The 70,695-nt window shown below is 41.2% G+C and overlaps 5 protein-coding genes across 7 annotated transcripts in view; 3 read left to right on the forward strand and 2 right to left on the reverse strand.

Moving 5' to 3' along the window:
- The window catches only part of LOC133983141 (DENN domain-containing protein 4B-like), a gene marked incomplete at its 5' end in the record, with an annotated part of 9,959 nt that extends 4,917 nt beyond the window's left edge, over positions 1–5,042 (forward strand). The window contains 8 exon segments of the mRNA XM_062422100.1: positions 1–105; positions 217–373; positions 468–707; positions 1,045–1,141; positions 1,779–1,944; positions 3,638–3,696; positions 4,356–4,381; positions 4,384–5,042. The exon segment at positions 1–105 is cut by the window's left edge and continues 71 nt beyond it. Coding sequence (XP_062278084.1) covers positions 1–105; positions 217–373; positions 468–707; positions 1,045–1,141; positions 1,779–1,944; positions 3,638–3,696; positions 4,356–4,381; positions 4,384–4,503 — 970 coding nt within the window.
- A 7,271-nt stretch (positions 5,043–12,313) lies between these two features.
- Positions 12,314–26,790, forward strand: LOC133983989 (dyslexia-associated protein KIAA0319 homolog). Its single transcript, XM_062423205.1, is given in 16 exon segments — positions 12,314–12,376; positions 14,147–14,826; positions 16,296–16,455; positions 17,404–17,496; positions 18,941–19,117; positions 19,151–19,206; positions 19,208–19,356; positions 20,287–20,435; positions 20,521–20,672; positions 21,283–21,421; positions 22,916–23,075; positions 23,674–23,810; positions 24,546–24,668; positions 25,671–25,761; positions 25,853–25,944; positions 26,633–26,790. Coding segments are annotated over 16 exon segments (2,559 nt in total). The 5' UTR covers positions 12,314–12,333.
- A 5,023-nt stretch (positions 26,791–31,813) lies between these two features.
- On the reverse strand, positions 31,814–40,437 carry aldh5a1 (aldehyde dehydrogenase 5 family, member A1 (succinate-semialdehyde dehydrogenase)). 3 transcript variants are annotated; one of them, XM_062422041.1, is made up of 12 exons: positions 40,402–40,437; positions 40,083–40,194; positions 39,745–39,987; positions 37,438–37,521; positions 36,905–37,075; positions 36,067–36,183; positions 35,832–35,975; positions 35,556–35,699; positions 35,182–35,340; positions 34,370–34,533; positions 33,421–33,479; positions 31,816–32,782 (listed from the first exon to the last, which is right to left on the reverse strand). In XM_062422041.1, the coding sequence occupies exons 3-12, from the start codon at positions 39,961–39,963 to the stop codon at positions 32,571–32,573; spliced, it is 1,473 nt and encodes a 490-aa protein (XP_062278025.1). In that variant the 5' UTR covers positions 39,964–39,987; positions 40,083–40,194; positions 40,402–40,437; the 3' UTR covers positions 31,816–32,570. The 3 variants fall into 3 exon arrangements, with proteins under 3 accessions (XP_062278023.1, XP_062278025.1, XP_062278024.1); XM_062422040.1 differs by lacking the exon at positions 40,402–40,437 and having other exon boundaries at positions 40,083–40,242; XM_062422039.1 differs by lacking the exons at positions 40,083–40,194; positions 40,402–40,437 and having other exon boundaries at positions 31,814–32,782; positions 39,745–40,067.
- A 5,435-nt stretch (positions 40,438–45,872) lies between these two features.
- LOC133983990 (zinc finger protein OZF-like) lies at positions 45,873–49,276 on the forward strand. Its single transcript, XM_062423206.1, has 2 exons — positions 45,873–46,044; positions 47,886–49,276. The coding sequence occupies exons 1-2, from the start codon at positions 45,873–45,875 to the stop codon at positions 49,274–49,276; spliced, it is 1,563 nt and encodes a 520-aa protein (XP_062279190.1).
- A 7,558-nt stretch (positions 49,277–56,834) lies between these two features.
- Positions 56,835–67,928, reverse strand: LOC133983991 (zinc finger protein ZFP2-like). The gene is made up of 3 exons (XM_062423207.1): positions 67,716–67,928; positions 64,233–65,265; positions 56,835–57,372 (listed from the first exon to the last, which is right to left on the reverse strand). The coding sequence occupies exons 1-3, from the start codon at positions 67,885–67,887 to the stop codon at positions 56,835–56,837; spliced, it is 1,743 nt and encodes a 580-aa protein (XP_062279191.1). The 5' UTR covers positions 67,888–67,928.
- Positions 67,929–70,695: the final 2,767 nt, after the last annotated feature.

Here is a 70,695-nt window from a genome sequence, read left to right on the forward strand (position 1 = left end):
CTGGACATCGGACGACTCCAACCTGAACTCGTCGTGTCCGTACTGCTCCGCCTCCTTCGTCCCGTTCCTCAACGCTGAGATCTGTGACCTCGGACCCGTCAGCAGGTAGAGAGCAGTTTATTAAACCTTCACACACAGATCTTATTAAATCAGGCCCAAAGTATTCAGTGGAATAAGCTCCAGGTCTGATACGTCTTCTCTTCTTGTGCTTCTCAGTGTAGAACGCAGCAACTGGAACCTAGAGGACGAGGTGGAGAGCGCGGTGAGGCCCCCTAGTGGCCACGAGGCGTCGCTGCGACACCAGTGTAACGGCCTGAGTGAGGACTCCAGCTCTGAGACCAGCAGCTACTCAGAGAACAGCAGAACCACCACGGTACCCAAGCAGCTCTTTCTGTGTCTCTTTTCAGTCAAGTGGTTCTGGTTTCGTGTCTCACTGACGGTTTTCCCTCCTCGTCGCGTCCCCTCAGGGCTCGTCGGCGGGCGGCGCTCCACAGGTGGCGGTGGCCTACCTGAGCCCTCTGGTTCTGAGGAAGGAGCTGGAGAGTCTGCTGGAGAACGAGGGCGACGCGGTGCTGGCTCAGCCTCAGTTCTTGGACAGTCACTCCATCATCTTCTGGAACCTGGTCTGGTACTTCCAGCGCCTCGGCCTGCCCAGCAACCTGCTGCAGCTGGTCCGGGCCTCGCCGCTCTTCAGCCAGCTGACACAGGTAACGACGAGGAAGGATGAATACGACTATTATGTCTGATCTTTGACGTGAAGACAAACCAAATACATGTTCATTAAGAATCAATGTTTTAGACACTTTTCAGCAACACCTGTTTTTTCCGTCGTATGCAGGAGGAACTGAAAAGTCTGCACACTTACTGTATATTGTGTTTTCTGACATGATTTTGCAAAGATTCACAAGAACTTTGTTTATTTATTATAATAATAAACTTTCTTTGTAGAGGCACTTTTGAAAATCCAAGTTACAGAGCTCTTTACGAGGCAGCAAAATGTATAAAATCAAGTTTCATTGTGTTGAAACACTGTTTGTCTCCCAGTCAGAGAACTCTGCAGTGAGAGTGAGACTCCTCTGGGACACGCTGACCCCAGACACAGACCAGTGGCCCCCCCTCTACATCCTCTGGAGGATCCACAGTAAGACACACACACATACACACACATATACACATACACACACATATACACATACACACACATACACACATACACACACATATACACACACACACATATACACACATACACATATACACACACATACATATACACACATATACACACACATATATACATATACATATATACACACACACACATATACACACATACATACACACACGCACACACATATACACATATACACACACATACAAATCAATACACACACAATGTACAAATCAACACATACACACACACATACATACACATATACACACATACATACACATATAAATACATACATACACACACACACACACATATACACACACATACAAATCAATACACACACATACAAATCAATACACACACACAGAGCCTTCTTACCTTCCTCTATTATCTACATCAGTCACTATAAACGCTGCTCCTCCCTCCTCCGTCCACCAGGTGGCGTCCCGACACATACACACATACATACACACTCTCACACACACACACAAACACACACACACAGAGCCTCCTTACCTTCCTCTCCTATCAGTAACAGTCAGTATAAACCTCTTATATACAGTCTATGGTATAAACGCTGCTCACTTCCTCCTCCGTCCACCAGGTGGCGTCCCGATGAGGAACCACAGCTGGCGGAGACACAACCACCCGTTCACGCTGGCCTTCCTGGAGGAAGTGCTGCGGTGGGTCGGCATGAACGAGGTGCACAAAGCCGTCACACTCTTCATCGACACGCTGGCCAAACAGCGGGAATCACCTAGGATACAGAGGTGAGGAAGAGGAGGAGGAGGAAGAGGAAGAGACATTAAAGTGATTTGAATGTGAAACACAGACTTTAAATTTGGACTGAAGTCTCGTGTTTATAGACCCCTTCACAGAATGTAAACAGTGTGACATATTTTTGGGGGCGGGGCTTAGCTGGAGGCAAAACATCTCAAAAGGTATAGCTTGTAAACACCGGTTAGCGTGTTTTAACGGACGCCAGTTAGCGTCAAGGAAAAATCGAATTTTATTAAATATGTAAATACACTAACTCTCCCAGACGGGACGACATTCACTGACAGGACTGCCCCCCCCCCCTCACAATTGCCAGACATTTACACCTACCTAATTGACAAACCGAGCATCTACACAAAAGAAAAAATGAAGGCATTCAAATCATTACACGCTTATAACTATGTCGTGAACGGACATGTTCAAGTACAAGAGTTAAGTTACTCTCGCTAACGTTACCATGACTACTACTAACTTACTGCTGCCTGCCACTACTCACGTTACTGCTACTAACTCCATACTACTTCTTCTACAGTGACTTTTACTTTTACTACTAATACTGACTTTCTGCTATTGTTATTACACCTGACTGCTGCTGCTGCTACTTCTACTACGACTACTAACTTACTGCTACTCAAGTTATACAAGTTGGTACTCCTTGACATATTATCACTGTCACCACAACTACTGCAGCCCCAAATAATGATTAACTTAACATAATTTCAGTCACAATTTAGTCTAACCCATAACGTTATCCAGGCTGAAACTGATGATGCATTACATATTAATCTTACCTGATATGAAGTGTGCGCTGCAAACACGAGTGTTGTTGATTATATTTTCGATTCTACTTATATGGGCATCAGGAGGAGCATGAGGCGCCCTCCTGAACCTGTGAACCAATCAACCTGTCAATCACGACGTAGCCACGACCTAATGCATACCCTGCTTTATCGTCACATATAAAATCAGGGAGGCCAAAATGTCCCAAATGAACATCATACTGCATTGAAGAAGGCTTTAAACTAGCGATTGAGACCATAAACACATTTTGAAAACGTTTACTGAGGTTAGAAATCAAGTGAGAAGTTGGTGTATTCTCCATTGACTTGTATAGAGACGGAAGTCCTTTTGACACCGAAACGGTCGCCCCCTGGTGGCCTTTTGATAGAATGCAGTTTTAAGTTACTTCCGCGTTGGCCTCATTTCAGAGGACCGGAGCTCCCCGCCTGATGAAGACAGTGTTTTGGAGACTCTGAAGTGAAAGCACGTATTGCTCTGCAGTTACTGTCCTCAACGAGCTGCGGGTGCTGCCGTGAGCCCCTCCCCCGTCCCAAAGATCTCACAGGCGGTCAGGTTCACAGTAGCCTCACGCAGCAGTCCCAGCTGCAGTCAGAGCAGAGAGGAGACCCACACCCCGCGTCCAGACTGCAAATGAATAGCGCAATTCCACCTCGCATTAACAGTCTTTTGATTAAATTTGGCTCTTCTGAGATTTAAAAAAATAAATGGTAAAAGTGGCTCTCCAGGAAAAAAAGGTTCCCGACCCCTGGTCTACAGACATAAATGAGAAAGTTATGTTACTTTAAATAGAACAGTGTTATTCATGGATAGATGAATTAATGAGTGAATGAATATATGATCAGACAGAATATAGTTAAATGAATCTTTGTGTGTTTCCTTCAACAGGAGTTTATACAGAGAGTTCCTCTTCCTCACTCTGGCAGCTATGGGAAAAGATCACGTTGGTAAGACTCCACTCACTCTGACCGTAAAACACATTTATTATATTTTAAGATTCTCTACATCAGGAGGTTCAAACTCTTCTTCATTCAAGGAAGAAAGAAAGGACAGATGGAAGGAAGAAAGGGTGGATGGAAAGATGGAAGGAAAGTGGGCCGGATTGGACTCCTCGGCGGGCCTCATGTTTCCTTCCTTCCTCCCTTTATTCCTTCCTTCCTTCCTTCCTCCCCCCCTTCCTTCAGTCTGTCCTTCCCTCTTTCCTTCCTTCCTTCTGTTCTTCCTTCCTTCCTTCCTTCTGTTCTTCCTCCCTTCCTTCCTTCCATCTGTCCTTCTTTCCTTCCTTCCTTCCTTCTGTCTGTCCTTGTGTGGGCCGGATTGGACTCCTCTGCCTCATGTTTCCTTCCTCCCTTCCTTCTGTCTGTCCTTCCTTCTTTCTGTCCTTCCTTCCTTCTCCCTTGCTTCTGTCTGTCCTTCCTTCTTTCCTCCCTTCCTTCCTTCCTTCCTTCCTTCCCTCCATCTTTTCAATGATCCGGCCCTCGAATGAAGATGAGTTTGACTCCTCTGGTTTATATAATCAGGTAGTTTATGAGTCAGGCTTCAGTGCGGAGATAAATATATGTTTTTTATATTAATCTTTCTGTTTCCTGTCTCTTCTTCCTGTCAGCTGCGTTCGATAAGAAGTACAAAGGCGGGCGTACTCTCGGCTCAGCGGTACGATGGGTCGCGAGGAGCTGCGTAAGAAGCGAGCTCAGCCTCCGAACCCCAAAGCCATCGACTGCAGACGCAGCTTCCACCCGCCGCTCGAGTGCTGATCCGCCCAGGAAACGAAGAAACTCCACATCCTGATGATCCCAGCCTTCAGGAGGAGGAGGAAGGAGGAGAAAAAAGAACAAAAAAAAAAGAGGAAAACGGCAAAAACCCCCCTGCTGCCTTCACCTGCTTTGTCTTCTTCACCTCTCTGCTGCCTCCTGGTGGTCATTCCTGTACCTGCGTTTGCCTCGTCGGTGTGAATCCAGCAGCTCTTTGTCTCCATTCAAGATCCTGCAAAAAAAAAAAAAATTGGGCAAAGGAGCAACCGAAAGCGAGAGCTGTGATGAGGAAGAGGAGGAGGAAGAGGAGGAGTGGAGGGGAAACGGGTTCGTGCATGTTGCAGAAGGGGATCAGCTGTGGTCGTGAACTTTTTTTTGTTTTTCTTTCTTTTGTTTTTTCTTCTTTTAAATACACAACCAGACGATTGATGAAAAGTTAAGTCACTGCAGGAGCTCGTCATCACCGCTGGCTGAGACGCAGGTTTCCCCTCGAGGAGAACGTTGAAAAAACACCATAACCGACGTCCATTAACCTTCGTTTCGTCCTCGGTCTTGACTGTCTGTCTTGACTTCCTTCCTTCCTTCTGTTTTTTCTCCTCCCTCCTTCTTTCCTTCCTTCTCTTTTCCCTCCCTCCTTCTTTCTTTCCTTCTTCTCTCTTCCTCCCTTCCTTCTTTCCTTCCTCCATCCACCTTCTCCCTTCTTCTTCCTTCCTTCCTTCCTCCTCCTCTCCTTGACTCGAGGACAACAGGAAGGTTAAACACAACACAAAGAGAAGAAGAACAAGAAGAAGAACAGAAACTTCAGATCTTAGGCATTGAGGGGTTTTTTTTTAAAAAGGGAATGATTGTTAAATGTTGTGGGACATCTTCTGGAAAGTTGTTAAATATGAAGCTGTTTAGTGTTTAATCGTCTCTCAGCCGACATGATCGAGGTTAGACGAGGTTTAGGTTCAAGAAACTCAGACTTTCACTTTCACACTCCTTTTTTTTTTGCTTCTTTGTTTCACTCTTTGAGAATTTTACCTTCTTCTTTAACACCTGAAACCTCTCCGATCATCATCTCCTGCTGATGTGTTGAGAAGTCACCATGACAACCAAACACTCACTCACCAACCTGGAGCTTCAACCACGTCTGTTTGTTGGGTTTTTTATCGTACGCGTCCGACGCTGCTCCCCGTTTGTTAAATGTGAAAGTTGTAAAACGTTCTTCCAAAGCGGCGTTTTTTTGTTTTGTTTTTTTTTTTTGTTTTTTTTTAAAGCGATTAAATGAGAATTCATCCGTATCCAAACACCAAAAGACTCACAGAAAACAACCAACAACTCCCTGAAACGTCTCGCTGTCGGATAACGATGTCAGATAGTTTTAACTCTTTTAACTCTCTACTAAAGTTTTGGACATTGAAGCGTTACGTAAAACGATGGTTTCTCATAATTATGAAAAAAAACCAAACTCACAGTTACGATAAAAGTTTTTCATAATTATGAAGAAAGTAAACAACAAATTAATAACAGTATGAGGAAGTATATGATGTCACAGTTATGAGATGAGGTTTCTTTTCATTGGTGAATCTGTTGCGTTTCAGATATTAAGAACGTCTGATGATTTATTATTATTTCATTAGATTTACTAAAACTAATCTTAAACTTCAGATTCTGCATAGTTTAATATTACGTGAGACGATTCCTCTCTAAAAATAACCTTTAATCATTATATCACAACTTAGACTTTACATTAATATCTGCCAAAATTTGCTGAATGATGACTTTTCTGATGAAGCAGAGCAGGGTTAGGGAGCGAGCTCAGAGTTAGGGAGCGAGCTCATGGCTAGGGAGCGAGCTCAGAGTTAGGGAGCGAGCTCAGAGTTAGGGAATGAGCTCAGAGTTACGGAGCGACCTCAGAGTTAGGGAGCGAGCTCAGAGTTAGGGAATGAGCTCAGAGTTAGGGAGCCACCTCAGAGTTAGGGAGCGAGCTCATGGCTAGGGAGCGAGCTCAGAGTTAGGTAGCGAGCTCAGAGTTAGGGAGCAAGCTCAAGGTTAGGGAGCGAGCTCAGAGTTAGGGAGCGAGCTCAGGGTTAAGGGAGAGAGCTCAGGGTTAGGGAGCGAGCTCAGAGTTAGGGAGCGAGCTCAGAGTTAGGGAGCGAGCTCAGAGTTAGGGAGCGAGCTCAGAGTAAGGGAGCGAGCTCAGGGTTAGGGAGCGAGCTCGGAGTTAGGGAGCGAGCTCGGGGTTAGGGAGCGAGCTCGGGGTTAGGGAGCGAGCTCAGTTTGAGTCAGCTGACCTGTGTGCAGATAATGACGCAGCAGCTCTACTAACCATCTTGCTCCAGGTCATTTCTGCAGGGATTTAAACCTGCAACCCTCCGGTGGAGCTCAGCCTCACTTAGACACGTGACAGTTTCTATTCCTGTGATTATCGGCCTTTCAGCGCAGCTCATCATTAGTTCGATTTAATTTAGACACAAAGAAGAAGCTCGTAGCCGTCAAACAGCAGAAGTCAGTCGGTCCAATAAGACCTGAAACACACAGCGACTGTTGTTCAGAGGCGATCATGCTGTGAAGACATTAATATAAAAGCTCTAAAGGGATTTCAGGAATAAATAAAAAAAGGTTTTATCGTGATTTTTACCCACGATAATCGCATCATGAAAATATGATGCTGACTTCTCACCACAAAATGTAAAAGCTTGTGATCCAGCAGACGGTGTAACTTCTAATTCATCTCATCAATAAGCTTCATGCGAGGAAGAAGAAGTGTTTTATTTAGTTTCCATTTTAGAGATTTAAACCCAACCAGCAATAAAAAGCTGCATGGTTCATTTTAAGAGGTTTGCAGGTTTAATCCTCCGCTGCTGCTGCTGCAAATAAATACATACATGCATCAGCACACACTCGTTTCACATTTAATCGATTTAAACTTTAAAAAAAACTTTAAAAAACGTCGGAGAAGAAGAAAGTTTTATTTCACGTACGACTGTTAAAGTTTTTGTCTCGTTTTTTGCTGAGTCGTGAAGAATCTGTGAGTGAAGGAAGTGAAGATGAAACTGTCTGATGATGTGTTTTCACCCCTGAGTGTCTCACACACACACACATACACACACACACACACACACACACACACACACACACACACACTGTATATTTGAATGCACCGGACTGCAGTTAATAATTGAGAGAGTTTAAACATTTAAGGGAATCTGACTTTGTGTTGCAGGTTGTTTTATTGGTTGAATGATGACAGTCAGCACAGAGGAGACGAGTGTATTTAAAATAGATTATTATTGTGTTTGCTGTTGTAATTTATATATGGCTGTGATTTCAGTTGTACATGTTTGTTTTTTTAAGAAAAACACAGAAATAAAAAGACAGGGATTCAACCTGAATGTTTGAATTTCGTGCTGGTTATTTATTTTATATAAAGGTCAGTAACTAATAAGTGTTGGTAAGAGGATCAATTCATTAATATGTTAAAACTAGATTTAAAAGCAGCATCAGGTTTGTTAAAATGTACATTTAGTATTTTTGTTGGTTTTATATAATTTGAAATGACATTTGCACCATTTTTTATCAAAAGTAAGACTGAATGCTCCTGAAAATGTCAAATGGTGTAACCACACACGTTATCTGTTGAATAAAAACCAGGCGGGGAGTTCCGGTCCTCTGAAATGATGCCAACTTAAAACTGCATTCTATCAAAAGGCCACCAGGGGGCGACCGTTTTGGTGTCAAAAGGACTTCCGTCTCTATACAAGTCAATGGAGAATTCACCAACTTCTCACTTGATTTCTAACCTCAGTAAACATTTTCAAAATGTGTTTATGGTCTCAATCGCTAGTTTAAAGCCTTCTTCAATGCAGTATGATGTTCATTTGGGACATTTTGGCCTCCCTGATTTTATATGTGACGATAAAGCAGGGTATGCATTAGGGCGTGGCTACGTCGTGATTGACAGGTTGATTGGTTCACAGGTTCAGGAGGGCGCCTCATGCTCCTCCTGATGCCCATATAAGTAGAATCCCTGTTTTTATTTTTCCCAGCATGCACCTGAAATGTTCAAGATGGCGCTGCTCAGATCCGATACTATTGGCCTCCGAGCAGCAGTCCACAAACCAATGGGTGACGTCACAGATGTTACGTCCATTTCTTATATACAGTCTATAATAAAAACACATCAACTAAGGGACTCGGTATATTTACCACCACTGGCCACAGGATGGCGCTCAATCACTACAAATAAATGAGAGAATAATGAGAATAGAAAACAACAAAATACCTTTGCTTGCAAAATAAAATAAATATTTAAGGAACATAAAAAATACATTTTGACGAACTTCATTAACCTTTGTTATTGACCCCGTCTGTTTTGACTGTTCCTTCTTTCCTCCCTTCCTTCCTTTCCTTCCTCCCTTCCTCCTTCCTTCTCACTTTCTTTCCTCCCCCCTACCTTCCTTCCTTCCTACTTTCCTCTGTCCTTCTTTCCTCCCTTTCTTCCTTTCCTTCCTCCCTCCTTCTCTCTTTCTTTCCTCCCCCCTACCTTCCTCCCTTCCTTCTTTCCTTTCTTCCTCATACCTTCCTTCCTTCCTACTTTCCTTTCTTCCTCCTACCTTCCTCCCATCCTTCTTTCCTCTGTCCTTATTTCCTTTCTTCCTCCTACCTTCCTTCCTTCCTACTTTCCTCTGTCCTTCTTTCCTTCCTCTCTTCCTTCTTTCCTTTCCTCCCTTTCTTCCTCCCTCCTTTCCTTCCTTCGTTCCCTCCTTCCTTCCTCCCTCCTTTCATTCCTTCTTCCTCCTTTCCTCCCTCCTTTCCTTCCTTCTTCCTCTTTTCCTTCTTTCATTTCCTCCCTTCCTTCCTCCCTCCTTTCCTTCCTTCATTCCCTCTTTCCTTCCTCCCTCCTTTCATTGCTTCTTCCTCCCTTCCTTCCTCCTTTCCTTCCTTCTTCCTCCCTTCCTTCTTTCCTTTCCTCCCTTCCTTCCTCCCTCCTTCATTCCTCCCTCCCTTCCTTCTTCCCTCCCTTCCTTCCTTCCTTCCTTGACTCGAGGACAACAGGAGGGTTAAACAAACCTGTTACAGCTTCTGTAACTACGTCTTCATCTTCCTCAAATGGAAATAATAATAAATACACAGTATACACAGATATACCCTCGCCCTCTTTGACGGCCCCCAGCAGATAATAAGATAATATTGCACAAGCATGTTGATAGATGTGTTATTGATTATAGTGTGTGTGATTTCAGAGCAATAGATTAACACTAAATGAACCGTAGTGTGCAAAAGTAAACTGAATGAAAGATGATTTATAGTCATTTATATATAATTTAGCAGTAGATAGTACCAGTCTACTGTACTGGACATGGTCTTTATTATATATATATATATATATATATATATATATATATATATATATATATATATATATATATAGGAGGGAAGGAAGAAGGAAGGAAAGGAGGGAGGGAGGGAGGGAGGAAGGAAGGAAGGAAGGGAGGGAGAGAGGAAGAAGGAAGGAAAGGAGGGAGGGAGGAGGGAAGGAAGAAGGAAGGGAGGGAGGTAGGGAGGGAGGGAGGAAGGAAGGGAGGGAGGAAGGAAGGAGGGAGGGAGAAAGGAAAAGAGGAAGGAAGGAAAGAAGGACAGAGGAAAGAAAGAGAGAAGGAGGGAAGGAAGGAAAGAAGGACAGAGGAAAGAAAGAGAGAAGGAAGGAAGGAAAGAAGGACAGAGGAAAGAAGAGAGAAGGAGGAAGGACAGATGGAAGGAAGGAAGGAAGGTAGGAAAGAAGGAACAGTCAAAACAGACGGGGTCAATTTGACCCGGGAGAACGACACAAAGGATAAATTAGTATTCTTGTTTTATAATTAGTCAAATGTTCAGAATAAACATAAAACAACATTTTGACCCCTGATCTCCATGTACAGTCATTTAACCCTCCAAAATAAAAGCTTCTTTGTGTGTCTTATTCTGAAAATTATAACAGGATATAGCTTCTTCCAGATTCGCTGACTTTACAGCTGATCGTGTGTGTGTGTTTTTTTGGTCCAGCAGCAGCGTGTAACCAATTAAAGCCCCCATTAAACCCCACCCGGACAGACTCCAGCATGTCACCTGCACGGGTGACTGGGTTCACTGCGGAGAACCAGTAAAGAGACGCTACTGGGAGGACTGGGAGCGCCGACAGCAGCATCCAAACTGGGTAATCAAACGTTTCCTGTCAGGTCTTAAAAAAACGCTGTGGTGTGTGTGTGTGTGTGTGTGTGTGTGTGTGTGTGTGTGTGTGTGTGTGTGTGTGTGTGTGTGTGTGTGTGTGTGTGTGTGTGTGTGTGTGTGTGTGTCTCGTGTCTCCTCTCATCCTGCGTCGTCGCTCGCGCAGAACTCCATTTACAGAATCACCAATTTTGCGTTTTCCTTTACGCGAACAGATGCTGAAGTCAAATAAATGATCTAGAAGAAGCTGGGAAGAGATTAGAAGACGCTTTTCGATGCGGATTTATATTTATACACATATGCAAACATGTCATCTTCATGTCTGGATGTTATTTTAAAACCATCACCCAAGTTTAGCACCAGTTCATACCAAAGAAGCCCAGTAGACAGCTTTGACAATCCCACTGAATAAATTGAAGTTTTAGTAAAAGACTTGTGCATATGTGAGGTAAATATAAGCCGAATTTTAAAGTGGACCATACAGATACAGAAACTATCTTTAAAACTGTGTCAACATGTGTTTATTTTTGCCTTTAAATGAGAATATGTGTAAATATTTAAAATGTGAAGTGAGTTTTGGACTGGTGGGTTTTTTTCTGCGTATCATTTATGCAGGAATCACGACCTGTCATGACGGCTGTGACGTGTTCTGGTAAAAATAACTCAACTTAAACTCTCATATATTTGTCTGTTATTATTATTATTATGACATTAAAATCATATTTCTTGCGGTGGCAGAAGGATGGAGGAGGTGCGTTTGATTTGAGACACTGAGCAGCGCGGGGCGGGGCGGCCCCTGGTGGCGCTGTCCGGCAACGTGGTGCTGAAACTGAAACATAACGTTTGAGCTCCTGAAACATACACTGAAATAGATATTTATGATATTATTTCATCATGAGCTGATTAATCCGTATGATTTAAAGCTGTGTGAGTCATTTTTTTTAAAGAAATTAACTTTAATATAAGCTTTAATTTAATATAAATAAGTCGAGGTGTGTTTTAATGCATATTACTACTAATTCTTACCATCATGGGTTAATTTATAGGTTTGGTTTTCTCTCTTTTTGGGTTTATCTATTAGTTATTAGTTGGTCAAATGTCAGAAAATAGGTGATGTTATGTCAAACAAAACTATATATATATATTTAAATTAACAAATTATATAAAACAGATAAAAGGCAGCGCAGCTTCATCTGAGAATCTGATACCAGAAAATATTTGAGATTTATTAGTAATATTTTTCAGACTGAAATAGCAGTTTATTTTATATGTTATTTTATATGTTTTAACAGCTTTTCATAGTCAGTTTTGGCTCAATATGGTTTGCTAATAATGTTAATAATGCTAAACTAATTTGTGTGTATTAGTTATTGTGTTGAAATGCTTTGATGTTTATGTTTGTGTCATTTTTCAGCTGTTTTTCCTCCCTGATAAAAACCTATTTTCTCAATATATATTCTGTCACTATTTTAATGTATGACCACAGTTAGTCATGTAACTATTTAGGAAACACACTTTCCATCATACTTTTTTTTCTCTCTTTGAACTGGTGAACTAACAACAAGGTTAAACTCTTTTTTTCTTCTATCTTCTGTTTCAGGCCTCAGACTCTCAGACTCTCAGACTCTCAGACTCTCGTTCAACATGTGGGAGAAAACATTTGTGCTGCTGCTTCACGCTGTGGAAGGTATGAAAACATCTGCACACTTCCTGTTAGTTCAACACCAAGTTGCAGGATGTTTGTTTGTAGCTTTTATTGATAATAAAGGTTTTTTTTTATTTGTGAGAGACACATTAAAAACAGAACGGTCCAAATCTGTGCTTCTAGTTTCTAGTATGGCTTAACCCTCCTGTTGTCTTCGAGTCAAGGAAGGAAGGGAGGAAGAAGGAAGGAAAGGAGGGAGGAAGGAAGGAAGGAAGAAGGAAGGATGGAAGGGAGGAAGAAGGAAGGAAAGGAGGGAGGAAAGAAGTAAGGAAAGGAGGAAGGAAGGGAGGAAGAAGGAAGGATGGAAGGGAGGAAGAAGGAAGGAAAGAAGGAAGGAAGGAAGGAAGGGAGGAAAGGAGGGAGGAAGGAAAGAAGGAAAGGAGGAAGGAAGGGAGGAAGAATGAAGGATGGAAGGGAGGAAGAAGGAAGGAATGAAAAGAGGGAGGAAGGAAAGGAGGGAGGAAGGAAGGGAGGAAAGGAAATAATGAAGGGAATAAGGAAGGAAGGAAGGAAGGAAGGAAGGAAGGAAGGACGGAAAGGAGGAAGGTAAGGGGGAGGAAAGAAAGAGAGAAGGAGGGATGGAGGAAGGAAGGAAGGACAGAAGGAAGGAAGAAAAGGGGATAGAGGGAGGAAAGAGAGAGGAAGGAAAGAAAAACCTAACAAACTACATATCCCATAATGCAACTTTTATTTCATTTGAGCTTCTCTGCCATTTTTATATCCTTTACAGATCTTTGTTATTCTTGGTATCTGCTTCCTTTGATTTGTTTTTGTTTGTGTGTACACGTTTTTAATTTGCTTATACGTGGATAAATGTGAAGGCAGCTGAAAACATGAAAAATTGAAAAATGAAACTGCATCAAAATCTTAAAGTTAAAATAAAATATACGTTTCCCTGCCTGTTAGATTAAACACATCTTACAAACTCCAAACCTCCCAGATTGTAACGTAAACTTGTGATATATCCTGTAAACTCATCAAAGCCACAGAAGACACATACAAACACAAATGTTCACAGGCCTGAGGAGGATGAGAAACTGATTTAGGTGTAAAACTGGTGGAGTGACCCTTTAATAGAAATATACATTGAATATTTTTAATTTGATTTGTCTCCACGCAGAGAAGACAAAATGAATTCAGTATCCTTTTAGAGAATTTCGTGGTGTTGTTGTTGAATGCTTTCACCACCAGATGGCGCCGTCTAACATCACAAACAGGAGGGGAGTTCCGGTCATCTGAAATGAGGCCAACCTGGAAGTAACTTTAAACTGCATTCTATCAAAAGGCCACCAGGGGGCGACCGTTTTGGTGTCAAAAGGACTTCCGTCTCTATACAAGTCAATGGAGAATTCACCAACTTCTCACTTGATTTCTAACCTCAGTAAACGTTTTCAAAATGTGTTTATGGTCTCAATCGCTAGTTTAAGGCCTCCCTGATTTTATATTTGACGATAAAGCAGGGTATGCATTAGGGCGTGGCTACGTGGTGATTGACAGGTTGATTGGTTCACAGGTTCAGGAGGGTGCCTCATGCTCCTCCTGATGTCCATATAAGTAGAATCCCTGTTTTTATTTTTCCCGGCATGCACCGGAAATTTTCAAGATGGCGCTGCTCAGATCCGATACTATTGGCCTCCGAGCAGCAGTCCACAAACCAATGGGTGACGTCACAGATGTTACGTCCATTTCTTATATACAGTCTATGATCACAAACTAACCAGTGCTGTGTGGTTGTTGTGTGTTGTGTGACAGCTGTAGTGGCGTCTCAGTGCTGGCAGGGGGCGACCTTCTCTGAGGCGGTGGTGTCTCCGGCGGTGGAGAGCAGCGGTATCCTGCGTGTGCCGGGCGTCGCGTCGCTGCCGCAGTGCGTGGCGGCGTGCTGCGACCTGCCGGGTTACGACCTGGCCTGGATGTTCAAAGGCCGCTGCTACGTCCTGAGCTGCCAGCAGAGGGAGAACTGTCAGCCCCAAGAGCGACCCGGCGCCGACTCTGTCCTCGCCTTCCTGCGCCGGACGTCGCAACAGACACTAGTGCTGCAGTCTCTGGTGCGAGGCGAGCCGTACGGCGGTCAATGGAGTCCCCTCTCTAGGTCCTCTGAGGCCCCTGGGGACCTGGAGGCACTGAAGGACCTCGCCCTCTTTGATGGACCCGAGCAGGACTTCTCTGACCCTGGCATGCTGGATGTGGAGTACTCAGAGGGAAGCTTGGAGGAGCGGGGCGGGGGTGGGGGCAGAGGAGGAGCAGAGGCTGACCTGATGACCCATCAACCATCCTTGAAGGGAGGAGACAAGTTTAACCAATCAGAGGCAGAGGAAGGCTCAGAGAGGGGGCCGACGGAGAGCAGCGTGGCCCAGGATAGAGCCTCGTCTGAGGGGAGTCTGAGCCGGGGAGACGAGGACAGAACCAGGAGACCAACTGATGCAGAGAAAACAGTGAGTGATGAAATTAACCTTTGTGTCGTCCTCCCGGGTCAAATTGACCCGTCTGTTTTGAATGTCCCTCTTTCCTCTTTTTCTTCCTTCCTTCTGTCCTTCTTTCCTCCCTCCCTCCTTCTTTACTTCTTTCCTCTGTCCTACCTTCCTTCTTTCCTCCGTCCTACCTTCCTTCTATCCTTCTTTCCTTTCCTCCCTCCCTCTATTCCTTCCTTCTTCCTCCCTTCCTCCTTTCCTTCCTTCTTTCCTTTCCTCCCTCCTTCCCTCCCTTCTTCCTTCCTCCCTCCTTTCCTTCCTTCTTCGTTCTTCCTCCCTCCTTTCCTTCCTTTTTCCTCCCTTCCTTCCTTCCTTTCTTCTTCCTCCCTTCTTCCTTCTTCCCTCCTTTCCTCCCTTCTTCCTCCCTTCCTTCTTTGACTCGAGGACAACAGGAGGGTTAAAGGAGAATTTCACCATTTTACACTGTAAGTTAAAAAACATCACATTGACAGTAGAGTGATACATTGATGTACATTAACTGAGCTTTACAAGACTGTCAGTGAATGTAGCTCCTCAACCTCATGTACTGACCCTGTACCGGTCATGTCTTGAACATTATAAATACGTCACTTCTAACAGACATCTTTCCAGATGCCTTTACTAAAAAAAAAAAACCTAAACAATAACACTGTCCAGCTACAGGCCGATATCCAACCTTCCAACTAACTAACTAACTACCTAACTAACTAACTAACTAAGTAACTAACTACCTAACTAACTAACTAACTAAGTAACTAACTACCTAACTAACTAACTAACTAACTAACTAACTAACTAACTACCTAGCTAACTAACTAACTAACTAGCTAACTAGCTAACTAACTAACTAACTAACTAACTAACTAACTAGCTAACTAGCTAGCTAACTAACTAACTAACTAACTAACTAACTAACTAAAGACCTAGCTAACTGACTAACTAACTACCTAACTAACTAACTAACTGACCAACTAACTAACTAACTAACTAACTAACTAAAGACCTAGCTAACTAACTAACTAACTTACTAACTACCTAGCTAACCAACTAACTACCTAGCTAGCTAACTAACTAACTAACTAACTAACTAACTAACTAACTAACTAACTAACTAACTAACTAACTAACTAGCTAACTAACTATCTATCTATCTATATATCTAACTAACTAACTAACAGAAGAGAGATGTGCAGGAGGAGCCAATAAAACCCATCAGGGCTTGTTGGGTGTTCCTCCTATGGTGAGACATACAATATAAAAACGTAAGAGTAAAGAAACGCAGACAAAAGCTAAACAAAAAACTGAGGTGTTAGAAGTGTAATTTACAATGTACCAGTGCATAGAAAGTGTATTATCATTTAATTTAAATATTCATTACTGGAGGTTTTATTTAGGTTGACAGAAACATCAATGTGAAGATTCTCACTTCTCCTCGTTTGTTTGCTTCTTTACAGACCGAAACACAAAGCAGCACCGATTCTAAATCATCATCATCATCATCATCGCTGTCGCTATGGAAACCAACAGCCGCCTCCTCGAAAAGCAACCATATAAGGGCTTCACCTTCCAGCTCTGCCACGCCCCACTGGACCAGCAACACGCCCACACAGACAGGTACACCCGACAGGATGATGAACTAAACAGTTAAAACTTTTGTGTAGAAAATGTAAAATAACTCTGGCACTGTTGTGGCAGCGGTGTCCACCAATTAGAAGATCGGTGGTTCGATTCCCGGCTCCTCCAGTCCACACGTCAATGTGTCCACGGGCAAGATACTGAACCCCAAATTGACATGTGGTTTAACCTTCCTGTCGTCCTCCCGGGTCAGATTGACCCCCTCTGTTTTGACTGTTCCTTCTTTCCTCCCTTCCTTTCTTCCGTCTGTCCTTCCTCCCTCCCTCCTTCTCTCTTTCTTTCCTTCCTCTCTCTTTCCTCCCTTCCTTCTTTCCTTTCTTCCTTCCTTTTGTCCTTCTTTCCTTCCCTCTTTCCTCCCTTCCTTCTGTCCTTCCTCCATCCCCCTTTCTTCCTTCCTTCTGTCCTTCCTTCCTTCGATATTGAGTGGTAATATACCAGAGATGATATTATACTGTACTGGGAGCAGTGCTGGTTGTACTGGGAGCAGTGCTGGTTGTACTGGGAGCAGTGTTTACTAGGAGCAGTGCTGGTTGTACTGGGAGCAGTGCTGGTTGTACTGGGAGCAGTGCTGGTTGTACTGGGAGCAGTGTTTACTAGGAGCAGTGCTGGTTATACTGGGAGCGTGTTTACTAGGAGCAGTGCTGGTTGTACTAGGAGCAGTGCTGGTTGTACTGGGAGCAGTGTTTACTAGGAGCAGTGCTGGTTGTACTGGGAGCAGTGTTTACTAGGAGCAGTGCTGGTTGTACTGGGAGCAGTGCTGGTTGTACTGGGAGGAAGGAGCTGCGCTTTGACACACTTTGGATGAAGGAGTCTGTGATTGAAGGAGTCTATGATTGGTGATTGAAGGAGCTCTCCAGATCAGTCAGTGAGTCTTTCAGAGTGTTTTTTGTGATATTTGACCTTCAGTCTGTTTCTTTCTTCCTGCAGATCAGCCCCTGAACGTCTCCCTTGGAAACCCCGCAGAACAGACGACGCTCACAGTTAAATTAGACGCTTCGCTCGCCCCTGAACCCACAACTGGTACTGAACACACACACACACACACTTACCAGCCTGTCAGTTATAATATAATATTTTATTAAATTTACTCATTCATTTATTTTTCCCCCCCTTCCTTTGTTTGTTTTTGTAGTTGCTGTCTTTCCATTTGTCTTCTTTCGTTTGTTTCATGCTCTGTTGTAATGTTGTTATTTGTGTTACTTCATAAACCTAATTTATAATTTACAAGTGCAGTTATTTTGTATTGCAGATTATTCTAAAAACTTGATTAAAAAAAAAAAAGTTATAATATGGTGAAAATAGTTTTATGTTTAAATCTTCACTTTGCAGCTGCCTAAACCAGTGGATAAATGATCACATGTTGATGCTAGATAAAAAGTCAGGAGAACAAAGTTATTAAGATTCATCCTGAGGGGAACATGGGCTTCTGGATCGAATTTTACACATAAAAATAAACACAAAAATACATAAAATATAAAAACTTAAAATAGTGACGATAAATAAATACAAATGTAATAATTTTTCATAATTATGTAACATACACTTGTTGTGTTAAAGTCATATATGGCCACAATTTGACCACTGAGACACAAATTGACAGTGTGACTCATTTTCGCTTTTATATATATTTATGCACATTTATGGTCTAAATTGGGGGGGGGGGGGGGGGGGGGGGGGGGGGGGGGGGTTTATGTGCAGAATCAAATATCACGATATTTTTAACCAAATACCTTGATATTGATATATTGACAATATTGTAGGGATGACTATCGGTGCTTTCATATATATATGTTTTCATAATATTTACGCAATGAGATTTCTGATAAATAATCATCAGTAATGTATATATGTATATATATAATGACTAAAGGCCCATTTATGCTCAACGTACGTACGAAAATGTCTACGTCCTTTTCAAACGATGTTACCGTCACATGTGTCCTTTACGTTGGCATGGATGTTAACCAATACATCCACCAGGGGGCAGCACAGAGTCTGAAGTTTATGACAACAACAAACTCAAAAACAAACATGGCGACTGTGGAGGAGATATTGATAATGTTCCTCTTGTGTTTAAAGTTTCTAACCAACTCGCACAACCTTTCCTTTAAAAAGTTCCGCCATTGTTATTTCTTCTTCGTGTCTCACTAGAGCTACGTATCGAGTAGTGACAGCAACACTGCCCCCCTCATGGTTTACGGTGGTACTGCTCCGTTTGGCCCGTATCCGTAAGCTTTATGGCAACGTGCAGAAATACGGACGAAATGAACGCGGAGCACGGACACAAGGCTCCGTCCGTATCCAGATACGTATTTAACGTTGAGCATAAATGGGCCTTAAGTGGATAAAAGCAGATAATAGAAAATGACATTTTTACTGTAATTCAGCCTTTAAAAGCAGGAAATACACATATTCCATATCATGATATTACGATATTTTAAAAAGTGTGTTTAATGTTTTACAGATGCAGTGAAGTTGTTCCAGTCAGCATTCAGAGCTCCACCTGCCACCCAGCCTCTGATCCGTGCAGTGACCTCTGACCCTGCCACCACGTCGCCTCGCAGCACCATCGCCCCGGCAACAACAACCACCGCCGCTGCCGTCGCCACTGCGCCCTCTGCTATGACCGCAACAGAGCCCGGTAAACAGGAAGCACACTGAATTATTCTTATATATAAACTTATAAACAACAGCAGTAAACCTGACAGAACATCTCTCGTCTCTGTGTTGAGTATCAGAGGTGGGGGGGTCAAACCGTGGTCCGGTGGCCGTTGTGGGTCCTGAGAGGAAGTTGTTTCTCCCGGTGAGCAGCGTGGTGCTCGATGGCAGCGGCAGCACCGACGACCGCGCCATCATCAGCTACCACTGGGACGCCGTCAGGTACGACACACACAGTACTGTGATAGTTACAGTCTTTTACTGTTCCTTCTTTCCTCCCTTCCTTCCTTCCGTCTGTCTTTCCTCCCTCCTTCCTTCTCTCTTTCTTTCCTTCCTCTCTTTCCTTCCTTCCGTCTCTCCATCCTCCCTCCCTCCTTCTCTCTTTCTTTCCTTCCTCTCTTTCCTTCCTTCTGTCATTCCTTCCTCCCTCCCTCCTTCTTTCCTTCCCTCCGTCCTTCCTCCTTCTCTCTTTCTTTCCTCCTCCCTTCCTTCTTTCCTCTGTTCTTCCTTCCTCCCTTCCTCTTTTCCTTTCTCCCTCCCTCCCTCCTTCCTTCTTTCCTCCCTCCTTCCTTCCTTTCCTTCCTCCTTCTCTCTTTCTTTCCTCGTCCCTTCCTTCTTTCCTCCGTCCTTCCTTCCTTCCTCCTCAGGCTGCTGTTTGGGTTATAGGAAGGATTCTGATTGGCTGTCAGGCTTCTGTATGGTTTATAGGAAGGATTCTGATTGGCTGTCAGGCTTCTGTATGGTTTATAGGAAGGATTCTGATTGGCTGTCCGTGTTTCTCTGAAAGCGATCCAACAATATCGTTCAACACTATCGATGTCGTTATATTTGTGGTATGAAATCCTCCATCCACTGGCATTACAACCATTTTTAAACCTATATATTTAAAGTTATCACCATAGTTACAGTTCTTGGTTTGGACCTTTAATGTGATTGCTGACCTCAAAATAGTTCAGAATCTTAAATATTTCTTTGTTTATTTTACATCTCATAACTTCATGTGTTTTTAAATGTTTATGGATCCTCAAACTTTCTGATAATTTCGAGGTTTACATGAAAATATCAGAGATTTCCAATGTGGTCTCAGACATTTGAACTTCTTTTTGAACTAATTAGACGAACAGATCTATAACCCATGTCATATTTCTCCAGTGGTCCTCCGGGATTGAAGCTGGAGGGCGGGGATCAGGCGGTTGCCACGGCGACAGGCCTCCGGATGGGACGCTACACCTTCAGACTGACCGTCAGTGACCAGCAGGGGGCGACAGACAGCGCCTCGCTGACCGTCAGGGTCCAGGAGGGTGAGACGGGTTTGGATGTTCTTTTTAAACTATTTCTAATGAATCAATAATAGAATAATCTGTAGTCATTCGTCTCTTCCTGCAGCCAGAAGTCCTCTTCCCATCGCTCACGCCAGCGGCAGCCACACTCTCACTCTGCCCAACAACTCTCTCGTCCTCCGCGGCTCCATGACCGAAGGAGACCAGACGGAGGTTCACTACCTTTGGGTCCGAGACAGCCAGAGTCCTGCTGCTGGGGTTCGTCCTCACCGCTGATAGATTAGAACTCATCTTCATCCAAGGGCCACAAACAGCTTAATTTGATCTGATGTGGGCCGGATCAAGGAAGGAAGGAAGGAAGAGAAGGGAGGAAAGAAAGAAAGGACAGATGGAAGGAAGAAAGGGAGGAAGGAAAGATGGAAGGAACGAACGAAGAGAAGACAGGAAGGAAAAATGGAAGGAAGGAAGAGAAGACAGGAAAGATAGAAAGGACAGATGGAAGGAAGAAAGGGAGGAGGGAAAGATGGAAGGAAGGAAGGAAGGAAAGATGGAAGGAGGGAGGGAGAAAGTAAAAGAGGAAGGAAAGGAGGGAGGAAGGAAGGAGGGAAGGAAAGAAGGAAGAGAAGGAAGGAAGGAAGGAAGGAAGGAAGGAAGGAAAGAAAGAAGGGACGGAGAATGGAAAAGAGGAAGGGAGGAAAGAAGGAACAGTCAAAACAGACTGGGTCCTGGGAGGACGACTCGAAGGTTCAGAAATAAGTTAGACTCAGCTTATCCTTTCTTCTTTTTCTCACATTTAGAGTTTATTAGAAGACGCTGCATGATTCTGCAGATTAAAGTATTTTAGGGTCTGATGAACGTCTGTGTGCAGGATGTGCTGTACGACTCGGACACTCAGGCCTCGCTCTACCTGTCCAACCTGGTTGAAGGAACCTACCTTTTCCAGCTGAGGGTGACGGACGCTCAGGGACGCTCCAGCACCGCGACGGCCACCGTGGAGGTCCGACCAGGTAGGACGGAGAGCTGGAGGACTCTCTCAGCTCCGTCTGGTCTCCATCAGGTGTAGTTTTGAGTTTTTCTGCAGCTTTGTGATGCTTAGAGACAACACAAGCAACCATCTGTTACCTCTGTGTTTTCCTTACTTACTTTCTTTATATATCTAAGAGTGCAGGATATATGTATATATCTACACTACCGGTCACAAGTTTTAGAACGCCCCAATTTTTCCAGTTTTTTTATTGAAAAAATGTTTTCAAGTTTACCATCTTGGTCTTTTTTCCTAAGGTAGTTGTGTCATAGCTTGGACTGATGTTTTGGGTCATTATCTTGCTGTAGGATGAACCTCTGACCAACTACGTGCATACCAGAGGGGTCTGCATGGCATCGCTGCAGAATGCTATGCTAGCCGACCCTGGATCCAGAAAAACATCAGACCATCATGCTTCCTCCTCCATGTTAATGTCACACACTGAGGAACCATCCTTTCTACTCGATGGCTACATAACTCCTGTGTGATGAACAGAATATTTTACATTTTGATTCATCAGTCCATAACAGCTTCTTCCAGTCTTCAGTAGTCCATTGGTGGTGTTTCATGGCCCAGGAAAGCCTCTTCTTCTTATTCTGACTCTTAGCAATGGCTTTCTAGCTGCAACTCCACCTGTCAAACCTGCAACTGGAAGTCTTCTCTTCACAGTAGAAACTGAGACTTGCTTACTACGACCACTATGAAGCTTGAAGCTGTTGTCCTGTGAGCTGCCGATCACGCAAGCTGTTGACTCTCAGAAACTTGTCTTCTGACTCTGTTGTGGCTTTGGGTCTGCCAGACCTCTTCCTGTCAGAGTTTCCCCAGTTTCTGAGTGAAACTGTACTCACTGACAGTTTCTCTGTAGGACAGACCTACATTTTTAAGTTTTGGGTAACCTTTCCTTTTTTTTTAACCTCTGGCAGTTCACCACTTACCTTTGTACCATTTGAAGCTATTCATTGGACTTGAACTGCTTGAATTTCAATAAAAAACTGGAAAGATTGGGGTGTTCTAAAACTTTTGACCGGTAGTGTGTGTGTGTGTGTATATATATATATATATAGCTTTAAAGAAAAGAAGGAAAAAAAAGAGAAACTATCTTAAAAAACATATCTAAATATACACACACGTAGAGATTATTAAAGCACAATATTTAGTCTACCATAATCACACTGAGTGAGTGGGATGGACAAAAAAAAACAACTGTCATTATAACCTTTCACATACACACTCACACTGACATTTCCTGACACTGTTTACATAAAGGATGTTCCACATTCTGCTCAATCAGCTGTTTTAGTACAAACAAAAATAAAAGCTGCAGGAAAATGAAAACGAGCTGTTGGCTGCATGTTTGTGTCTTTGAGTGACATCATCACGTTGGTGTTTAGATGCTGAATTTATATCTGTGGTACAAAGTAAACCCTTAAAAGGCGTTGTGAGATGACTGCAGTGTGTCCCTGCCGGGCCTCCGTAGAGCCGGGTGGAGGCGAGGAGGTGGAGCTGGAGATGCTGGTGTCGGTGTCTCAGGTCAGCGTTGCTCAGAGAGACACGGTGGTCCGACAGCTCGCCGCTCTGCTGCACGTTCTGGACAACGACATCCAGGTCCGAGCGCTGCAGGGACACTCACACCTCAGGTACCAGCTCTGATTGATTCACTGACTGCTTCACTCTGATTGGTTCTCTGACTGCTTCACTGACTGACTGCTTCACTCTGATTGGTTCACTGACTGCTTCACCGACTGACTGGTTCACTGACTGCTTTCTGACTGCTTCACTGACTGAATGGTTCACTACTGCTTCACTCTGATTGGTTCACTGACTGCTTCACCGACTGACTGCTTTCTGACTGCTTCACTGACTGAATGGTTCACTACTGCTTCACTCTGATTGGTTCACTGACTGCTTGACTGACTGACTGCTTCACTCTGATTGGTTCACTGACTGCTTCACCGACTGACTGGTTCACTGACTGCTTCACTGACTGCTTCACTGACTGAATGGTTCACTACTGCTTCACTCTGATTGGTTCACTGACTGCTTCACCGACTGACTGCTTCACTACTGCTTCACTCTGATTAGTTCACTGACTGCTTCACCGACCGACTGCTTCACCGACTGCTTCACTGACTGCTTCACTGACTGCTTCACCGACCGACTGCTTCACTCAAACTAAACTACAACTACTTCCTTTGTGTTATTGCTCTGTTTGTTTGTTCTGTGTTCTCTGTGCAGCACAGTGCTGCGGTTCTCAGTGCGTGGCCCCTCGGGGCCGCTCTCTGGCTCCAGACTGGTGAGTCTGCTGAGGAACCAGCTGCTCCGAGAGAAGAGCGAATACCTGCTGTTCAGAGTGCTGAGAGTCGACACCGTCTGTGAGTTCAAACCGTTCACAGAAAGCTGATCCAGTTCTCTCTGAGACTTTTCTTTGAATTAATCATAGACTGTATATAAGAAATGGACGTAACATCCGTGACGTCACCCATTGGTTTGTGGACTGCTGCTCGGAAGCCAATAGTATCGGATCTGAGCAGCGCCATCTTGAACATTTCAGGTGCATGCTGGGAAAAATAAAAACACGGATTCTACTTATATGGGCATCAGGAGGAGCATGAGGCGCCCTCCTGAACCTGTGAACCAATCAACCTGTCAATCACCACGTAGCCACGCCCTAATGCATACCCTGCTTTATCGTCACATATAAAATCAGGGAGGCCAAAATGTCCCAAATGAACATCATACTGCATTGAAGAAGGCTTTAAACTAGCGATTGAGACCATAAACACATTTTGAAAACGTTTACTGAGGTTAGAAATCAAGTGAGAAGTTGGTGAATTCTCCATTGACTTGTATAGAGACGGAAGTCCTTTTGACACCAAAACGGTCGCCCCCTGGTGGCCTTTTGATAGAATGCAGTTTTAAGTTACTTCTGCGTTGGCATCATTTCAGAGGACCAGAACTCCCCGCCTGGATAAACTAATAGTAATGCTAAAGAAAATCTAAATATTTAAATGTGCAGATAATAAAGTTATTTGCTGAGGATCATGTGACACATCAGTTTCATCTCATTTACACCTTTCCACCATCTTTTTTTGTCCCTTGTCCTGCAGTGTGTTTGCTCCGCTGCTCGGGCCGAGGACAGTGTGACCCAATCACCAAGGAGTGCACCTGCGACCCCTTCTGGACGGAGAACCTAATTCGCCGTTACCTTGGCGACGGGGAGAGTAACTGTGGTGATTATTGGCATTTCACATTTCACATTTCACAAATGATTAAATGTTTGTTGTTTGAAATCATTATCCACCTTTATTCCCTATTCGCTCATATTCTTTTGCTCTAATTGAAATGTAAACATCTTTTGGGTTTGGGCTGTTAACTTTCCTGTCGTCCTCCCGGGTCAAATTGACCCTGTCTGTTTTGACTGTTCCTTCTTTCCTCCCTTCCTTCCTTCCATCTGTCCTTCCTCCCTCCCTCCCTCCCTCCCTCCCTCCTTCTCTCTTTTCTCCCTTCCTTCTTTCTTTTCTCCATCCCCCTTTCTTCCTTCCTTCTATCCTTCCTTCCCCCCTCCCTCCTTCTTTCTTTCCTTCCTCTCTCTTTCCTTCCCTCCTTCCTTCCTTCCTTCCTTCTATCTTTCTTTCCTCCCCCCTCCCTTCCTCCTTCCCTTTCCTCCCTCCCTTCCGTCCTTTCTTCCTTCCTTCCTTTCCTCCCTTCCTCCTTCTTTCCTTCCTTCCTCCCTTCTTCCCTCCCTCCCTTCCTTCTTTCGCCCTTCCTTCCTTCTTCCTTCCTTATGTCCTTCCTTCCGCCCTCCCTCCTTCCTTCTCTTTCTTTCCTCCCTCCTTCCTTCCTTCTTCCTCCCTTCCTTCCTTCCTCCTTTCCTTCCTTCTCCCTCCTTTCCTTCCTTCTTCCTCCCTTCCTTCTTTTCTTTCCTCCCTTCCTCCTTCCTTCCTTCCTTCCTTCCTCCCTCCTTTAATTCTTTCCTTCCTTCTTCCTCCCTTCCTCCCCCTTCCTTCTTTTTTCCCTCCTTTCCTTCCTTCTTCCTCCCTTCCTCCCTTCCTTCCTTGACTCGAGGACAATAGGAGGGTTAATTGGATAAAACAAGACCTCACCCTTGGCTCTATGAAACTGTAATGGACATATTTTCTGATGTGAAAGGATCAATCATTAATAATTCACCCTTTAATAATTCAGTGATTGAGATTCAGCAGGATTAAAGCTCACTCTGGTCTTCCTGTCAGAGTGGAGAGTCCTGTACGTCATCCTGACCAGCTTCCTGCTCATGGTCTTCATCCTGTCAGTCAGCTGGACCTTCATCTGCTGCTGCAAGAGGTGAAACACTCGATGCCAGATCAGCACAATGTTTTATAAACACTACTGTGAAATGTCACCACTGTTACCTCTGTGTGCTGACTGTGTTTAGGAGGAGACAGACCAAAGTGAGGAAGAAAACCAAATACACCATCCTGGACAACATGGACGAACAGGAGAGGGTGGAGCTCAGACCCAAATTCAGTGAGTCACTTCTCTTGAGCCCTTTTCAGACATAATATATGTTATATTTATGGTTTTGTCTGTTATGGGTTTTTTTGTAAAGTGATGGAGGACTAAATCCATTGTCCATCCAATCCTCCCTCCTTCCTTCTTTCCTCCGTCCTTCCTTTCTCCCTCCCTCCCTCCCTCCTTTTCTTCCTCCCTCCCTCCCTTTCTTCCTTCCTCCCTCCCTCCTTTTCTTCATAATTCGTCCCTCCTTTCCTTCCTTTTTTCCTCCGTCCTTCCTTCCTTCCTTCCTTCCTCCTTCCATCCTAACTCCCTTCCTTCCTTCCATCCTTCCTTTCCTTCCTTCCATCCCTCCTTCCTTCCTTTTCCTTTCCTTCCTTGACTCGAGGACAACAGGAGGGTTAAAAGGAATTATAAACAGCAGTTTAAGAGATGGGGGACAACATGTACAACCCTCCAAAGTTTAGCTGAAGCTAAAATGAGTCTCCTGCAGTTTGAGTTAGCTAAACTGAGACATTATCTTTCAAAGTTGCCATCTATATAGTTCAACACATTCAGGCACTAAAAGGCATCTTGCTGGATAATTGTCTCAACTGTCTCAAAAATGTGTGAAACAGAATCTTTTGGAGACAAATGAAGAAAAACTCTTGACAGTATTTACAATATAAAAGGTATAAAAGAATCAAACCTTTCATCTCTGCAGGTATCAAACACCGCAGTACGGAGCACAACTCCAGCCTGATGATGTCCGAGTCGGAGCTGGACAGCGATCAGGACACCATCTTCAGCCGGGACCGGCCCGTCCGCAGCAGGAACCGGCTCAGTGCTCAGGCCGCCCGCAACGGAAACGCCTTCGGATGATGGGGAAACCGACCTCATGGTGACAGAGACGGGAATCTTCTGGGTTGTCGAGGCTTTGCATTCAGGCAGGAAGAGATTTAACTTCTTAAAGTTTGAAGGACTTCATTACCCAGAAATCCTTTGTTTTTGAGGTCAGTAAAAAAAAAATTGAGTCGTGTCTCATTTCAGGAACAAAACTCCTTCGAAGGACATGAGGACTTAAAGCCAGGAGGCCGAACATGCGACTCCTTACGCAGGATGCAGAGGTTGGAAGATTAAATTTGGGTTAATAAGAAAACCAGGATATTTGGAGAAGCGTTGGAATAGGACAACCTCTGCATCCTGCGTTCACGTATTTGGTCTTGAAATGTGGATTTATGGATTTAAACGGAAAGACTTTGACATCACAGTTACATGAGAGGATGATTATCAAGTTTCATCTCTTTGCATCCAGTAGAGAGAAAAGGTTCAGGATGTGTTGCGCCATGCTTTGCTGGAAGCAAGGGGGAGGGGGGGGGGGGGGGGCTGCTAGGCTAGCATCAGCTAAACAAACAAACAAACAAACAAACAAAACAATCAACCTTCAATTACTCCAAAATGATCAGATTCACATGTCTAGCTTGTGTCAGTCGCTGCTCCATCTGACAGGAGCAATAACATCAACTTATTGGTACCTCAAAGCTAATCAGCACTAAATCTGTGAACTTTGGCATCACTATTAACCCTCCTGTTGTCCTCGAGTCAAGGAAGGAAGGAAGGAAGAAGGAAGGAAAGGAAGGAAGGGAGGAAGAAGGAAGGAAGGAAGGTAGGAGGGAGAAAGGAAAAGAGGAAGGAAGGAACGAAGGAAGGAGGGAGGGAGAAAGGAAAAGAGGAATGAAGGAAGGAGGGAAGGAAAGAAAGGAATGAAGGAAGGAAGGAGGGAAGGAAGGAAGGAGGGAAGGACAGAAGAAAGACGGAAGGTAATGGGAAGGAAGGAAAGAAAGAAAGAAGGGAGGGAGGGAGGAAGGAAGGAAGGAACGAATGAAGGAAGGAAAGAAGGAGGGAGGGAGGAAGGAGGGACAGAAGGAAGGAAGAAAGGGGGATGGAGGAAGGAAGGGAGGAAAAAGAGGAAGGAAAGAAAGAGAGGAGGGAGGGAGGGATGGAGGGAGGGAGGGAAGAAAGACAGACGGAAGGAAGGAAGGGAAGAAAAGAAGGAACAGTCAAAACAGACGACAGGACGACATGAAGGTTAACCAAAAACAACAATAGAAATATCGGTATATTAATATTAATAATAATAATAATAATTGGAACTTACCTGGAAAAAACTCACACGACTCAATAGTCGTATTATTATAATTTCCTCTTTATTTCACATTAATATCCAGTCAGAAATACAAAATTAAGATATTTTTACATCAACTATACTACAACACAGTATATTACAATTAAAACCAATTACACTTTGTATTAAAAACAGAATCTGCTGTACAAACCCAAAGAAACTGAGGACGGTATATCACGTCATAATAAGTCACGAATATTACTTTCTGTTGTTGCGTCATCTCGACTAAATTTTTATGTGAACACTTTGCTTTAATTGGCAAAAATTTGGGGCTCAACTGTAGAAAAATATGACTTTATTAGGCTGTAGGAGAATATCTGGGCTCCTTTTTGTGCGTTGATGAGCTTGATTTGACAAGTTTTCACAGTTTTGTAATGCTAGCTTAAAATGTATCGAAAGCTTTTGTCTGAGTGGCGAACTGTAATCAGACGTCATCTTTTAATTGTAATTTTAAATACCTCTTGTAATTTTGAGATCTTTATCATGTAATGACGGAATCTACGTCTCTTAATTTTTTTTTTTTTAATGATCTGTCTTAATGGCAAGATTTTGTACGTCACCATTACGACAACGAAGATTTGACGACATTATCTTCTAACAACAAAACCCTAATTCGTAATTATGACACCATATTGCAGATGATATGCATCTTCTAATCAACGTCGTGCTTAACCCTTCTGTTGTCCTCGAGTCAAGGAAGGAAGGGAGGAAGAAGGAAGGAAAGGAGGGAGGGAGGAAGGAAGGAAAGGAGGGAGGGAGGGAGGGAGGGAGAAGGAAGGAAAGGGGGAAGGAAGGAAGGGAGGAAGAAGGAAGGAAAGGAGGGAGGAAGGGAGGAAAGAAGGAGGGAAGGAAAGAAGGAGAGAGGGAGGAAGGAAGGACAGAAGCATGGAAGAAAGGGGGATGGAGGAAGGAAAGAAAGAGAGAAGGAAGGAGGGAGTGAGGAAGGAAGGGAGGAAAGAAGGAACAGTCAAAACAGACGGGGTCAATTTGACCCGGGAGGATATTATAAAATATTTTATAAAATGATGTCTGTGTGAGTCTAATGACACCATTGACGTCTCATACCAATGTTGTATCTGGTCATTAGAAAATCTCTCAAATTAGATTCTTCTTTGTCGAGTTCACTTTGTCTTATTGAAGCAATTTAGCTGCAAAGTCCAGGAGTGTTCAAAAGTAAGGATGGACTTTAAAACCTGTCAAATCAAGCTGATTTACAAAGGACTGTGGCCCAGCTCAGTCATTACGACTGTTTGTGCTACTCAGCTGATGAAGGCTAGATTACTTCAACTTAAATTACCCCAAAAACACAGAACTACTGTTCAACACGGTAAGAATAATCACTCACACGGCATTTAGGAGACAACATTGGCAAACATGATTTTTCTGCTTTCAGGTATTAGTTGTTGCCCAGACTTACACACTCACATCAATCTACACAATAAGAAAGGTTTTAATTTAACTACTATAGTAGATATAATGAATGGCATCTTTAAAATGGTCTTTATTACTTTGTCTACATACAGAAAATACACAGACATTTATTTCTTCCAAACTATGAGGCGCATGCGTTCAAATCCAGACCACAAATGAGTCCATGTATTCAACATTTATATTTTTGACATTTCATTTGTTTCTATTTTATCTGATTTATTTATGAACACATTGAACAAAAGCTGATTGCTTACAGATGTCATTGAACTGTGTGTAAAGCTAATGGTCCATACACGTGCGTAATGCTTTGTAGTCCACCATGTAATGCTTTAGCTTTAGACCCACTTTGAACGTGTATCAGTATGTGTTCAACTATATCAGCAGATGTATTTTAGCCATTTTTTTTTTTTTACATTAACAGTCCCACCACAGGCTTTACAAAAACCTAGAAAAAGCTTTTGTTTTAATCTCATGTGTCACAGTAAATCTGCAGTTTCCCTTCTGTACCTCAACAAATTTGCTGCGTCTTTTTTTTTAAAATTTGAAACTAAAATCTTTTGTGCTACTCGAGCAAGTTGGCTTGCATGACTCGTACCGTGAGAAGAAAAACAATAAAAAGCAAAAAAAGATACACAGAGAAATACTTAATTCTAATCAGCTGGACATTGTTTGTTAAAGAGTCGGGCTCTCCTGGTTCTGGAAGTACAAATCCCTTCATTTTACCACATAGACAATGTTAGGCCAAAATGTCCCAAATGAACATCATACTGCATTGAAGAAGGCTTTAAACTAGCGATTGAGACCATAAACACATTTAGAAAACGTTTACTGAGGTTAGAAATCAAGTGAGAAGTTGGTGAATTCTCCATTGACTTATATAGAGACGGAAGTCCTATTGACACCAAAACGGTTGCCCCCTGGTGGCCTTTTGATAGAATGCAGTTTTAAGTTACTTCCGCGTTGGCCTCATTTCAGAGGACCGGAACTCCCCGCCTGATTTTACCACATAGACGAAGTTACGTGACTCACAGTTTGAACTCTTCTATGCTTTGGATCGGAATGAAACTCTCCAGGTTAAAATCATCAGTGCAAAACATGAATAACTGCATTAGAACATATCTGGGTTTTTTTTTAGCAAAAAGTAGACGTGACTACAATTCCCAAGAAACAGCCAATCACAGAGCTTTGGTCACATGCTCCACTAATGGCAGGAAGAAGCTAAACATTACGATTGGTCACTTTTGAGGGAATTCAGTAACTACAGCAACACGTTTTGTTTACAACTTCAGCTACAAAGCATTATGAATTCATTACGATCTGATTCACGCCCACGGCTTCTTCTATCGTATGTCTCAGACACAACGTTGAAATAATGTAAACTGGTGGTCAGAATATGAACGTAAAGGATTGTTACGGTATCCAGCAGAGTCCAGAGTTTCTATTCTCAGTAACATTGAAGAGAAAATTTAGAAATGAGAATACAGAATAAGTAAAAGTACTTCAGGAACCAGCAGCTCCTCACACTTCACAACAACTCCAACCTCTTCAGAACAGTGACCATAACCAGCAGCATGCTCTATAAGAAAGATATATATGGGAGGGTCGTTTGAAACCAAATACATAAGAGCACAACTGTAACCAATGAATGATTGTGTGTTTGTTTGCTCCAACGTTAGCTTGTCTGGCTGACTATAATGTTAGCGAATATTAAGAAACAAGCACATGATGTTATGTGGAAAGAGCCCCGATCAGGACTGGAACATCCACTGTGTGGAAGCCAGTCCTGATTTAATCTAATGCTAGTTGCTCCGTCCTACTCTTTATTGGATTTGGGGGAAGTTTGCCTGAGACTTTCTTGCCAAACTCATCATGTAGCCGTCATCCTTAAATTTTTTCCTCATGTAAAAGTGGAACAAATTGTTTGAAACACAATAAAGCATAAATCTAACTACTTTCCGTGTTCTTGTTCATTTGTCAATAGTGTAATGTTGGAAAGAAGTTGCTGTTAGTGTCTTCTGAATGGATCAATTGGTGCAGATGACTTTTAAACTGGGAGCTGTTGAGCTGCTATTCACACCCAAATTTGGTCATTTTAGCAAAATGGCAAGCTAGTTGTTAGATCCACGAGTTAAAATCTTTTTGTATGTACTTTTTGTGAAAATGAAGGACCCACTGTTTCAAAAATACTACGAACTTTGATGATAAATCAGTCACATTTAGAGCTGCAGAAAATTAATCAGCAACTATTTTGATTATCGATTCATTGTTTTGAGTCAATACAAAATGATTTTAAGACATAAATCAGATTATGTTTGGGTCATTTTTGAGCAGTAATGTGGCATGTTATAATCTGACATGTTAGATACAAGTTTCCTCTCTTGTGCATGGGATTGAATTCTGTTATACAATGAGCAATTACGGCAAATTAAAAAAAACATCTTATTTCAAGTGAAGCCTCAACAACAATTAAACTTTATTTAGTTATTCCATGTGCAATTTTGTCTTGAACAATGAAAATAAAGTTCTATATCTATATATCAAACGAGAGCTGCCTGAGCCTGCCGGTCGCTAGCAGCCGACAGAATGAGAAGAAACGGACACGCGAACAACCGCGAGCAGCTCTGGAACAGCAAACACAGCTAACCCATTAGTGGGAAAGGATGATTTTGGCACAAAACACTGCAGTCCCAAGCGGCCTGCTTTATCCAAATTCTCCACAAACATGACGAGCAACATAAAAGAAACTAAGAGGACCCTGTTTCACTTCCTGTCCGATCAAAACACTGCATCTTCTAAAGAGAATCATACAGACGACGGTGATGATTTTTATTTCTTTACATAAACTTAATAAAACTGACAATCATAAGGACGTCAAACGAGACAATACAAATTGTCAGTTAAGCCACCCAGACTCTAATTTAAAGGTTATTTTGTGTTGGTTAATGTTTTAAACGACTTAATCAAATCAAACCTGAGCTCTACATTTACGGTCATCTTTCATGATTGCTGTACTTGTATGTGTGTTTTACCGCTGGATTGTTCTTTTTCAGGGTTTGAGGCCTCCGAAGCACATGTACTTGACTTCCAGATACTCGTCGATGCCGTACTTGGAGCCCTCTCTGCCCAAACCGGACTGTTTGACCCCACCGAAGGTAGCTTCCGGTGTGGACAGGAGGCCCTCGTTGACTCCAACTATCCCCACCTCCAACGCCTCCGCCACCCGCCAGATCTGACTCACATCCTTCGAGAAAAAGTAGCCTGGAAACAGAGAAACGGAGCATGTCAGGGTTCAAAAATACCAAAGAGACTTTCCTGAGATCAGAACAACAGAAGCTCAAAGTTCACACTTCATGATTGAATATGAAAAAAAGGGTTATCCCTATCCAAAATGGAGGCTTTTTGTCCACATTTGTAGGTTAATAGTGGTGTGTCCTTCACATTTTGGTCCAACAGAAAAACTGTTCAGGTGTCCAGACTGTACTAAACTGGTGATTGTTGATTATTATTTGATTTTATGTTACTTCAAATGCTTATAGGCAGATATCTGGTTGTATTTCAAATTTAAATATTATTATTATTATTGTTATTAAGAACTTGACAACAGAAAAGTCAAAAGTAAGATGTGTAAAATGGAAGTGTGCTGCAGTGTGTTGGTCTTGTTCATTAAAAAGGACATTAATGTAACTGCTTTAGGGTCAGTTCTTAATGTAAACATCACATTTTAATATAATGCACCAGGTTAGAGGTTCCTTGTACATTTTACAGCAGGAGTTCTCAGAGAATTTTTTTTCATATTCAAGAAATATTGGTATTGTAACTGAAACATCCCAAACCGAATCAGTGTTGGGTTGAAACCAGTTGGGAAATCAGTGGCGATTCCAGAGAGATGCACTCACCTGCCAGCCCAACATTAGATGCGTTGGCAATGGCCATGGCTTCTGCCTCCGTGTTAAACCTGTAAATCACAAACAGTTTCACCTTTAGTACCTGAATATAAACACCTGATGTGAAACACCATTTCACTGTGTGCTCGTGTAAGCACAGTGAAGTCTAACCATAGACTGTATATAAGAAATGGACGTAACATCCGTGACGTCACCCATTGGTTTGTGGACTGCTGCTCGGAGGCCAATAGTATCGGATCTGAGCATGAAAATTTCAGGTGCATGCTGGGGAAAATAAAAGCACAGATTCTACTTATATGGGCATCAGGAGGAGCATGAGGCACCCTCCTGAACCTGTGAACTAATCAACCTGTCAATCACGACGTAGCCACGCCCTAATGCATACCCTGCTTTATCGTCAAATATAAAATCAGGGAGGCCAAAATGTCCCAAATGAACATCATACTGCATTGAAGAAGGCTTTAAACTAGCGATTGAGACCATAAACACATTTTGAAAACGTTTACTGAGGTTAGAAATCAAGTGAGAAGTTGGTGAATTCTCCATTGACTTGTATAGAGACGGAAGTCCTTTTGACACCAAAACGGTCGCCCCCTGGTGGCCTTTTGATAGTATGCAGTTTTAAGTTACTTCTGCGTTGGCCTCATTTCAGAGGACCGGAACTCCCCGCCTGAGTCTAACACAAACATGACGAAACGTCTACATGTGAACAAACAGAGCTGTCAGAATGAGAGGTTTAGACAGTTTTCCAGAAACTTTAAAAAGGGCTTTCTCCAATAGATTAAAATGTCTATAAATTCAGATGTGAACACACTCTGAAAAGTATGGATCTGATCACCAGCTCTGTGGTCGTCACAGTCGTCACATTAACCTGTAAATGCAGCTTGAAACAGTCTCATATGATCTATGAGGTGAAGCTGCTTCCTGTGAGCGTACACACCTGATGACGGGCAGCAGCGGGCCGAAGGTTTCCTCCTTCGTGCACAGCATGTCTGTGGTGACGTCACCCAGGAGCGTTGGCTCCATGAAGGAACCCTCCAGACGCTTCCCGCCCCTCAGCACTTTTGCCCCGTGAGACACTGCGTCAGATATCTGGTGGACCACCTGAGAGACAGAAACATTCAGCTTTTAAAACATCACACACCAGGCAAGCTCTTGAAAGTTAAACGAGGAGCTTTCTGCAACATCCAGGCCTCATCATTTCAGCTTCAAAATTAAACACCAGTTTAACCTTCGTGTCGTCCTCCTGGGTCAAATTGACCCCGTTTGTTCCTTCTTTCCTCCCTCCCTCCTATCTTTCTTTCCTCCCTTCCTCCATCCCCCCTTTCTTCCCTCCCTTCTTTCCTCCCTCTTTCTCTCTCTTTCCTCCCCCCTACCTTCCTCCCTTCCTTCTTTCCCCTGTCCTTCTTTCCTTCCTTCCTCCCTTCCCCCTCCCACCCTCCCTTCTTTCCACCCTCCCTTCTTTCCTCCCTCCCTCCTACCTTCCTTCCTCCCTTCTTTCCTTTCCTCCCTCCTTTCCTTCCTCCTTTCCTTAATCCTTCCTCCTTTCTTTCCTTCCTTCCTCCCTCCTTTACTTCCTTCCTTCCTTCCTCCTTAACTTCATTTTCCTTTTTTCCTCCCTCCTTTTCTTCCTTCTTTCCTCCCTTCCTTCCTCCCTCCTTTCTTTCCTTCTTCCTCCCTTCCTTCCTTGACTCGAGGACAACCTGATGTCTATGAGATGATGATGATGATGATGATGATGATGATGTTCACCTTGTCAGCGGCTCTGGTGTTGATGAGCGGGCCCTGGGTGGTGTCAGGCTCTGAGCCGTGTCCCAGACGCAGCTCAGCGTCCATCGCTGCGCCCAACTTCTCCAGGAAGAGCTCGTAGATGCCGCTCTGCACCAGAAACCGGTTCGAACACACACAGGTCTGCAGGAAGACGTCGTGTTACAGTGATGTCGCAGAAACCAACATTCTTTATTTTCTGAGCAGGAGTCTTGTCTGTGCTTGTAAGTAGCTAATACGATATCGCAGTAGTTATTTCCTTTGTTTTATTCACTGTTTTTATTGTCATGACGGCTCACAAACAGTCAGTCAGTCATTAACAGAGCGAGCACGATGAGCTTCATTCAAACTAATATTACCTGTCCAGAGTTCCTGAACTTGGAGGCCATGGCTCCGCTGACAGCCAGGTCGACATCAGCACTGTCGAACACAATGAAGGGGGCGTGGCCACCCAGCTCCATGGAGGCCTTCTTCACAGTGTCAGCAGCGAGTTTCAGCAGCACCTGAGAGGAGAAAGACCGACTTTAGGTATGATGGGGAATAAGTTGTGACTTCATAGGATTACTTAAAGACTTTTAATTACAGATGTTAGCCATTACAGATGCAGTGGCTCAGCTGGACTCTGAGGGTCTTACTTTGCCCGTGGCAGTGGAGCCGGTGAAAGAGATTTTGGCCACCAGGGGGTCGGTGCAGAGAACCTCTCCGACTGACGGAGTCTTCTCCCTGGAGCAAGGAACTACGTTAAAAACCCCCGCCGGGATGCCCGCCTGCTCTGCCAGCTGCAAAAAAACCCAACAAAACAAAAACGTCCATGAGTCATGTCATCGTCATGGAAAGGGTTAAACTGATTCAACATTTCTGCATGCTGACCTCAGCCAGAGCGAGTGCTGACAGCGGTGTGTCCTCCGCTGGTTTGACCACCACTGTGCAGCCGGCAGCCAGAGCCGCTCCCACCTTCCTGGTGATCATGGCACTGGGGAAGTTCCACTGTGAAACAACACGACAGCATGTGACCAAACAAATAGAACAGAACAGAACATTAGAAGCATTAAAAACATTAAAGCTACTAATGAATATTATTTTATTTTTGTGTTAAGTTAAAACTTATCAATAAAAACAGGAGTCTCACCACCTGATTGTGATCAGTTGAACCGTTTGTCTCGACTTTTCCCAACTTTTACAAAACACACAGATCTTTTTTCCCCTGTCGCCTCACTTTTTAACTATTTGACATTTACTGTGTGATGTTTCCCTGAAGCTTAATAATTAATTACACTATCATTGAGGAGAATGAATTTGATTTAATCATAATTTAATGTTTATTTATGTTAGCATTTTATTTGGAGGTTATGTACCTCCATGATAAAAATACTGCCGTTTTGAGTCAGAGAATAAAAGTGATTATAATTCATCTAGAGGAGAACATGAATGTGTGAACACGTTTTCAAGACAATCCATCCTCAGTCAAAATGACAAATGTGAACCTGCTGGTGGCACTAAAGAGACACTCAGAGAATCACCAAAGTCACAATGATTGATCCTCTGAGGAACATAAAAGTCTGAGCAAAATGTTATGACCATCCACCTGAAAGAGATATTTCAGTCTGGACCAAAGTGGTGGACTGACAGACTGATATTACCATCCATACAGTCTGGCTGCTAGTGTGGCTATAAACAAGACCACCTGAAACTCTTATTGGTTGCTCACCGGTGTGATGATGGAGGCGACGCCCGTCGGCTGTTTGAGGAGGAGGATCTTTCGGTCTTTGGCGGGTGACGGTACGATGTCACCGTACACTCGCCGAGCCTCCTCCGAAAACCACTCCAGGAAGGAAGCGGAGTACGCAATCTCCCCGAGAGATTCGTTCAAGGGCTTACCCTGCAACACACACACACACACACACACACACACACACAGTCTGCTTAGATAGGAATTAAACAGTTCTATAACTATTTCGATCTCCATCACACAACATCAAATCATTACACCTCAGCCACTGACACATTAACAATGATGTTAAAGTTTACCAGCTGTTTTCAGACGCAGTGTCCCCGTTACTGTAAATTATCCACAGATCTCACTGCCAACACATCATACTGGGACTATTTCTTCCCCAGAAAGCAGTTTCAACTGTTGTGCCAGTGTTTTTTTGTATTTCACACCATGAGATGAAAAGAGATACATGAGGGTTGTTTTTTGTTAATTTGGGTGAACTGTCCCTTTATCTACATCATACTCACACATTCGAACGTGATCAGTTTAGCCAGGTCTTCTTTGTGCAGCGTCATCAGGTCGAACCATTTCCTTAGCAGGACGCTCCTCTCCTGCAGAATCAGATCACACGAAGGACACAACTTCTTTTGGTTACGGTTTAAATCATTGGAGATGTTTTTTTTCCTGCCTTCATCACCTCGGTAGATATTTGTTTGTTTTGCAATCATATTTTTTCTTAAAGGTTAGTATTATAGTTGATGACAGTAATTTGTCATTCACAGTGATTGATTACTGTGCATTCAATGTGAAGTCTGGTTCTTTTGTGTGGAATTAAATGAGATTAATATTTCACAGACTGGAAAGAGCTAGTAAGAGAGCTAGAGTAAGGTTTCTTAAGGTCACAAGTGGCTGGTTGCAGCAAACTATGGGTTCATTTAAGGGCAGAATGTGCCTTTTGTTGACCAATTAATTAAACTTGAAGGTTTTTTTGGCTTGACTGGGCCTCACTTCTTAATTTCGTACCTCCTCATGTCCATGCATATGTTGTTGGTATGACAATAAAGTATCTTTGAATCCTTGAATCCTTGAATTTCATCAAATGATTCATCTTTTAGATGTAGAAACGTGAGGTCATTGCATTTTTCTAGCATTCACAATAGAAAAAATTCAGCCTGTTTTTATAAAACATACTGATGTAAACAAATCTTTACAGCACCAGAAAAAAAGGTGTTACTGTCTAGTAGTGCTGAAAGGGTTTTAATCACTATATCAATTAATTGACTGATTGGAAAATGTACTGAAAACAATGCTTATCAACAATTACTAATTTAGAAAATGTTATAATTGCTTCAATTTTTACAAAAGCATTAAAATGTGAAAAACAGTAAATACTGTACTCCTAATATTGGGAGAAAACATCTTAATAAAATAAGAAATATATCAAGTTTAGAGCTGCAATAATTTGTCTGAACATCTTTGGGTTTTGGGATCGGTTGGTTGGACAAAACAAGATGTCTGAAGATGTCACCTTGGACTCTGAGGAACGGGGATTAACCTTTCCAACTGTTGTTATCTGACATTTATTCACTTAACAATTAACTCATAATGAAAACAATCATTGGTGGCAGTCCTGGTGCTACTCCCACAATAACTGTCAATTTGGGAGCTACAGCAGCTTTCAGTCCTGGTCTTTATATTTTTGAATCTCTGGTTATAAGAAACCAAACAATAGTTGGACTTTGTCTTTGTGCTCTGAAGGAAAAATTAACCTTTGACACTCTACTGAGGTTTAATAACTGAGTGATAACAGTTGGACAGGAAAGACCCTGTAATCACTGATCAGCAACACACAGGACAACATGACGTGTTTATTCAACCGTATAGACTACATATTAAAGTTATACTATACAGTACATAATAATGTTCTTTACTGTCTCACACAGGGAGAAATATTGGGTTGATTCTGCTCTGACAGTCTATTTAAGTGCATATCCTACAGTGTTGCTGGGCATAGAATAGAATATAATAGTCTTTATTGTCATTATACAATGTATAACGAAATTTACGAAGGCATCTCTGCAGTACATTTGGTTAAAAAAGGAAGGAATAAAAGAATAAATAGCATATAAAAGAATGAATAATAAATACATAGCAGCAGTTCAATGGAAAAGTGATGGGAGACGGTTGATTTCATTATAACTATACATTATAGTGTGTCAACTGATAAACTAATATGTTAAATTCAAAATAATAAATACCCAAACACCTCCTCAGTTACTTTACTGATGAGATGGGCTTCAGTTTACTCACACAATCACAACCCAATCATATTAATTAGCTGTAGAAATAACACCTGCAGTTAAGTGATCGGGTAATGCCTTCACGCCAAACTCCATTCAAATATTTTGCAGTTTCATGTGATAATGTTTACTGACTCATGTACATGTTTCGTAAACGCAAAAATGCGGTTTTGTTAGAGTCGTTGGGAGACTTTCTTCTCATCGGCATTTACGTGTCTAACTAACACTCTGCAAAACCGACATCTATTTGAACTCGACCACGTTTGTGCAGCTTTCACTCTACAACTGCGCTCTGCAGCACGAAATAATAAACTAAAGTGAAACTTTGGATTTTGTATACACTGCTTCTTGTCTGATGATATATGCATTAGCCGAATTATAGTCTAGCTCTTACCAATTGAGAAATGACCCTGTGTTGCAATGTTTTTGTGCTTATATGTGCAAATGCGCAACAATAACCTTAATTTGACCGCTTTTTGAATGGAGTGCAGTTATGACAATCGTCTAGCCAGGAAACATGGATACATATCTTACCTTAGCAGAGTACTGCTTCCAGGAGTGAAACGCTTTGTATGCAGCGTCCACAGCCTGCTTGGCTTCAGCCGGGCCGCAGTCGGACACCCGGGCTATCTCCTGCCCGGTGGCCGGGTCCAAGACCGGGAACACCGAGGCTGCAGAGATCCAACGACCGTCTACGTAGCCCTGCGTCCGGAGCAGAGGAGCGGAGACATCCAGGCTGTAGTGCCTCTGCATGGCGGCGGGCAGGCCGGGCAGCACCTGCCGGAGGAAGCAGCGGGTCCTCAGCACACAGATAGTAGACATACCGGGAGTGGATTACAAGAGCTCCGTGTTCGTGTGTGTTAAACTCTTACTGTGTGACAGGGGGAGGGTCGTATCTCTCCCCGCAGACTGCAGTTGAACCTTCAACAGCTCTCTGTCGGTTTCAACCAGTTCTGAAGAGAAGGACGCGTTCACCACGTGACACTGCACAAACACAATCGTTATGGCACTTTCCCGTCTTTTATTCTGCTCTGGACCACTGATGCATTTTAATGGGTGGTGAGAGCAAGACTTTTGTATTTCTTCAAATTGCATTCAAGTGCTTCCGCAGGACTTGCAGTTTTTGTAACTTAACCCCATGTGATACAATTTCTGGAGAGTTTAAAGAAATCAATTAAATATAGTTCATACCTTTAACAAGACTGCAGTTAACCCGAACAAGCCAGCCGCTGTCACGTTATTGATGCCAAGCCAAGCTCTAGTGAAACCAATGCTGAAGTGCCTTGAACCTGCATTCCCTCTAATGGCCAGCAGGGGTCGACACCACTGGCTCCTAAAAGACGCCCATTTGTATAGAAGTGAATGAGAAAATGAGCCTACTTCTCATTGAATTACCTCAGTAAACACTTGTGTTTGAGTCTTAATTGCTAGATGCAAGTCTTCTTCAATATAGCATAATGTTCATATTGTAAAGTACGGTCCCATTTCGAGTAAAATTCCCATTTAGAATAAAATTCTACAGCTGATCATAATTTCATTAGTCAGTTAATGTGGTTAGGTGAAAAGCACTGATGAAATGTTGAACAAACTTTTATTTAAGTTGGCTGGTATCTTTCTTATATGAGATAGGCCTACTTATGGCTCATTAAGACAAGTACAAATTACACTACTGCCTTGAAAGTTTATGATAACGTGGATCTATCACAGCAGACGGTTCTTATTTCTAGTTTGAAGACAACCTGGTTACCTGCAAATATGGGTGTGGAAGGAAATGAAGATTTGGATATACTTGCCAAACGATCTCTTAATCTCAGTCAGTCAGTTCACAGCTTCCATTATATTAAATTGTGGTCAAAATGCAAAAACAGCATCAAGAATACTGGAATATGAATGACACAGGAAGACACCTCTATAATATTCAAATATGGAGAGCCGTATCACTCATTCTACCCAAACTGTACACCAACTATCCAGTCAACCTCTGCCGCCACCTAGTGGACATTGTGCGCAAACGCAGTCGACAACACCAATGCAAACAAAAACAACATTTAATCTAAGGGAGAGGAAATTGCTATTATTAATATTATACGTGCCATTCAGTCTTTTTTAGTTACTCGTACAATTATGGATAATCCCAGAACCTGATGTTGAGCTATGAAACTAAATAATAACAAAATATAGAAAACAGGACATATAGTCAAAGAAGTTAAGTCTCATATGTAACAAGAGTGGGGTTCATATTTACAGATTTACACATACAGCTCAAAGGATCCAGAGAGAGAGAGAGAGAGAGAGAGAGAGAGAGAGAGAGAGAGAGACTGCATTTAGAGTAACCATTCCTGAATTAACCCTTCTGTTGTCCTCGAGTCAAGGAAGAAAGGGAGGAAGGAAGAAGAAAGGGAGGAAGGAAGAAGGAAGGATGGAAGAAGGAAGGAAAGGAGGGAAGAAGGAAGAAGGGAAGGAAGGAATGGAGGAAAGGAAAGAAGGAAGGGAGGAAGGAATGGAAGGAAGGAAGGACGGAGGAAATAAGGAAGGAAGGAAGGTAGGAGGGAGGGAGGAAGGAAGAAGGAAGGAAAGGAGGGAAGGAAGAAGGGAAGGAAGGAAGGGAGGAAAGGAAAGAAGGAAGGGAGGAAGGAAGGAAGGAAGGAGGGAGGAAGAAAGGAAAAGAGGAAAGGAGGAAGGAAGGAAAGAAGGACAGAGGAAAGAAGGACAGAGGAAAAAACAAAGGGAGGGAGGAAAGAAGGAATGGAGGAAGGAAAGTAGGAGGGAAGAAAGGGGGATGGAGGAAGGAAAGAAGGAAGGGAGGAAAGAGAGAGGAAGGAAAGAAAGAGCGAAGGAGGGAGGGAAGAAAGACAGACGGAAGGAAGGAAGGAAGGGAGGAAAGAAGGAACTCTTTTTACAAGAAGTTATCAGCAGCAGAGCAGATTTTATCAGATGTTAATCATTTTTCATACACTTTTAACTCTGATTGTTCACCTGTGTTTAAGTCGTCAAAGTTTTCCATTTCAATCAGGAGAGACGAGTGAATAGAAAGATATTTATTGTAAATATGTAATGAACAAAATCTTAGTAATGACAAAGTCTTTGGCGCTTGAACTCCATGAGGAATCATCTCTTAACAGCTGCATATATATGTAGATCCCCCATGAAGTCCAGACACTGGTGGTGGTGAGACTGAAGAGAAGATGGCAGATGGGAATAGACTGCAGATCCTGTAGAGAAGGAGGAGATGGGGAGGTGGTGGGGCGCAGGAACAGCTGTATGACAGGACTGAAGCAAAGAGAGAGAGGCACATTTAAACGGACCGCTACAAGATGATAGGCTAAGGCTGAAGTGTGGCGTTTTGCTATTGGTCGCTGAGATTGACAGGTGACTGGCAACAATGAGATAATGCACTAGACATAGAAATCTAGGTAATAGATGAGCATGCTTGAAGAAGGCAGAAGTTACCAGTTATGCCTGTATGTTTTAGAGTCTTCTGACTGAACTTTCGCTAAGCTTCATTTGGCCAATTCAGCTACATCTTAATGAACTTCCACAAAAAATACAGTTCAAACATTTTTTTTTGTGCTTGTCTACGGTTTGGTTGACGTGATCTGAACTTGTTTATTGAAGCCCTTTTTAGACCAGCCAAAAAGTCTTAAGGAGTGTCTTGTAACAAGAATGGAATGCGGTTAAGCAGCAACGTTATAGGTCTGTGTTGATGTGTTGATGTGTTGACTCAAAGGCAGGACTCGGCATGCAGAATACAACACAGTTTAATGGATACTTTTGCTGTTTGGCTTTTGCTTCAAAGGCCCATCTCCCTTGATTAACATGCCACATGCTTCAATATCATTTGGGGGTTTGTGCCTGATTATATTCACACTGCTTTCATAGGTGTTATAAGACAGCTGACAGAACTAGAAGGTACCAAGCAGCCTTATTATATTAGCAGTCCTGCCACACTCAGGGTTATTGAAAGCTGACTCAAATGCATTCAGCAGCCTCACCTGATTACTCATTTATCCAGACCATTAAAGACCGTGTAAAGTGAATTCAGACATTCTCTTCTAAACACATTAAATAGGTCATAAATGTATTTCTAAAAAAGGTGTAAAAAGCATTTCAACCATTTAGATTTGAATAGTGGAGCTAGGCTTTGGGAGAAGAGAAAAAAACAGACTTTTACACAACTTTGAAGCCTAATTTCATATATTTGGCGATTTTTTTAATCATTCAAATTTGGCAGGGTGGTTAACAACACACTTTTCTGTGGCATGTCAAACTCAGAACACATATTTATTTTTACTTTACACAGACCATTAAGTGAGAGGAAATTCCAGAAAGTCTCTGAATGGCGGGTGTGGTGTTGTTCTATAGCAAGCCTTGCCTTGAAGGTATACTAGATGGTCGTTACATCAAACACCATGGCCTTCTAGTTTCAGCTGTTTTTTCTCCTTTTGAAACATAAAAATTCACTTTGACGAGGTGAACAAAGCAGATGTCATGCTCCTTGAACTTGTTGTGAGGTGGCAGTTCTTGTATAGGGGAAGTACAACGACATTCAATGTGCATCTCTGTACTCGTCTGGCCAAGTCTGTGAAACTGTAGGGTCCGTTTTGGACACACCCTGCTGTTGTTTTTGAAAATGCAAATCTCCTTAAAGTCTCATAAAAACCAAATATGTTGCTCTTCAAGTAGTTAACAAATTCTTGCTGCACAGAGCCACACCACATTTCTCAACTCAGTGTACAGTCAGTGAACGTGTCCTTACATTTTGTAAGAAGATGAATGAACACCCAAAAGTGCAGAAATATATTTGCTACCAGGACACAACAGTTTTAGATGATGGGAGAGTCAAACAAGTCACAGAGAATGAGCAGAATGCCTTCCTTTTGGCATTGATTGAGCCAAACAGTGAAATTCTTTTTCATATCAGAATGGTACAGAAGGGTTTGGTCTACACAAGTAAAAGCTATTGCTGCACAAAAAGACGTAATGATTATTGCGTAAGCCTGACAGATGGCTGCTCTGGGGAGATCGAACAGATAATATCATATCGCTCAGAAGTAATATCTGGAATTGCTCTATTCCTCCTTTCCCCTTCCACAGGGTTTTGGGTTTGTGCCCCATATTGTCTGATAGAGGGTACGTCCCCAATCCACTTGATTCCAGTTGATAAGCTTGAACAAAAATGAAAGGAGGGAGGGAAGAAGGAAGGAAAGGAGGGAGGAAGGAAGGAGGAAAGGAAAGAAGGAAGGAGGGAGGGAGGGAGGGAGGGAGGGAGGAAAGAAGGAAAGAGGGAGGGAGGAAAGAAGGAAGAAGGGAGGGAGGGAGAAAGGAAAAGAGGAAGGGAGGAAGGAAGGAAGGAAAGAAGGACAGATGAAAGAAGGAAGGTAATGGGGAGGAAAGAAAGAGAGAAGGAGGGAGGGAGGAAAGAAGGAAGGAAGGAAGGAAGGAAGGAAGGAAGGAAGGAAGGAAGGAAGGAAGGAAGGAGGGAAGAAAGAAGAGTAAAAAAAGACGGGGTCAATTTGACCCGAGAGGACGACACAAAGGTTAAAGTAATAAAATGAAGTGTCACTTTAAATGAGCTTTGTGTCGCTTGTGTTGTTGCAGTTCATCAGGCATGACATCATGTTGATTGATGTTCACCAGCATCAACCCAGTGCTCAGTGAACATACAGTTGGCATATGGCAGCCTTTCCATCCTGATTTCTATACATTCAAATCTTGGAAAAATCTTTCTTTCACAACAGATGCGCAGTAGTGTCTGTCGCAGTGAAGGTTCCAAATGTTATGGCTCTAATAGACAAGCGTCTGCTATTATGACGTTTTTTAAGAAGAATTTATAGAATTGGAGTTTCAGATCAACAAGGACATAACATTCACACACTTTCCACTTGTACTCATATTTATAAATGAAGGCTACTATTTTTGTAAAAGGTCAGTGTTTATATGCGAGAGTGACTGATAACTTATTTTCCTGTATAATGTTGTGGTGTAAATAGTTATAATTTTCTTCTTCTCTTTCTACACAGTATGTGAGTGGATTGAAACAGAGAAACCCTCCAGAGGTGATGGCTCACTTACGTTTTCAATCATCAAACTAAAGTGTTTTTGTCTGAGGTGTTTAATCCTTTTTATGCATTTTGTGATCAGTTTAAATTGAGATAAAGTTCAAATAAAAATGTTGTGTGCTGCTTTAGAGGTGACACAGTGCAGATGATACACTTCAGTCTGTTGTCAACACATAACATATTTTGAGAGTGATATAGTTTTAATTTGATTGACTGGATGATTGGGGAATCTAAAAGATACAATAAGTCCCTTAAGAAATTATTTTATTTTAATACAATTTGAATATTACTTTGTCTGAGTGATAACACAAGAATACCAGATTAATAATAAATCTACGACAGAATTAAGTGAGTGTTTCTTTCAGGCCATTAGCTCCTGAACATGCTACTGGAGTTTATAGTGGTATGAGGAAGAAAGAAGGAAACACACTGAAGTCTTTTGGGTGTGAACTGCCAAAAGAAGAAGTAGCCAAAACTAACCGTTCAACCAGCTGAACAGGTTTAATGGTGTTAATGCCAGGGGGAAGGATCAAGTGTTAAAAGCTGCTTGATATCCGAGTTTGGCAGAAGTCTCTCAGCAGGACACGGAGACATTAAGCAACAATGGCTGCAATTCAGCGTTTGAGAGAGTTAATCAACGAGCGACTAACTGATGCTGCTGAAGAAATATTCCGAGATTTTCTAACAATTATCTCAGAGTACGAAAAAGAGATCAACCGTCAGCGCAGACTGCTGGATATCGTTTGGAAACCTGAAATAAAGCTACACAGAATAGGTCTGTAAAACTCTAATTATTATATAATTAAGCAGAATAATCATAATAATAAACTATATAATAAAAATATATAGGTTTAGTTGTTTGCTCGGGTGTTTACAATGCTGAAGTCAGTTTCTGATTGGGAGGGACTTAAAGGGAGATTTAAGGGAAACAAATCTGGCAAGGTAACTTTATGTGTGTAGCGTATTTCCTCCTCACAGTGCCAGACATATCAACTCTCTGAAGTTTCGGGAGTTTCACGCATATTAAAATCAGCTCTCCGACGCCTGCAACTATATCAAAGAAACTAGAGCGAGCAGGAGCGCGCGCCAGAAAGTGACTGAGTGCGTGGGGTTGATTGTGTAGCGCGCACGAGACGGAGCGAGTATCCAGCGCGTGTGTGTGTGAGAGAGAGAGAAAACGTCCTGAATACACAAATGTGAAATAATATCACTGCTGGGTTGAAGATTAAACAATTATTATTGTACAATAAGGAGACAGCATACATACAGAATGACATCAGATCATCTCAACGAGTAAAGAGTCTAAACTATTAGTTTCTAACAACAAAGAAATCATCTGTGATTGGTCAAACATACCGGTCTACATGATTTTACCCATTAGAGTATCACCACGGAGCATAACATACATGAATATGCACATCCTACTTGACATACCACCCAAAATCAAGAAAATCCCATCATAAATTATCCCATGACACCTTGCAATGCACCCTAGGCACTTTCTATCTTATTTGGACATAGGCTAAGTTAAGGGAGGAGCAATGGGCAGTGCTAACAAAACACAGTGTGTCTTATGGAATGAAGCAAAACCAGTAAGCTTACATCCATAGTCTTACGTTAAAATGATCAATCCAATTATTAATCCTTCTTCACTTTTACAATATGAAATAGAAACGTTTTTATCTTAGACTTAAAAGTAGTCAGAGTTTGTCTAATATCATCTGGAAGGTTATTCCAGGTCTGTGAAGCATGATAACAGAATGCTGCTTTATATTGTTTTGTACATGTCTGCAATATTAGTATTTCATGTATACTACTAATTATACATTATACTACTAATTTAAATTGTGTGCAATATACATATAATATACATATATATATTTATTTCACTTTAATATCTTATCTTATCTTATCTTATCTTATCTTATCTTACTGACTCTTGGAACAAACAGCAGGCACCAGATGGCCTTATGGTCATAGAAGGGTTATATGGCACAAGCAAGTCAGACCCAGAGACACAAAATTATTTATAAACAAGTAGTATAATTTTGGGACAGTTCCGGACAGTCACACCCAATTTTCTAATCTGTGTAGTAGAATTGTATGGTCCGCAGTGTCAAGAGCAGCTAAAACAGAGACTTCGCTTGAGTCTCTGTTCAGCTGAATGTCATAAATACTTATAAGAGAGCAGTGCCAGTTCTATGATGGGGCCAAAATCATGATTGAAAGTTAACAAAGCAAATATTCAATGCTCTTCTCAGGAGAGGCTTAATTAGTAAATAGGAGAGAATTGTTGACAAGTGTTAGGTCTTTCTCCAAGCTGCATAAAACGGATTTAAAGAAGCTAGTAGGTTGAACATCAAGGCAGCAGGTGGAAAACTTAAAATTAAAGACAGTTTCTTTAAGTATTTTGTTAACAGTGGGATTAAATTGTGTTATGATCACCAGGTTACTACTGCAAAGGCTGCGGTAATAATATATTTTTGTCAGGGATTGTAGCCTGTCTGATACAAAATCAAAAATCATTAATTAATGCTTATAAAGCCTCTATAAAGGATGCCTTCTCAGAAAGTGGTACAAGAGTTTCTCTTCAGTCTTTCCTCTTTGTCCTTCCAGAGCTCCCACAGCAACATGTCTATGAGGAGGAGGAGGTTCTCACTGACCAGCAGCTCTGTGACCAGGAGAGGAACTCAAGTCTGGACCACGAGGAACCAGAGCCTCCACAGATAAAAGAGGAACCAGAGGAACCAGAGCCTCCACAGATTAAAGAGGAACCAGAGGAACCAGAGCCTTCACAGATTCAAGAGGAACAAGAGGAACGAGAGCCTCCACAGATTCAAGAGGAACAAGAGGAACCAGAGCCTTCACAGATTCAAGAGGAACTCTGCACCAGTCTGGTGGGAGAACAGCTGGTACTGAAGCCGGAGACAGAAACCTTGATGTGGACTCCTACTTATGAGGAAAGTGAAGATCAGACTCTGGACTTGAGTCCTGATGAAACTCAGATTGCGGCAGAGGAACAGCATTTTGTCAGCGTGTCAGTTAAAAGCTTTGTGGATCCAGAACCAGACAGTGACGAGCAGCTCCTCTCTCACAACTCTCATGTAGCTGAGAACCAAGATCACGAAGGAGGCGAACATGAAGATTCAGGATCAACTAGAAATGCAGAACCAAAACCACAGAAGAGACATCACAGTAGAGAAAATCACAACAATGAAGACAAGTCTACCACTGTAAAGAGTCTCTGTTTTAAATGTGACACTTGTGGGAAATTGTTTGCGATCAAGTCCATGATGCTCAGACATCAGAGAATCCACACAGGTGAGAAGCCGTACCAATGTGAGACTTGTGGGAAAAGATTCTCTGAGTCGGGCACATTAAAAGGGCACAGGAGAATCCACACAGGTGAGAAGCCGTACCAATGTGAGACTTGTGGGAAAAGATTTTCTAAGACGAGCACATTAAAAAAGCATGAAAAAATACACACAGGTGAGAAACCATACTCATGTAACACCTGTGGAAAAAGATTCTCTGACCGGTCTAGATTAAAAGAGCATATGAAAACACACACAGGTGAGAAGCCGTTCTCATGTAACATTTGTGGGAAAGGATTCAGACAGATGAACGGAGTAAACCGGCATATGATAACACACACAGGTGAGAAGCCGCACCCATGTGACATCTGTGAGAGAAGATTCTCTCACGTGGCTATATTAAAATCGCACATGAGAGTCCACACAGGTGAGAAGCCGTACCCATGTGAGACTTGTGGGTTAAGATTCACGCAGTTGGGCACATTAAAACTGCATATGATAACACACACAGGTGAGAAGCTGTACCCATGTGACATCTGTGATAAAAGATTCTCTCTGCTGGGAAAACTAAAAGTGCACATGAGAGTCCACACAGGGGAGAGGCCGTACTTATGTTACACTTGTGGGAAAAGATTCATGCAGCTGAGCGTATTAAACCTGCACATGAAAACACACACTGGTGAGAAGTCGTAGGATTACAAATATGCCTGTCATGCCAACTCATATTCTTTTGCTGCTGCTACTGTATTGCTTTTGTTCTCTTCTTTTTTACCTTAACTCAGAGTTAACTGAATTAACTGTCATCACCTGTTCTGAAACCGAAAACTCTGAGTTTGACAGCTCAAAGTTAGTCAACCCAGAGTTCAGGTTTTAACTCAGAGTTTGCTAAACCTGCTTTGTGAAACAGGTGTAACAGAAAATTAACAACGAATTTTACAATAAAGAACATTATACTACCATGTACTGTAAAAATCCCAAACGTGAGCAGAGCAGAAACGAGAGAGAAAATGAACTCTCTGACCCACGATGTTCTGAATAGAGGATGATACCACATGATGTTCACACACTTCACACACACATTGACCTTAAAGGTTGGCAGGGATGTTTGTTACTCTGTGACACTCTTACAAATGAGTTAAAAGAGAGCTTTAGTTGATGACAGCTTGTTGCAATACAGCTCTCCACTGATATGACTGTGTGTGTTCAGAGCTGTCAGTGGGTCACTGGTCACTGAACACGTTAAATACTGAATGAGTCAAAGAAAACGTAGACTTCAGTCAGCGGGCCAGATGGTGTTTCATCAGAAACTTTCTGTGAGCATGTTGAATGTTACAGCACAACACGCAGATAACCCTGAGCTCCATCAGAGAAATTCAATTCGATATCATTCAAGTCTACAGAGAGAGAGAGAAAGGCCAACTCTTTTAACACACATCTTTTCTGTTTGTTTGTTAGCTTCAGTTTTGTATAGTATACTAACATGTTTTTGTGTCATTTGATTTGTGAAGGGGCATGTATGATTGATTGACCGGACGATTATGTTGTTTGTTTCTATGATCAGTCATCAGAATAAACGGAGGTCACATTCAAAAATATCCTGCCTGAGTTTCTGCTGCTGCATCTACACAAAGCACACACACGACACGCCAACCACCACCGGTTACACAGGCCTCAAGTCTTTTGTTTGTTACATTTCTGAAACTACTCATACTGTTAGCAACAGCATTTGTTTTAAAGAATTAAAATCTCCCAAATCTTGGAAAAATCCTTCTTTCCTCCTTTTTTCTGCTTTTTATTTTTATTTTTACTGTGAGTGGATTGTGAAATCTGATGGTGAAACAGAGAAACACTCAAGACGTTTTGGCTCACTTGCATTTTCATATGGGGGGCAGTAACGGTAACGGCGTTGTAACGGGGGGAACAGTAATTCATTTGATTACTCGTTACTGAAAAAAGTAACGCTGTTAGTGACGCTGTTTATTTATAACGCCGTTATTCCCATCACTGCTGAAAACACACTAATGTAAAGTTTCAACCATCAATACACTGTATGCATGGCTTGCCTGTCACAGGTTTACATTGACATCAACTCAAAGTCGATGTGATTCCTGATCAGTGCACACACTTGATTGGTCTTCACCTCGTCTTTAACTTTGTGCCCGTCTCTGGATTAATGCTCCTATAAACAAAAAGGCCAAAAGCAGATCTGGTACTTTCAATTCAAGTGAGATGAAAGGATGAAAAGTGTCACAAACATTTTCAGATGGTCACTGCTGTTGCAGAACCAAGCAGAACTTTAGGTTAAGAAATGAATCTTGGTTGTTTTTCAACATTGGTTTTAGTATCTCATATATAAAATAAGGCAGATAGCTGAAAGTACAAACGGAAACACAGGAGAGAAACTTAACTTCAAACTAAAAACATTCATGTAGAGCCAAGAGAAGTCTGAGAGATAAACACAGAGACTTTTAAAAGCAGTTTTCATCTCTGGTCTCCACACACACACGAGTTGAGCCTGCAACATACTACTTGTTTGAGGGGGAGTAAGGAGGTTGTCACCCACTGGTGAAGCGGTGCTCCACAGCTCGCAAACAACAAGCCCTCATAGATAATATTAACCTTCGTGTCGTCCTCCCGGGTCAAATTTACCCCGTCTTACTTTCCTGTTCCTTCTTTCCTCCCTTCCTTCCCTCCGTCTCTCCTTCCTCCCTCCCTCCTTCCTTCTCTTTCTTTCCTTCCTCCATCCCCCTTTCTTCCTTCCTTCTGTCCTTCCTTCCTCCCTCCGTCCTTCTTTCCTTCCCTCCTTCCTTTCACCCTGCCTCCTTCTCTCTTTCTTTCCTCCCCCCTACCTTCTTCTTCCTTCATTCCTCTGTCCTTCTTCCCTTCCTTCCTCTCTTCCTCTTTCTCCCTCCCTCCTTCCTTCTTTCCTTCCTTCCTTTCCTACCTCCCTTCCTTCTTTCCTCTGTCCTTCTTTCCTCCCTCCCTCCTACCTTCCTTCTTTCCTCCCTTCCTTCCTTCCTCCTTTCCTTCCTTCTTCCTTCATTCCTTCCTACCTCCTTTCCCTCCTTCTTCCTCCCTTCCTCCCTCCCTCTTTCCTTCTTCCTCCTCCCTCCTTTCCTTCCCTCTTCCTCCCTTCCTTCCTTGACTTGAGGACAACAGGAGGGTTAAAGATTTTTTTTTTTAAAGCCAAATTATATTAACCATGATTCAATAGACTGTACTTATATTATCAAGATTTATTTTTTACGGTATTCATAGAAATTAAACGGCAGTTATATCACTCGTTATTATACTAGCGCATTTACCATAACGGTTATAACGTTTTCCGTTATTAGTGCCATAAATAGTAACAAAGTTATTTATCACGCCAATATATATCGCTATCAGAGAAATTGTCATGTTTATTGAAGTCAGTTCTTATGGTTATTGAATGTTTATGATTTACACGATAGCCTTCAGTTTTGAGGAAAGATAAAGGTTAATATATAAATTGTTATTAGCAGCAGTAAGTCGCTGGTTGATTAACTCTCTGAAACACTGACCTGAAGCCCATTTGCTTCACACAATTTTAGTTTTCAATTCACACTAATCACAAAATATGGCAGACAAAAAGACTTAAGTTTGGCATATGAAAATGCAAGTGAGCCAAATGAAGTGTTTCTCTGTTTCACCATCAGATTTCACAATCCACTCACAGTAAAAGGGTCAATGACGTATAAGGATTTATTTAAAAATAATAAATATGGGAATATCTATTGCTGTAATTCAAACATTAAGAATGTTGAGTACACATAAATTCATATTAAAATAGTAAACTAGGTGTTTTATGTGTTTTTCCATCTAGATGAATTAGAACTGACCTTAAAAAAAGTCATGTGGTGCGACCGTGATCTATCTTAAAATTAATTAATTTAAGTGTTTCGAAACAAATTATTTGCATGTCTTTTAAGTTTTTGTAAATAATAATCTCATATTTATGTTCTATAATGTCACAGTTGACATCTTAAATGTATGTAAGACTTATTTTTCCTGTAAATTGCTTAAAAATGATTTTTTTAAAATACAATTCAGTTAAGCATACTGTATCAGTGATTAATATTAAAAGTGATATTTTACTCTGAATTTAATACAGTTATTGGTATTTTTGGCCACATGATATTTTGTCACTTTAAATAACAGAAAAATTACTAATAACTTGTGTTTTTTGAAAAGTTAAAGTGATTACATATAAAGGAAAGGTACTACATATATATGGTATTTTCTTTATCAATTTAAACCTTTTTCTAACTGAAAAAAATGCAGTTGGACTGAAAATGTAGGCGTCACGACATTGACCCAAAAATAAAAATAAAAAGCAGAAAAAGAAAGAATTTTCCAAGATTTGGGAGATTCTAATTCTCGAACCCAGCATTTTAAAATACCAGCAACAGTGTTACAGCGATTTGTTTATAAACCATTTTGTGGCTCTGGGCCTGGGTACATCTCTGACTTGTTTGTGCCATATAACCCTTCTACGACCCTAACGTGATCTGGTGCCTGCTGGTTGTTCCAAAAGTCAGTACAAAACACAATAAAGCAGCGTTCTGTTATCATGTTACAAAGACCTGGAATAACCTTCCAGATGATTTTAGACAAGCCCTAACTCTGACTACTTTTAAGTCTAAACTAAGAACTTTTCTATTTCGTATCACCTACTCCTACCAGTTACGTAGGAGCACTTGTTGTGCTATTTTTTTATCTCCTCTCATTTAACTTGAACACTTTGTTGTCTAATCACTGACTCTGTAAAGCACTGAGTTGCCTTTGTGTACGTAATATGCTATACAAATAAAGTTGCTTTGCCATATTTGTTTCATTTAAATCTCACCATAACCCTTTAACAGGCAACGTGAACCAGGAGATACAGACTCTTTATCACCCTGTTAGGATGGTTACGGTGGTTGTTTAGTAGTATGTGCCTTGAAGTGGTAGAATTAATGCTTGATGTAGGTTTATACTTTGATAGAAATGACAAAAAATCAGTTTAGAAATTAGTATGTGTGATATTAATGACCAGAGAAAGCAAGAATATATCTCTTTTCTTTATTAAATAAAACATTCAATTGTTTTTACCATTGGACCATTTTTATACCTTAATAGGGGCAACATATCCTAGTGGAAATACAAGCCATGAAATCCAAAATATATTAAAGATATTTGTGGACTTTTTTTTAAACTTTAGGTTCAAATGAGAAAACTAGTAACATCAAATTATGTTTTTTTAATATCTCATTTTCCACTCCTGCCTGTTTAAGGGTTAAGTCCCAATCTGAAACTGACTTCAGCACTGTAGACACTCGAGAAAACAACTAAACCGATTTATTTTGGGCTTTTTTGTTGCCTTTATTCAGTCAGTCACTGGCAGAGAAACAGGGACAGAGAGATAAATGACCTGCAGCATACTGACGCTGTGATTATGTGGCCTGCACTGTAACCACTCGACCACCAGGGGGCTCCACCTGAACCTCTTCTAACCACTGCAGTATATTATTATTATGATTGTCCTGTTTTATTTTATAATAATTAAGAGTTTTACAGACCTGTTCTGTGTAACTTTATTTCAGGTTTCCAAACGATATCCAGCAGTCTGCGCTGACGGTTGATCTCTTCTTCGTACTCTGAGATAGTTGTTTGAAAATCTCGGAATATTTCTTCAGCAGCAGCAGTTAGTCGCTCGTTGATTAACTCTCTCAAACGCTGAGCTGAAGTCATTGTTACTTCGTTACAATAAAATGTCTCCGTGTAATGCAGAGAGACTTCTTCCAAGCACAATACCAATCAGCTACTAACACGTATGATGTTTACTTCTGTTTTGGTGTTACACTTTTAAACTTCTTCTTCTTCTTCTTCTTCTTCTTCTTCTTCGTTTGGATACGTTGGCATCCACCTTAAGAACGACTTACTGCCACCTACTGGAATCAAGTGTGTTACAGCAGATTGGAGGCAAAACCAAATTTTTAAGATAAAATAAGATATTCCCTTATTTGTCCCACTATGGGGACATTTTGCAATTAAACCTGTTTCCTTAAGATGTTTAATTGACTTTTTGACTGTTTGCCTTGTTGTTTCTCCAAGAAGATTCTCTAATGTGACCTTTTGCTTTGCTTGTCTTAGTCATTTAATTTCGTCGATTCCTCCTCATACCACTACACTCCAGTAGCGTGTTAAGATCCAATGGCCTAAAAAAAACACATTCACGTAATTTGGTCAAAGATTTATTATCACTCTGGTATTTTTATGTTTTCACTTCATATCCAGGACACTAACCCTAACCCTTCACCCTGATGCCCTCTGGAAGGCGATACAGGGCCATGAGATCTCGTACTTCCAGACTGCTTAACAGTTTTTATCCAAGTGCCATTAAAATCATTAACTCATCAAATGTGCAATAGTGCATATTGTGTATGCATCTCAGCTAGGCCGGTTATGCAATGAAGTCTGAACTGCTGCTCTTATTCTAACCACATCTGTATTATTTATTTATTTATTACGCATTTTTATATTCTCTTTTTTTACCCTACTATAATTTATGTGTCACATCTTTTGCTGGTTATGTTATTGTCTGTTGCTGTTTTTATGTGTATTACCCACAGATATTACACCATTTCGTTGTACTGCTGTGCAATGGCAATAAAAGCATTGAATTGAATATGGCAAAGTAATATTAAAATATTATTTTAAATATTTGTTTAGGGACCTATTGTATGCACTACTCTCACTTTGGTTTATGACATTTTCAGTTACCCGTATCATCCAGTGAATAAATGAATTAAGAATATCAGTCCCAAAACCCATTTGCTTTACACACTTTTTTAAAGTTACTCTCAATTCACACTGATCACAAAATACATAAAATTGTTAAATATGGCAGAGAAATAGACTGAAGTTTGGTCAATAAAAATGCTAGTGAGCCAAAACGTCCAGAGGGTTTCTCTGTTTCACCATCAGATTTCACAATCCACTCACATACAAGTACGAGTAGAAAGAATGTGAATTTCATGCCCTTGTTGATTTTGAAACTCCAATTATATAAATTCTTCTAAAGAACTATATAAATGCAGACCCTTGTCTATTGGGGCCATAACACTTGGCACCTTCACTGAAACATCTACGACTGTGCATTCATTCTGAAAGAAAGATTTTTCCATATTTGAGAGATTCTAATTCTTTAAAACAAATGCTGTTGCTAACAGTACGAGTAGTTTCAGAAATGTAACAAACAAAAGACTTGAGGCCTGTGTAACCGGTGGTGGTTGGCGTGTCGTGTGTGTGCTTTGTGTAGATGCAGCAGCAGAAACTCAGGCAGGATATTTTTGAATGTGACCTCCGTTTATTCTGATGACTGATCATAGAAACAAACAACAAAATCGTCCGGTCAATCAATCATACATGCCCCTTCACAAATCAAATGACACAAAAACATGTTAGTATACTATACAAAACTGAAGCTAACAAACAAACAGAAAAGACGTGTGTTAAAAGAGTTGGCCTTTCTCTCTCTCTCTCTGTAGACTTGAATGATATCGAATTGAATTTCTCTGATGGAGCTCAGGGTTATCTGCGTGTTGTGCTGTAACATTCAACATGCTCACAGAAAGTTTCTGATGAAACACCATCTGGCCCGCTGACTGAAGTCTACGTTTTCTTTGACTCATTCAGTATTTAACGTGTTCAGTGACCAGTGACCCACTGACAGCTCTGAACACACACAGTCATATCAGTGGAGAGCTGTATTGCAACAAGCTGTCATCAACTCAAGCTCTCTTTTAACTCATTTGTAAGAGTGTCACAGAGTAACAAACATCCCTGCCAACCTTTAAGGTCAATGTGTGTGTGAAGTGTGTGAACATCATGTGGTATCATCCTCTATTCAGAACATCGTGGGTCAGAGAGTTCATTTTCTCTCTCGTTTCTGCTGTGCTCACGTTTGGGAATTTTACAGTACATGGTAGTATAACGTTCTTTATTGTAAAATTCGTTGTTAATTTTCTGTTACACCTGTTTCACAAAGCAGGTTTAGCAAACTCTGAGTTAAAACCTGAACTCTGGGTTGACTAACTTTGAGCTGTCAAACTCAGAGTTTTCGGTTTCAGAACAGGTGATGACAGTTAATTCAGTTAACTCTGAGTTAAGGTAAAAAAGAAGAGAACAAAAGCAATACAGTAGCAGCAGCAAAAGAATATGAGTTGGCATGACAGGCATATTTGTAATCCTACGACTTCTCACGTGTGTGTGTTTTCATGTGCACTTTTAGTTTTCCCAGCATAGAGAATCTTTTCTCACAGATGTCACATGGGTACGGCCTCTCACCTGTGTGTGTTATCATATGCAGGTTTAATGCGCTCAACTGCGTGAATCTTTTCCCACAAGTGTAACATAAGTACGGCCTCTCACCTGTGTGGACTCTCATGTGCACTTTTAATCTAGGTAGGTCAGAGAATCTTTTTCCACAAGTGTCACATTGGGACGGCTTCTCACCTGTGTGTATTTTTCTATGCGTGTTTAATGCGCTCGCCTCAGAAAATCTTTTCCCACAAGTCTCACAGTGGTACGGCTTCTCACCTGTGTGGATTCTCCTGTGCCCTTTTAATGCGCTCGCCTCTGAGAATCTTTTCCCACAAGTCTCACATTGGTACGGCTTCTCACCTGTGTGGATTTTCATATGCTTATTTAATGCGCTCGTCTGGGAGAATCTTTTCTCACAAGTATTACATGAATACGGCTTCTCACCTGTGTGGATTCTCTGATGTCTGAGCAACATGGACTTGAACTCAAACAATTTCCCACAAGTGTCACATTTAAAACAGAGACTCTTTACAGTGGTAGACTTGTCTTCTTTGTTGTTATTTTCTCTACTGTGATGTCTCTTCTGTGGTTTTGGTTCTGCATTTCTAGTTGATCCTGAATCTTCATGTTCGCCTCCTTCGTGATCTTGGTTCTCAGCTACATGAGAGTTGTGAGAGAGGACCTGCTCGTCACTGTCTGGTTCTGGATCCACAAAGCTTTTAACTGACATGCTGACAACATGCTCTTCCTCTGCCGCAATCTGAGTTTCATCAGGACTCAAGTCCAGAGCCTGATCTTCACTTTCCTCATAAGTAGGAGTCCACATCAAGGTTTCTGTCTCCGGCTTCAGTACTAGCTGTTCTATCTCAAGACTGATGCAGAGTTCCTCTTGAATCTGTGGAGGCTGTGGTTCCTCTTGTTCCTCTTGAATCTGTGGAGGCTCTGGTTCATCTGGTTCCTCTTTAATCCGTGGAGGCTCTGGTTCCTCTTGGTCCAGACTTGAGTTCCTCTCCTGGTCACAGAGCTGCTGGTCAGTGAGAACCTCCTCCTCATAGACATGTTGCTGTGGGAGCTCTGGAAGGACAAAGAGGAAAGACTGAATTATCTGCTCTGAATTTGACTGAGTAGTCATTATGGGTGATTTTAATGTACACATAGTGATTAAAATATGCATGTGATAAAAATGCTAAACAATTTTGTGCCATACTTGGCAATATGTTTGAGCTATCTCAGCATATGCAAGGGCCAACCCATACTAATGGACACACCCTAGAACTATTACTAAGGGTATCAACATTTCAAATGTCACTGTGCTTGATGGTGCTCTGTCAGATCACTTCTGTGTATTCTTTGATTTGTCCATTATACAAAAAAATCAACATTAGATCTGAAATGATTAAAACAAGGTACATAAATGAGAACACTACAACACTTTTTATTGAAGCCGTCAAATCTGAATCTGTTCCCGTTTCAAATTAAAATAATGATCAACTAAATGCATTCAATTCTAAAATATTGATTGTAATTGACGCCATTGTTCCTGCTACAGTTAAACTGATCACTAGTAAACAAAAGGCACCATGGAGAAACACCCCTTCTGTAAGGGGCCAGAATAGCGAGTTCCAGAAATCAGAGCGAAAATGGCGGATATCAAAGCTCCAAATTACAAAACAATATAAAGTAGCATTCTGTTATCATGCTTCACAGACCTGGAATAACCTTCCAGATGATATTAGACAAACTCTGACTACTTTTAAGTCTAAGATAAAAACGTTTCTATTTCATTTTGTAAAAGTGAAGAAGGATTAACAATTGGATTGATCATTTTAACGTAAGACTATGGATGTAAGCTTACTAGTTTTGCTTCATTCCATAAGACACACACTGTGTTTTGTTAGCACTGCCCATTGCTCCTCCCTTAACTTAGCCTATGTCCAAATAAGATAGAAAGTGCCTAGGGTGCATTGCAAGGTGTCATGGGATAATTTATGATGGGATTTTCTTGATTTTGGGTGGTATGTCCAGTAGGATGTGCATATTCATGTATGTTCTGCTCCGTGGTGATACTCTAATGGGTACAATCATGTAGACCGGTATGTTTGACCAATCACAGATGATTTCTTTGTTGTTAGAAACTAATAGTTTAGACTCTTTACTCGTTGAGATGATCTGATGTCATTCTGTATGTATGCTGTCTCCTTATTGTACAATAATAATTGTTTAATCTTCAACCCAGCAGTGATATTATTTCACATTTGTGTATTCAGGACGTTCTCTCTCTCTCTCTCTCTCTCTCTCTCTCTCTCTCTCTCTCTCTCTCTCTCTCTCTCTCTCTCTCTCTCTCTCTCTCTCTCTCTCTCTCTCTCTCTCTCTCTCTCTCACACACACACACGCGCTGGATACTCGCTCCCTCTCGTGCGCGCTAGACAATCAACCCCACGCACCCAGTCACTTTCTGGCGCGCGCTCCTGCTCGCGCTAGTTTCTTTGATATAGTTGCAGGCGTCAGAGACCTGATTTTAATATGCGTGACACTCCCGAAACTTCAGAGAGTTGATATGTCTGGCACTGTGAGGAGGAAATACGCTACACACATAAAGTTACCTTGCCAGATTTGTTTCCCTTAAATCTCCCTTTAAGTCCCTCCCAATCAGAAACTGACCTCAGCATTGTAAACACCCGAGCAAACAACTAAACCTATATATTTTACCCACTGCGGTTTATTATTATGATTATTTTGCTTAATTATATAATAATTAGAGTTTTACAGACCTATTCTGTGCAGCTTTATTTCAGGTTTCCAAACGATATCCAGCAGTCTGCGCTGACGGTTGATCTCTTTTTCGTACTCTGAGATAATTGTTAGAAAATCTCGGAATATTTCTTCAGCAGCATCAGTTAGTCGCTCGTTGATTAACTCTCTCAAACGCTGAATTGCAGCCATTGTTGCTTAATGTCTCCGTGTCCTGCTGAGAGACTTCTGCCAAACTCGGACACCAAGCAGCTTTTAACACTTGATCCTTCCCCCTGGCGTTAACACCATTAAACCTGTTCAGCTGGTTGAACGGTTAGTTTTGGCTACTTCTTCTTTTGGCAGTTCACACCCAAAAGACTTCAGTGTGTTTCCTTCTTTCTTCCTCATACCACTATAAACTCCAGTAGCATGTTCAGGAGCTAATGGCCTGAAAGAAACACTCACTTAATTCTGTCGTAGATTTATTATCAATCTGGTATTCTTGTGTTATCACTCAGACAAAGTAATATTCAAATTGTATTAAAATAAAATAATTTCTTAAGGGACTTATTGTATCTTTTAGATTCCCCAATCATCCAGTCAATCAAATTAAAACTATATCACTCTCAAAATATTTTATGTGTTGACAACAGACCAAAGTGTATCATCTGCACTGTGTCACCTCTAAAGCAGCACACAACATTTTTATTTGAACTTTATCTCAATTTAAACTGATCACAAAATGCATAAAAAGGATTAAACACCTCAGACAAAAACACTTTAGTTTGATGATTGAAAACGTAAGTGAGCCAACACCTCTGGAGGGTTTCTCTGTTTCAATCCACTCACATATACTGTGTAGAAAGAGAAGAAGAAAATTATAACTATTTACACCACAACATTATACAGAAAAAAAGTTATCAGTCACCTCACAACAAGTTCAAGGAGCATGACATCTGCTTTGTTCACCTCGTCAAAGTGAATTTTTATGTTTCAAAAGGAGAAAAAACAGCTGAAACTAGAAGGCCATGGTGTTTGATGTAACGACCATCTAGTATACCTTCAAGGCAAGGCTTGCTATAGAACAACACCACACCCGCCATTCAGAGACTTTCTGGAATTTCCTCTCACTTAATGGTTTGGATAAATGAGTAATCAGGTGAGGTGGCTGAATGCATTTGAGTCAGCTTTCAATAACCCTCAGTGTGGCAGGACTGCCAATATAATAAGGCTGCTTGGTACCTTTTAGCATGAGTTCTGTCAGCTGTCTTATAACACCTATGAAAGCAGTGTGAATATAATCAGGCACAAACCCCCAAATGATATTGAAGCATGTGGCATGTTAATCAAGGGAGATGGGCCTTTGACACCTCTGACACTTTTTTGTTCGGCTAATACCAACTCATGCTGCATCTGTCACTGTACTCTGTATCAGAGGCGGTGTACTTTAGCTGCCCTTCCACCGGGTTTCAAGGATGGAAGCAAAAGCCAAACAGCCAACGTATCCATTAAACTGTGTTGTATTCTGCATGCTGAGTCCAGCCTTCGAGTCAACACATCAACACATCAACACATCAACACAGACCTATAACGTTGCTGCTTAACCGCATTCCATTCTTGTTACAAGACACTCCTTTAGACGCAAGGCTTTTTGGCTGGTCTAAAAAGGGCTTCAATAAACAAGTTCAGATGTTTGAACTGTATTTTTTGTGGAAGTTCATTAAGATGTAGCTGAATTGGCCAAATGAAGCTTAGCGAAAGTTCAGTCAGAAGACTCTAAAACATACAGGCATAACTGGTAACTTCTGCCTTCTTCAAGCATGCTCATCTATTAGCTAGATTTCTATGTTTAGTGCATTATCTCATTGTTGCCAGTCACCTGTCAATCTCAGCAACCAATAGCAAAACGCCACACTTCAGCCTTAGCCTATCATCTTGTAGCGGTCCGTTTAAATGTGCCTCTCTCTCTTTGGTTCAGTCCTGTCATACAGCTGTTCCTGCGCCCCACCACCTCCCCATCTCCTCCTTCTCTACAGGATCTGCAGTCTATTCCCATCTGCCATCTTCTCTTCAGTCTCATCAGCAATCACCACCACCAGTGTCTGGACTTCATGGAGGATCTACATATATATGCAGCCGTTCAGAGATGATTCCTCATGGAGTTCAAGCGCCAAAGACTTTGTCATTACTAAGATTTTGTTCATTACATATTTACAATAAATATCTTTCTATTCACTTGTCTCTCCTGATTGAAATGGAAAACTTCCTTCCTTTCCTCCCTCCTTCTCTCTTTCTTTCCTTCCCTCTTTCCTCCGTTCCTTCTTTCCTTCCTCCCTCCTTCTTTCCTTCCTTCCTTTCCTCCCTCCTCTCTTTCTTTCCTTCCTCTCTTTCCTCCATTCCTTCCTCCCTCCTTCTTTCCTTCCTTGACTCGAGGACAACAGGAGGGTTAAAAACTAAAAAACAGGAAATTCAGGTCTGTAGAGAGACTGCAAGAAAGATGATGTTAAGATGAAGTTTAAATGATTCACGTTTCATATATAGTCTAAGATATAATGATATATATTTTTAACTTACCACAATCATATGTTGCCATCTTTCGTGGTCACTTTCCTCACTATCATATGTTAAATTATCTGCCAGCTCTCAGATTTTTCTTTCGCCCAAGCTACTCAGCAGGGAGCTTTTTTCTCCGAAAATTATTATTTATATATGATATGTTGTTGCGAATTTAAACACACATTTACTTAAAATAAGTGATTATTGTTAATTTTATTTTTTTCATTTTCAAATCAAAAACCAGGCGGGGAGTTCCGGTCCTCTGAAATGAGGCCAATGCGGAAGTAACTTAAAACTGCATTCTATCAAAAGGCCACCAGGGGGCGACCGTTTTGGTGTCAAAAGGACTTCCGTCTCTATACAAGTCAATGGAGAATTCACCAACTTCTCACTTGATTTCTAACCTCAGTAAACGTTTTCAAAATGTGTTTATGGTCTCAATCGCTAGTTTAAAGCCTTCTTCAATGCAGTATGATGTTCATTTGTGAAAGAGAGAGCCAGAAATGGAACCAACATGGGGAGATTATAGACAGCATCAGGCAGGCACGTATTGACAATACAGTTAGGCAAGGCAAGGCAGCTTTATTTATATAGAGCATTTCATACCCAGGGGCAATTCAATGTGCTTTACATAAAAAACAACATTTAAAAGTAAGAATTGGAAACAAAGAACATAAAAATATACAATAAAATTTAAAAAAAAAATAAAATCCAATAATAGTAAAAATTGGAAACATTAAAACATGAAATGAGAGGATTATTATTGTTATTAATATTATTAGTAGGGCGGATTGCAGCAGCATTAATAAAAATCATCTGTTTTTTTCTCTTTTATCCTGCAATGTACTTATTGAATTATGCTATATAATATAACCTGAAGCAAGTTAAAAGTTGTATATTAAAGGAGGCTTGTTGTATTTTAATATTGTGAGGCAAACTGGACCATTTGAACAGGATAAAAACAGCAGCAGTAAATGAATCAATGCGCATATTTAAAAAAAGTATAACAGTATGAGTAGTTACAAAAATGTGAAGAACAAAAACCTGAAAAAACAAAACTTGACAGCGTTATTGACAATGTACCTACAACCTATATAAAGACATTCTGATCTCTTCATGGAGAATATTTTACATTAGTTACAAAGATGTTGGTGAACACTTCTTCAGCTCGATTGTCCTGTTTATGGATTGGTTTTGTTGACACGTGCTGCCATTATGTGTTCTTGTGTTTTATTCATATTCACAGAATCATTGCTTTGTGGCAGCAGGTTCTTCTCTGATTGAATGTAAAGCTGCTTTTAAAAGTCTCTGTGTTTATCTCTCAAGACTTCTCTTGGCTCTAAATGATTTTTTTTAGTTTGAAGTTAAGTTTCTCTCCTGTGTTTCCGTTTGTACTTTCAGCTATCTGCCTTATTTTATATCTGAGATACTAAAACCAATGTTGAAAAACAACCAAGATTCATTTCTTAACCTAAAGTTTTGCTTGGTTCTGCAACAGCAGTGACCATCTGAAAATGTTTGTGACACTTTTCATCCTTTCATCTCACTTGAATTGAAAGTAACAGATCTGCTTTTGGCCTTTTTGTTTATAGGAGCATTAATCCAGAGACGGGCACAAAGTTAAAGACGAGGTGAAGACCAATCAAGTGTGTGCACTGATCAGGAATCACATCGACTTTGAGTTGATGTCAATGTAAACCTGTGACAGGCAAGCCATGCATACAGTGTATTGATGGTTGAAACTTTACATGAGTGTGTTTTCAGTATTTCACTGTTCAGGTGTATTGAATTAACACAACTTTCAACTGGAGGTGTCTAAATGTCTTAAATATTCTTATCTGGATGTATTCTTATGATCCTTTTCAAATCTGGCATCACACAGAATCTTTTCCCACTGTGTGTTTCTCAGTTTTGCATTTCTATGTCTTCTAACCTGTGTGTCTTCATGTGATTACTTAATAAGTTCATCTGAAAAAAGATTTTCCCACAGATGTCACATGGGTAAAGCGTGTCACCTACGTGGACTGCCATGTGCCGTCTTACTCTGCTCATCTGAGAGAACCTTTTCCCACATGTGTCACATGGGTACGGCTTCTCTCCTGTGTGGATTGCCATATGAACTTTTACTGCACCCGCCTGGGAGAACCTTTTACCACAGGTGTCACATGAGTACGGCTTCTCACCTGTGTGTGATCTCATATGCAGGTTTAATTTGCCCTCCTGGGAGAATCCTTTCCCACAGATGTCACATTTGTACGGCTTCTCGTCTGTGTGTAAGCTCATATGAACTTTTAACGCGCTCGGCCGAGCGAATCTTTTCTCACAAATGTAACATATATACTGCTTCTCACCTGTATGGATTATCAGATGTCTGACCAAAACGGACTTGAACCCAAAAGATTTCCCACAATATTCACATTTAAAACACTGTTTCCCAGTTGAAGTATTACTGTGAATCTTTGAAGTGGTAGACTTGTCTTGATTCTTACGATTTTGTCTACTTTGATATCTTGTCTGCGGTTTTGGTTTTGTAGTTGATCCTGAGTCTCCATGTTGGCCTCCTTTGGGGTTCTCAGCTACATGAGAGTTGTGAGAGAGGAGCTGCTCGTCACCGTCTGGTTCAGGTGTCTTAGAGCGTTTAACTGTTTGTACTGACACGCTGACAACATGCTCTTTCTCTGCTGCAATCCGAGTTTCATCAGGACTCAAGTCAAGAGTCTGATCTTCACTTTCCTCACATTTAAGAGTCCACATCAACGTTTCTGTCTCCTGCTTCAGCACCAGCTGTTCTCCCTCAAGACTGGTGCAGAGCTCCTCTTGAATCTGTGGAGGCTCTGGTTCCTCTTGAATCTGTGGAGGCTCTGGTTCCTCTGGTTCCTCTTGAATCTGTGGAGGCTCTGGTTCATCTTGTTCCTCTTGAATCTGTGGAGGCTCTGGTTCCTCTGGTTCCACTTTAATCTGTGGAGGTTCTGGTTCCTCTTGGTCCAGACTTGAGTTCCTCTCCTGGTCACAGAGCTGCTGGTCAGTGAGAACCTCCTCCTCCTCACCGACATGTTGCTGTTGGAGCTCTGGAAGGACAAAGAGGAAAGATTGAAGAGAAACTCTTGTACCACTTTCTGAGAAGGCATCCTTTATAGAGGCTTTATAAGCATTAATTAATTACTTAATAAATGGTTAATCAATTTTTACTAATGTTTTATAAATCATGTATAAGCCATTAACATTAACACAATGACCCTTTATTAATGACTTACTATTGTGGATGATTATGAGTCATTAATAAAGTGTTCAATGACTATCTTTAAAAGTCATTAATGAATGGTGAGTGTCTCACATATTTTAAATCATTGAAAAGATGGAAAAACTGCACATAGGAGGTTTCTCTGTAAAGAATAAAGATAAAGCAATTGTCATTGCGGTAAAGAAAGATATTTCACAACTGGACAACTCAAAAATAGCCAAAATAGCCTGCGTGATCCCTGTCTCCAGTGTGCCAGCAGAGAGGTTTCTCTGGATCAAAACAGCGCAGCGAAGTCGCCCAAGGGAGAACAAGGTCACAAGACTGATTTGCGGAGAGACACTTGAGACTTTTGATTTTAATTCAGCTGCTGCACAGTTAACTGCAGCGAAAATGCGTAAAAAGTAGGCTGAAATGTCCCAAGCCAGAAACACGTTAAGGGATTTTTTGGGTTTGTTTTCATAGAGTTTTTATTGCATCTATTTGATTTCAAGTTGGCAGCATGCCGCGTTATTAAAATGGTATGAGCCAGTCCAGATGTGTTTTTTTGTTTGCAAATTGTTTTATGTTCATGTTAAAAGAGCGCAGGCTTGTGCAATATTTATTTATTTATTTTAGAAGTTACACACGTGAGTCAATTGACGGCACTCATTTTATTTGATATAGCCTACTTTTCAATAAAAAGATTACACTATAAATTGACATGCCTTGATATCATTCTAATATAGCCTGCATATCATTTATCATTTTAAGCTCAATAAATTCAGATAATATTTGACCGGAATTTCAAACATTTGTCCGGTGCCAATTTTTTTCTAGCGGAAACCCTGGTAGTAACCATCAATGGAGCCATTAATCAAGGCTTATCAACTGTTTATACACAGCGTTAAAGCTTTCAGTAAGATGATTTATTAAGTAGTAAATTGGGCCGTTTCAACTGCAGGAACTTCAGATCGAAATAAAACAAACAATGAAAACAGCTTTGGTAAAAACTGAGAAGGTTTTAAACGTTCTGAGAACCTACAGCTCTAATTTGGCTAAACTCAGAAAAGTATCAAAGATAAGATAAACGTCTTGGGCACAAGTGCTGATGCAGCTGCATACAGCCTCATTACATACACAATACATTCACACACATAAACCTACAACATACACATAGTGTAACTAAACGTGATAGTTGTACCTTGTGTAATTTCATAACGTTATCGACTGCCTAGGCAATAACATTAGGAAGATTGCACCTTCCCTCAATTGCTCATTACATGAGTAAAATTAGCCCTCACATACTGTTTTAGCGTCAAATCTGACCTATTTTTACTTTTCTTTTATTCTTTGAAGCTGAAATTTGATGAATTTAACATACAAAGAAGGAAATATATTCAACACACATTAATCCAAAAAAGGCAATAATGTTCATTCCTTACATTTATTATAATTTGTTGAATTAGTTTCTCCAGTTTTATTTAACATTGGACCATTATATAGTGTTTTTTTATGTAGTTTTGTCCTCATAAACCTCTTTCTGCTCTCTGAAAGCTTCATTAAGGATTAATCTCATATTTATCTGTGACTAACGAGGTGCTTATGAATGATTTATGGTTCAGAAGTTTGTTATTGAGACTAATAGCATCTGTGACGGGTGAGAATATGAATAGTATGTGAGGGTTAAAAAACAGACAGCAGACGCTCTAAAAATAGGTAGAACCATAGACTGTATCACAAATGAACATCATACTGCATGGAAGAAGGCTTTAAACTAGCGATTGAGACCATAAACACATTTTGAAAACGTTTACTGAGGTTAGAAATCAAGTGAGAAGTTATTTTGACACAAAACGGTCGCCCCCTGGTGGCCTTTTGATAGAATGCAGTTTTAAGTTACTTCCGCGTTGGCATCATTTCAGAGGACCAGAACTCCCCGCCTGGTCAAAACCCAATAAGTGAGATAAGTTAAAAAAAAGAGGAGACTAATCTCCTGGAGCACTTTCTATGTTTAAGGGTTAAGAATGTATTTGTTTTACTTACACACTACTGAATGTTGACTCTACAGTTTTTAATAAAGTAAAACTCCTTGGCGGGGCTTGAGGTTTACTCGGTGCTGATTGGATGTATTCAAAGCGAGACGTTAACAAAAAGCACCAAAACAAAAAGGCATTTTTTAAAACCCTAGCAGAAGAAAACACATTTACACCAATCAGAAACTGACTTCAGTATCGAACATTAACTAATCTTATATATTTTACCCAATGTGGTGGTACATAAAGCTAGAGTTTTACAGACCTGTTTTGTGTAGGTTTATTTCCGGGTTCGAAAGGATATCCAGCAGTTTGCGCTGACGGTTGATCTCTTCTTCGTACTCTGAGATAGTTGTTTGAAAATCTCGGAATATTTCTTCAGCAGCAGCAGTTAGTCGCTCGTTGATTAACTCTCTCAAACGCTGAGCTGAAGTCATTGTTGCTTCAATACAGTAAAATGTCTCCGTGTAATGCAGAGAGACTTCTTCCAAGCACAACACCAAGCAGCTACTAACGCGTGTAAAGTTTACTTCCGTTTTGGTGTTACACGTTTAAGCTTCCGACTGCAGAATCATATGGTTGTGTAGTTCCGCTTGTTGTAAATGTTCTTCCTTTTCTTCTTCTTTTGAGATTATTTGCTATTGTGAGATATCTTAAAAGTAGATTGCCGCCATCTACTTGATTGTAGTTTGTTACAGAATATTTTGTAATGTCATGTCGAAGGGACAGATACAGGAAATCCCAGAGTTCCTTTCTTCCTTGACTCGAGGACAACAGGAGGGTTAATTCAGGAATGGTTACTCTAAATGCAGTCTCTCTCTCTCTCTCTCTCTCTCTCTCTCTCTCTCTCTCTCTCTCTCTCTCTCTCTCTCTCTCTCTCTCTCTCTCTCTCTCTCTCTCTCTGGATCCTTTGAGCTGTATGTGTAAATCTGTAAATATGAACCCCACTCTTGTTGCATATGAGACTTAAGTTCTTTGACTATATGTCCTGTTTTCTATATTTTGTTATTATTTAGTTTCATAGCTCAACATCAGGTTCTGGGATTATCCATAATTGTACGGGTAACTAAAAAAGACTGAATGGCACGTATAATATTGATAATGGCAATTTCCTCTGCCTTAGATTTATGTTTATATCTAAATGTTGTTTTTGTTTGCATTGGTGTTGTCGACTGCGTTTGCGCACAATGTCCACTAGGTGGCAGCAGAGGTTGACTGGATAGTTGGTGTACAGTTAAGGTAGAATGAGTGATACGGATCTCCATATCTGAATATTATAGAGGTTGTTCCTTCTTTCCTCCCTCTTTCTTTAATTTTTCCTTCGATCTTCCCCTCCTCCCCTCTTTCTTTGCTCCCTCCCCCTTCCATACTTCTTTCCCCACTTCCTTCCTTTCCTTCCTCGCTCCCTCCTTACTCCTTTCTTTCTTTCTTTCTTTCCTTCCTTCCTTCCCTCCTTCCTTCCTTCCTCCTTACTCCTTTCCTTCCTTCCTTCCTTCCTTCCTTCTTCCTCCTCCCTCCCGCCTTTCCTTCCTTCCTTCCCTCCTCCCTCCTTTCCTTCCTTCCTCCCTCCCTGCTTTCCTTCCTTCTTTCTCCCTTCCTTCCCTCCTTCCTTCCTCCCTCATTTCCTTCCTTCTTCCTCCCTTCCTTCCTCCTTTCCTTCCTTGACTCGAGGACAACAGGAGGGTTAATTACTGCGGTGGTATACAAAAGTGATTATTCGGTTAATTATAATTTACAGACCTGTTATGTATGACTTTAGTCCAGGTTTAAAAATAATATCCAGCAGTCTGCGCTGACGGTTGATCTCTTCTTCGTACTCTGAGATGACTTCTTCCTTTTCGTCTTCTTCGCTTGTACTTGAATTCATCCAATCATCATCATCAAATGTTTGATATCTATTACACAACACAAATCTCCTTACTTTTTCATCCATTTATTTAACAGCTGTGTGTTTTTTTTTTTTTATTAATTCACATGGTTGTTTAGAAACTTCAGTCTGTTTCTGCAGTTGAACACTTGTCTAAAGGAGTTTCAGCTTCATTGTTTGTCCTGTTTATTGATTGTTTTCGTCAACACCACTACCGTTCTTGTGTGTTTTATCCATCTTCAACCCTGAATCCTGCAGAAAATATATGTATTTGTTTTCAGTTTACAAATCAGAAACTGTACAGTAAAAGACAGTTCTATAAAACACAGCAACCTTCTATCTGTGTTATCCCTCCCATAACCCCATCAATTGAATACAGACACAAAAAATAAATAATACTACACTTAAATTTAATAAATAAAGGGTGTTTATTTAGGTCATTGTACAAGATCATAATGCTACACCCTCAGAGCTTGTTACAGCTGAAACAGGTTATCAACATCAACATCATGTGCTAAATAGTACATAAATGATATACAGATATCAAACATTTTGATTATATCTACTGACATGTTTGACACCATTTCTTTTTCTGATTATTGGTCCATCAAGCTTCTTCGGATTAAGTGCAATTACATGTTTATCTTCTAATATACATGTCTAAAGTCTTTGCTTTATAAGTGTGGAAGTGTGTTTACTGTCTGCCTCATAGCCTTCTTACATGCCTTCCTCCATCTTAAGATATTTCATCATTTATATATATCTGACTTCCATAGTATCATCTGAGATGCTGAGGATTCATTAGACCCAGACACAAACAAGTCATAAACAGATTACATTAAACCTTTAGTGTAACAATGTGCTCTAAGTGCAATCTCTAATGAGGACAACAGTTACACTATATGGACAAACGTATTTGGACACCTGGCCATTACACCTACAGGGGTTTTTATGAGTATTCCTGGCACTGTGAAGACTTAAAAACTATCCATAACCAGGTTTGTGGTGGCATCATGCATCAGAAGAGTGTATTGATGTTACTTTGATTCTCCTTGGCCAAGCTTCAATAAACATTTTCAGCATAAGACACTCTGGACACTTTCTCCACTGCTGGGGTTAACCATTGACAAACGAATTCACCGTAACCTATGTCAATGGGTCTGAATGAAACATCTGAATTAAGACTAAGAGGTGTGTCTCAATACTTTTGTCCATGTAGTGTATATGTAGTGAATGATTTTGGGATGGGGATATAAAGCTCCTATGTTGAAGATATTTGAAAAAATTATTCTTGTAAATGTCTCATTTGATTGATATTTCTGCAAAGGACTTAAAGTCCGTGTAAAGTAAGAATAAATATATGTTCTGAGTTTGACAT

Source organism: Scomber scombrus, chromosome 7 (genome assembly GCF_963691925.1).
Source record: "Scomber scombrus chromosome 7, fScoSco1.1, whole genome shotgun sequence".
NCBI lineage: Eukaryota > Metazoa > Chordata > Actinopteri > Scombriformes > Scombridae > Scomber > Scomber scombrus.

What these genes read in the sequence shown, in the direction of transcription:
- aldh5a1 (XM_062422039.1), bottom strand. Translation starts at nt 40,032, where the DNA reads ATGTCTACTATCTGTGTGCTGAGGACCCGCTGCTTCCTCCGGCAGGTG. An exon ending in GCTCCACTGCCACGGGCAAA is followed by an intron (nt 35,700 to 35,831) that starts GTAAGACCCTCA and finishes TTCTCCTCTCAG; the next exon opens with GTGCTGCTGAAACTCGCTGC. An exon ending in ATCTAATGTTGGGCTGGCAG is followed by an intron (nt 32,783 to 33,420) that starts GTGAGTGCATCT and finishes CTCTGTTTCCAG; the next exon opens with GCTACTTTTTCTCGAAGGAT.
- LOC133983990 (XM_062423206.1), top strand. Translation starts at nt 45,873, where the DNA reads ATGGCTGCAATTCAGCGTTTGAGAGAGTTAATCAACGAGCGACTAACT. An exon ending in AATAAAGCTACACAGAATAG is followed by an intron (nt 46,045 to 47,885) that starts GTCTGTAAAACT and finishes TTGTCCTTCCAG; the next exon opens with AGCTCCCACAGCAACATGTC.
- LOC133983991 (XM_062423207.1), bottom strand. Translation starts at nt 67,887, where the DNA reads ATGACTTCAGCTCAGCGTTTGAGAGAGTTAATCAACGAGCGACTAACT. An exon ending in AATAAACCTACACAAAACAG is followed by an intron (nt 65,266 to 67,715) that starts GTCTGTAAAACT and finishes TTGTCCTTCCAG; the next exon opens with AGCTCCAACAGCAACATGTC. An exon ending in CAGATGAGCAGAGTAAGACG is followed by an intron (nt 57,373 to 64,232) that starts GCACATGGCAGT and finishes CATGTTGCTCAG; the next exon opens with ACATCAGAGAATCCACACAG.